Genomic DNA, 72,089 nt, shown 5'->3' with positions numbered 1-72,089 from the left:
ATTAACTGTTAAGAGTTTACAAACACTTTAATAGCATTTCTCTTGCTCTAGAAACATAGTATCTCCTTTGCCACAGGAAAATATGGAAAACATGATGTTGTCTTATATTAATTCACATTTAATGTGGCAAAGACCACCAATAGGCAGCCATTAAACATTATTGTGGATATAAAGGGGTTGATTTACTAAAGGCAAATGGACTATGTACTTTGCAAGTGCAGTTGCACCAGTGCTTAGTAAATGAGGGTAAGCTCTGCCAACTTTCATTATCTAATCATGTTCAATCAAATTAGCTGTTTTTTTTTTGTTTTGAAATGATTGGATGTTCTTTGCAAAGTGAAGCTTCGCCTAATTTACTAAGCTCTGAAGCAACTGCACTTGCAAAGTGCAAAGTCTATTTGCCTTTAGTAAATCAACCCCATAGTGGTGGCTTTCAGGGACCTGTGACGTGATCCAGAAAGCTGCAGGGATAAAGAGAGGAGGGGCCAAACTTCTGCTCTGTTTGCCTAGGTTGGAGCGGGTACCAATCAAAACTAGCTACCCACCCCCCCCCCCATTACATTCCAAATGTGGTAGAGAAGGGGGGGGCTTAAATTGGAGCTTCCCTTTTTGGGTGATTTTACACCTTAAGCTATATTGGTAACAGCAAGATAAAGGGTAACTTTTTTGTAAATGAACCTCCAGCATGCATGTGATCAAAATGTCACGGGTGACATAGTAATTACTTATTTTGATATTGGTAGGGACCAGGACTGTCATTGACAAGTAACCACCTTTTACATTTTGTTGCCAATCTCTATTTCAAAACATCCTTTCTTGTTCATACATCATGGGACACAGAGCTCTATCAATTACTTAGTGGGTTAGATAGTCACCATCAGGTGATTGGACACTGGCAAACCTTAATTACAAGGCGAGTTCCTCCCCTATATAACCCCTCCCATATGGAGAGTACCTCAGTTTTTTTGCCAGTGTCTAAGGTGGTTGGTCACGTTAAAGATGTGCCAATAAGAAAGCTCTACTTCATGGTCTCTGCGGGGGCCTAGGAGCTATACAACCGGATCCATGCCTCGGGCCAATAAAAACACCTAAGATGGATGGTACCCGAGCCTCGCGACAGAAGAAACAAGGTTGTGTCTCTCTTTGAGGACTGGGCTATGGAATCCAGCACTTTGGGGCACAAATTAAAAGTTGCACAAAAAGTTTCTGGCAGAGTCATTTACAGGTCCAGGGAAGAGGATCCTGTAAGTAGGAATCCAGAATCCTGAAGGTTGGCACAACGTTACCCGCCGTGATGGGTGAAGAATGGATCTGTCTGTTCTCAGCAGTCCTGCGGCGGGCATAAGGTAAGTAAAGGCAATCCTAAATATAAACCTTATGGATTATCTTCTATGAGTAGTTTGCATGTCTTACCTGTTTTCTGCCACTAGAAGGAGTAAGGGACATACCTGGTGTTTACTTACATGCCTTCCAGGATACAAGCTAAGTGAAGCCGGTCTGTGAAGCCGCTCACATCCTCCACTGCAGACTCTGCCACCTGATCTGAAAGGGGGGATCCCACAAAGTCTAAAGGGTCCCACATAGTCCTCCGGTTGTCTCCTTTCTCCCCCCTCTCCCCCAGCCACCGCCATGTTAGTCCTATGCGCGCGCTTCTACAGCTTATTCGGTGGGGAATGGTTGCTAGCGCCATGCACGTGCAGCGTGCATGGCACACCAGTGCCAGGCGTGAGACGGCTGTTTTTTAAAAGCTCAGGACACCAGAGCCCTGCAAACAGTGGGACACAGAGCTGTGGGCAGTAAGCATCTTGGTGGGTTCAGATCAAGGCATATCTAATGCCGTGTACACACGATCAAATTGTCCGGCGTACTTAGTCCGCCGAAACGCATTTCACCGGACAATTCGATCGTGTGTGGGCTTCAGTGGACATTTTTTCAGCGTAAAGTCTGGCGGACTTAGAAAGTATTTTTGCAGTCCAATCTTTCCGCCGGACTTGGGTTTCAGCGGACAATACGTTCGTCAGTATGCTAGTCCGCGGACTAAGAATGACGCATGCTCAGAAGCAAGTATGAAAAGGAAGCTATTGGCTACTGGCTATTGAATTCCTTTTTCTAGTCCCGTCGTACGTGCTGTATGTCATCGCGCTAGCAAACGCCGGACTTTCTGTGTGTCTGTGTGTGGCCAAGTCTGTTTGGTAGAAAGTCCGCCGGACTATCCGCCGGATTGTTTGCCGGACTAAGTACGCAAGACAATACGCTCCTGTGTACGTGGCATAAGACACCTACTCTGCATCAGGTTGTGCAGACTAAGCTAATAATAATATTGTAAGACTTGGCACAACAGTGTTTGCATTTTTACTCGTACCCCTGCTTTTGTCAGCTTAGGACTATGTCTCCCCGTAAGAGGGCTTCAGGGGCAGGTAAAAGAGCCTAGAGCTAAAGGTTCTATCCCCCCCTGAAAGACTGGAGGCAGCCACACAGGGTGAGCCATTGCCCTGTCAGGCTTGCAGCCTCTCCCAACATTGCAGCCCTGCATAGGTCTTTTAAAGACGGTTGTTTTCATTTGCAGTGGGTGTGGTGTGCAGGAGATTTAGCTGTTTAATCGCAGCATCCTCACAAGAGGGCAGAAATTGGGGTAGTTCCCCTTCCCCTGCCCTAAATTATCAATCAAGAGGATCAACAATCTGACGATGAAAGATCAACATCAGGGGACAGGGAACAGGTGCAATCTGCTGAGGTGGAGGTATCAGAGGCCTCACAAGCTCTGGAGTTGTAGCTACAATCATTTACAGAGATTCAGGCTGCATATAACTTACCCTCAGCCTAGACGGCCAAAGCCTTTGTCTCCTACTTGTGTTTTTTCCTACATTTTCATAGGTTTCTTGTACCTTTCCAAGTCCATCCATTACTATAAAGAGGTGTAAAACCTCCACAAGGTCCTCATGCAGGTGCTTGCTTAAAAACTAGCCAAATGCACAACTGCTGAGATGCCTATGGCCACATCACTCTGAAAGCTCCCGATCTTGTCTGATCTCAGAGGCTAAGCAGGGTTGGGCCTGGTTAGTACCTGGATGGGAGACCATCTGGTAATACCAGGTGCTGTACACAGTTCTGTGCACATTGTTGCTAACACAAACAGCTAAATGCATGAATGCAGGAACGCACCTCAGTAGAGGATAACTTCCTTTTTATCAGTCCACATATTTGTATAAATTACCTGAGTATTGCAATGTACAAGATGCATGTGGCAGGACATGTAATACACATAGGGATACATGTTTATTTTTGTTTGTGGTGGACTTACATAGTCACAAGAGAATGCTTGGTCGTTAAGTGCTCATTTGCGCAGAAATTCCTAAAATCGCATAATTGCCTAAAAACGCATAAATGCCTGTTTGCATAGAGATACGGGGTCTTGACCCCACAAGAGTCATTGTTTGCCTTGGGATACTTGCTAACGCAGAAAGGCTTGTTTTCACAGAAATGCCTAAATTGCATAAGAATGCTTGGGTGTTTGACCTTACAAGAGTCCTTACAAGAGTCCTTGATTACCCAAGGATACTTGGTCACGCGGAGAGGCTTGTTTTTTTTAGGTAGAAATGCCTAAAAATGCATAAAGATGCTTGATTGCATAAAGATGCTTTATCGCACAGGGTGCTTGATCACACAAGAGTCATTGGTCTCACAAGGGTACTTGTCCTCACAGTAGTGCTTATAATGCATAGAAAAAAAATGCTGAATCGCATAAGAATGCATGATCGCCTAAGGTTGCATGATCCCCTAGATTTGCATTGTTGCATAACGAGGCATATTAAATTTGGCCTCCTTAATTATACAGGATTCCTTATGTTCACATAGGAATACGTGTCTACCTGGATACATGTTATGTAATCTTGCATTACACATTCAGAGACGTATACTTGCTTGCAAGGTGCCTGGTCCATAGCACATGCGCTGTAGGTATGCATGTGTACAGAGCACACTTTTAATGTTTTAAACAGTGTAGAAAATTCATGCTTCCTTTGAGGCATATGGCATTAACTCTTGCCACTTACACATATGGAGAATCGTTTGCATATGTGTTTTTCAGAACTTGTCTGCATTTCACAGGAAAACAACACCTCTGGTTGGTAGGCTTGCCCTTGTGGTTCACCACCATGCTCAAGTCTTTTATAAACTGCTAGGACCCGCTCCTAGCGGGTCTAAAGGGCACAGGGTATAGCTGTAATGGCATACAAAGGCAGTCTGCTGCTGATAGATCAGTCGGTAGCATGGCTGGACCTAAGTGTGTACAGCATGGTCTTATGGAGGCTAGAGTATTTGGGGACATAGCCCAAAGCAGGATATCTCTTAACTGAATCAAACGCCAAGACCATAAAGATTTGGCCCAAACTTACAATGGAATAATGTCAGATGGAGTACAGATAAATGTTCAGGTGGTAATGTGCGAAGGTTTATGCAACAGCTCCTTGGGCAGACACTGAAATCATGGCAATCGTGAGGGATAGGTTCTGTTGCACATGGTAGTGTGCAACAGCTTGAGGAATTTTGCTGTGAATTTTGCTGTGAAGTGTGCTGTGATAGCGTCAGCGCCTTGAAAAAGTATTCATAACCCTTGTAATTTTCTACATTTTGTCATGATCTTCCAAATTTTTTACAAGTAAATATGTGAAAAGTGTGGCGTGCATTTCTATTCAGCCCCCTTTAAACTCTGATACCTTTAACTAAAATCTAGTGCAACCAATTGCCTTCAGAAGTCACCTAATTAGTAAAGGGTGTCTACCTGTGTGTAATTTAATCTCAGTATAAATACAGCTGTCCTGTAAAGCCCTCCGAGGTTTGTTAGAGAACCTTAGTGAATAAACAGCATCATGAAGGCCAAGGAACACACCAGACAGGTCAGAGATAAAGTTGTGGATAAGTTTAAAGCAGGGGTATGTTATAAAAAAAAATCCCAAGCTTTGAACATCTCCCAGAGGACTGTACAATCCATCATCCAAAAATGGAAAGAGTACGCCACAACTGCAAACCTACCAAGACATGGCTGTCCACCTAAACGAACAAGCTGGGCAAGGCGAGCATTAATGAGAGAAGCAACCCACGAGGCCCATGGTAATTCTCGAGGAGCTGCAGAGATCCACAGCTCAGGTGGGAGAATCTGTCCACAGGACAACTATTAATCGTGCACTTCACAAATCTGGCCTTTATGGAAGAGTGGCAAGAAGAAAGCCATTGTTAAAATAAAGGTATACAAAGTCCCATTTGCAGTTCATGAGAAGCCATATGGGAGACACAGCAAACATGTGGAAGAAGGTGCTCTAGTCAGTTGAGACCAAAATTGTACTTTTTGGCCTAAAAGCAGAACGCTATGTGTGACGGAAAACCAACACTGCACATCACCCTGAATGTACCATCGCCAACGTGAAGCATGGAGGTGGCAGCATCATGTTGTGGGGAAGCTTTTCATCATCAGGGACAGTGAAGCTGGTCAGAGTTGATTGGAAGATGGATGGAGCCAAATACAGTGCAATCTTATGCCGCGTACACACGATCAGATTGTCCGGAGTACTTAGTCCGCCGAAACGCATTTCAGCGGACAATTTGATCGTGTGTGGGCTTCAGCGGACTTTTCCAGCGTGAAGTCCGGCGGACTAAGAATGTCAGTATGCTAGTACGGCAGACTAAGAATGACGCATGCTCAGAAGCAAGTACGAAAAAGGAAGCTATTGGATACTGGCTTTTTCTAGTCCGGTCGTACGTGCTGTACGTCATCGCGCAAGCGGATTATCTGCCGGATTGTATGTCGGACTAAGTACGCCAGACAATTCGATCGTGTGTACGCGGCATTAGAAGAAAAGTCTGTTAGTCTGCAAAAAGACTTGAGACTGTGGCGGAGGTTCACTTTCCAGCAGGACAACAACCCTAAACATATAGCCAGAGCTACAATGAAATGGTTTAGATCAAAGCTGTCACAGATCAGCTGCAGAGCTGACTTGTGTCTTAACTTTACTGCTGTAGGTTGGCTGGCACCTGTTGTTCCACTAGCTTGTGTTCAGCTCAGTCTGCACTCTGCAGTTATGGGTGTCGCCGGCTTTACCTGTTGCTTAATATATCATTCCTTCATGCTACTTCCTGTCCAGCCCCCCATGAGCTTCTCTATTTAAATTCTTCTCAGACCAGTTTCTAGTTGCTTGAGCAACGCTTGTCTCTGAGCTCCCTTCATGTAACCTGTTTTAACCTGACCTCTCGTGAACTGATCTTTTGTGTACCGACTCGGCTAGTCCTCCTGATTACATGGTCTGCTGCCCGCTCTGACCTTGGCTTGTTATCCGGCTCTCCTTTGCTTCATCCATCCATCCATCCATCCACCCATTCTTGTCTGACAGTGTCTTCTGGTACTCCCCTAGTGAGCAGGGTGAACCTGGGGGTTGTAACCTGGGGTCAGCACGCAGCTAAGCCCAAACCCTTGTGAAGGGGTCCCTGGCAAAATACCAGCTGGCCCTTAGATGCTACGCCCTGGGAGATCCCATGTCACCTGCTTGCCTGTGGGCTCACTGTAATAGTACCATGACTAAAGCATATTCATTGGTTCGAATGTCCCAGTCAAAGACCAAGCCTAAATCCAATTGAGAATCTGTGGCAAGACTAGAACATTGCTGTTCACAGATGCTCTCCATCTAATCCGACAGAGCTTGAGCTATTTTGCAAAGAAGAATGGGCAAAAATGTCACTCAAGAAGAATGGGCAAAGATGTCAGTCTCTAGATATGCAAAGCTGGTATATGCCCAAAAAGACTTGCAGAGCTGTAATAGCAGCAAAAGGTGGTTCTACACAGTATTGACTTGGGAGGGCTGATGACAAATGCACACCACACTTTTCACATATTTATTTGTAAAACATTTTGAAAACCATTTATTATTTTCATTGCAATTCACAATTATGTGCTATTTTATGTTGGTCTATCACATAAAATCCCAATAAAATACATTTACGTCTTTGGTTGCAACATGACAAAATGTAGAAAATGTCGAGGGGTATGAATACTTTTTTTTAAGGCACTCTACTCAGGGTGGATGAAGCCAGCTGAGGTAAGTAGGTTTTGAAGTCAGCTGAAGGTGTTCCCCGGCAGAAAACTGGCAAGACTTCCTTTTTTTGGGCTGTTATCAGAATGACGAAGGCCTCTTTCACACGGGCGATCCATTCAGGTCCGCCTGTCAATTTTTTAGACGGACCTGAACAGACACTCCATAGACCTCTATGGAGCGTCGAATGACATGTCTGCTGACATTCGACCCGCTCTGATCCGAAAAAGTGTGACGGAGGAAAAACCTACCATTCCATCCATCTATGGATCGGATCGGATGACCACAGACTCTACAGTCAGTCCTCATCCGATCCCCGGCGGCACTCTGACAGGTCCGTCCCTGCACAGTGTACAGAGACAAACATGTCATCTTCCTACTCAGTGGGGATCGATAGTGCGAACCCCGCTGAGCAGAGCAGGCTCCGTACACGGACGCGTCCGTGTGAAAGAGAATAAACCCTTGAGAGGTTAACCCTGGATTTTGCTGTTTTCACGAGTACTGATCATAACAAATGATCTGAAAAACACAAAAAGAAAGGAAAACAAAACTAAACAAATATTTCATTAGTGCACATGTCTAATTAATAGCTACCAGCATGCATCTGGATTTCCTCTGTACTCAAGCAGTATGCAATGCTTGAGGCTCACTGAAAGGCTTTACACCACCTTGCCTAATGACCATTTCTTTTATTTACATAATGATATACATTTGGACATTGCACTCTGATTCATTTCAGCCAAGTAGCAAAACATCTACAGCATTACAGAACAAGTTCAAAGTATACCAACAGCTAACATCTGGCGAACATTCCTCTTTGGCAACGTTTATCCAAGTAGAAATACATCTGCAACATTACAGAAGTCCAAAGTACATAAAGAGAAAGTCACACTCCTTACAGATATAGTTATTTAAGCTTGTTGACAGTCACGCACTGCCAGCGCTTCTCTTGGATGTAATTCACCCTACAGGATGCTGATGGGATACACTACAGTGGAAGCAAAATATCCTACTATATATAAAGCTGACTTATAAAGCAGCATTAAGGAAATAAAACTAAAAGCCTTAACATGTAGAAGTCACAAACACCTCCCTTAAAATCAGCCCCAATCCTCTTTCTTTGATTACATTGCTTTCCTGTATATCCATTTCATTGAACAAACTTTCAAAGACCAACAATAACAACTATATACTGCAGATAATCACATAAGCATGACTTAAGACTATACAAGATTCTCTCAGCTTTATGAACAGCATATTTTTGGTTATAAAAAAAGTAGACTTGATTATCCCGTCTAACTTTCTTCACTGTTTTCTTTGATTTGCAGCATTTACTAAGAATAGCACATGGTATCATAGAGGTCATTGCTATATTGAATGTAACAAAAGGGTTTCAATGGCACTTGAGGTAATAACCTAGTTACTGAATCATGCTGTTACATTCTGACCCTGTCACTGTTCCAAAACTGAACTTAAGCTAAATAAAATTAAATTGAATAAAAAAAATCTAATTTTACAAGGTTTCAAGCAGTACAGCAAGGCTCCATGGATCTGTATGAGCTATTGATCAGCAGCTTTATGGTAGATTTGAAGATATTTGCAAAACCCTCTTTTTATTAGAATCTTTTAAATCTTCATTACTGGATACAATTAGATCAGCTGGGCTTTGTTCAGCAGAGAGTAGTTTGAAATACCACCTGCACCAAAGGAATTATTTACGCTGTACTATATGTGTAAAACAATGTTCTATTAATGCAGTTTACTTCTGCTCTGTCCTGTACCCAAATGAGTACAAAAGTGATGTATTGCTTTCTGATATCAGTGAATAATAGATTACTAATATAAGTAATCTGTTTCTGCAAAGGGTCTGCAGGGAGCAATTGAATTTTCCTTGATCCAGACCCCCATGAATTAAAAAGAAAAAAAATCCCCCCAAAAATATATAATCTAAAAATTATACATTTTCTTGTATGTGCTGCAAAATCCTCAAAAATCACACTAATGCTCAAAAATTCTGTCAATGCAGAAGTTGCACAGACAAAATATAAATAAATGGAATTTTTTCTATGTAATTCCCCTATTTCTCCAAAGGACAATCTAAGAAATAAAATTTTTAGCCCAATCTGCTACTACATTAAACACGTATCTAGTGATAAAAAAATATTACATTAGGGTACTCTATAAAAATGAAATTTTCTAAGGCATGGCACTGACACAAAAGATAATAATATATCACTTAAAAATTTCACTTTAAAGAGTGAATCTACTCAGTTTTTTCCTAGTAGGATGGAGAGATATTGATTAAAGTGATTCCTAAGGTTGTGATTTTTTTTTTAATAACAATCATGGTATATCTATCTGCTCTGTGCAATGGATCCTCTTCTTTTTGGGTTACCTGCTGGCAGTCCTGGCTTCTCCCCCCTGCTTAATGCCCCCAATAGCAAGCCATTTGCTATGGGGCAGCCGTGCCACACTTCTGTATGTGGACACAGAGTGTGGCTCAGCCCCTGCTCTCTCCTCATTAGCTCACTGATTGTGATTGACAGCAGGAGGCACCAATGGCTCCTGCTGTGGTATGGACAATGAGGAGAGAGAGACCCGGGAGAGCTGCTGCTTTCATTCATATTGCTGGGTTGAGATGGAGCTCAGGTAAGTATAAGACAGGGCTGGGGAGGGAAGCTGCACCCAGACGGCTTTTACCTTATCCTCCATAGCGGTATTCCCAAGTGTGGCTCGTGGTTAATTTTTATTACCAAAAGGTGACTTTTATAGGGAAATGCATAAGGAGAAGGTAGCTCTTTAAGCTGACAATATGCTTATTTTTCTCGCTGATATGTACACATCCCTCTCCTCTGCAATTTCTCTTTTTACAGAGTTTGTTACTTTTTCTAAGTTTAAAATGAACTGGGACAAATCTGTACTGCCTCTACTTGATCCATTCCAGCTGAATGGCTTACCTGCTAAGCAAATGATGGTTAACAATAAAATAAAGTAACATTACAGTATAACAGTAAGACTTAATAAGTAATACCTGCAAAGCAAATACAATAAAACATAGTAAAAATAAAACATTACAGTTCTAAAATACAGGTACAGGGAGAGAACAATAGATATAGAAATATAGAACAATAGTGAGTGAACAATACAGCGGACAATAGAGAGTGAACATAACAGAGAGAACAATAGAGAGAGAGAAGAAAAATAAAACCACAACTATCTTTGGCTATTTTTGTCTTTTTTATTTTATATAGTTTTTGTGTTTTTGTGTGTGTTTTTTTGCACTTTTATAAAAACTGTAAACATTCCAGATTAGGGTCTCTAAAAAAATGTGATGGCCATCTAATCTTTTGAGACCCTGTGTTATTGTGCCCTAGGACTGTGCAGTGCTGTACCCTATGCTAATACGCCAACTAGTGTGTAGTAGCATTTGAGTCACCGATGCCAAGACCAGGTTGGTCAGGACAGGAGGGACAATAAAAGTGGGTGTCATGCCTCAATCTGCATCTTCTGCAGACACAACATCTTCTTTGGGGTGTTCTTTGTCTGGAAACAGAAGGGCTGCGATGATCGCAGGAATTTTAGGAAGGATCCAGTTCATTCTGAAGCTTTGTATAGCACAAAAGCGTTCAGCGGAGCCAATTGAAATAAGTATACAGACACTTTTTTGTACCAGCGTCTGGCCTTACGGGCAATTAGGTACGGCGCTAGTAACTGGTCGTTGACATCCACAGAGGGGTTTCTCTACAAAACCAGTCGCCATAGGAACTTGGACTGTCATATCTGCGTGATGGGAGGACAGAAAGTAAACATTCCGTGAATCCCTCCACTCCACTGCTAACAAATTATTACACTTTCGGAATTCTACAAGCCTTTGGGGGAAGCCCCGGTGATTGGATCGCACTCGTGCCACATGAGCCAATCCCACAATTAAAAAGGTGACTAAAAAGTGGGGTGCTCATGTAGTAATTGTCCACGTACAAGTGGTACCTCTTTCCGAATAAGGGTGACACCAAGTCCCACACAATCTTACCAGAGCTCCCTATGTAGTCTGGGCAGTTCTCTGGCTCTACGTGACTATCTCTTCCCTCGTAAACCATAAAACTATATGTATAGCCCATTGCCCTGTCACAGAGCTTATATATCTTAACCCCATATCTGGCACGCTTACTGGGAAGATACTGTTTGATAGACAAGCGGCCAGAAAACTTAATCAGGGACTCATCAATGCAGACAACTTGATCGGGAGTAAACAAGGCTGCAAACTGTTGGTTAAAGTGCTTTACGAGTGGTCAAATTTTGTGGAGCCGATCAAATCCAGGGTCACCCCGAGGACAACAGAGTTCATTATCATTGAAGTGCACGAAATGCAAGATCTGCTCGTATTGTGTCCTGGTTGTGGAGGCAGAGAACACAGGCATATGGTGAATTGGGTCAGTGGACCAATATGACCGCAACTCCTTTTTTTTTAGTTATGTCCATGAGGAGGATTAGGCCCAGGAAGGTCTTAAATTTGGAGACCGTAATAGGTCTCCAATCTCTGGCAAGGGTCAACTGGGGATTAGCGGTGATGAATTGACCAGCATACAAATTGCTTTGGTCCACAGTAGATCCATAGAGATCTTCTGTGAAAAACAGCGAATAAAAATCAAGTGAAGTAAAATCAACGGTTTCTGCTACCCAGATCATCCGACACCTCTCCGGGAACCAGGTGGGACAACTGCGCCTGCAATACGAACATACCTCAAAGACCACAGAACTGTGATCCTCCAAGTTTGAAAAACAACAACCATAAGGTACTTTTCTCTTCCCTATGCCACTTACAATAACATCATTTAACGTCCAAGGTCTCAACCACCAAGCCAAATTCAACTGTTTCAACCTGAATTCCAGGTTGGCCAGTGAATGGGGGAAGTATGGGTGCTGCAGAAGTGGTGGGCTCCCAATTAGGATTGTTAAATGCTGCAGGAAGGGCACTATGAGCTCGACGGACCTGTGTTTGTCTTCTTCTTGGTGGCTGCAGGACACTACTCATGCTAGCCACCCCACCAGCTTGAACTGCACTTATGGGACTCACCACATCACCAAGTGTTACTGCAGTGCTGGATGTACGACCAGGATGTAGTCAGCCGCTGGTGCTTCCCAGTTCACCAGAAGGTACTGACTTTCTGCTCCATACGCGAGTCCTGGAATTCTTGCACCTCAATGAAAGCAGGAGAATGGAGTTGGGTATGCCTGATCTTGGCAGGGACCACTGTCATCAGAGCTATCTGTCAGGGTGCCGCTGCTGTCTATCGGTTCATATTCTGAGCCTGAATCTGACAGATGGGTGACTTCCTCTTCACTATCTGTCATTCTGAGAAATGTGTAGGCCTCTTCAATACTGTACCTTCGATTGGACATTTTGGCCTCTAAATTTACTGGTACAGTAGTGAGACTTACACGAAAAAGAGCACCTGACTGTCAGCGACTGTTTCAAACGCTACAAAAAAACCTGTTAGCATTTGCAGGGATCAGGCCTGACTCTGCGAATGTTGCAGTTATGTGTTTAGTGTTTTTGTAAGCGACAGTGATCGACTGATACTGCACTTAGGTGGGCTGGGCGGAGGGCTAAACTCAGGTGCTGATCCCACTAACACTGCATTTTTGGGAACCCTAAACTGCTGGGGACACTAGTATAGATCTTATCAGATCAGATATTGATCCGTTCAGACACTATACTACTAAAGGATTTCTATGGTGTGTGTAGGTGTTATCGCTACTGGCACTAATCTGACGCTGTCTGGGGTAACGCAGACCCCATCTAACATTTAAATCGAACTGATATCACCCACCAGGTGATCAGGGGGTTAAACCTTTATTTAGGTAATATACGGTGGTTGCCCCGACACTATAAAAAAATAACTAGCTAACCAGCGTCACCCGTGACACTAATACAGTGATCACTGGTGACAGAGGGTGATCAAGGGGTTAAACCTTTATTAGGAACCCAACCCCATATTTCCATCCCTAATAAGCTAGAATGATTCAATAATTTTAATTATAGTTCAAATCTAAAAATACATTTTAACAAATTGGAGGCCTTGGAGCTTTCCCTGTCAAATGATAAGCTTCTTTTAACCAAACAGAACTGCCCTTTCAGGTGGGTGGGTGGGAAGTTAAAATACCTAGGAATCTGGATTATTCCGGACTCCAAAGATCTCTTCGAGCAAAACTTTTCCCTGCTACTGAAAAACATTACTTCAGACCTTAAAAAATTACACACTGGTGGATTCTCCTGGTTTGGGAGAGCTGCCATAGTGAAGATGGTCATCCTTCCTAGACTATTGTATGCTTGCATGTATTACCAATTAAATTGCCTTCCACTTTCTTTAGACATTTACAGTTTGTACAAAGACAGTTTGTGTGGGCCCACAACAAACCACGTCGGGGGCATGGCTCTGCCTGATTTAAAAAAATACTATTACGCCACACATATTACCAGAATAATAGACTGGCATTGCCACACAGACAATAAAGATTGGATTTATATAGAAGACCTTTTGTCGCCCTTACCCCTTAAATTTTTACCTTGGATCAAGAGACCTCTCCATCCACCTGAGTTACAGAATCATCCATTTATAGGCACAACGCTACAAATTTTTAATCTTATTGCCCACATATACGAATTGGGGTCCATACCTGGTCCTTTAACCAGAATTGCAGACAACCCGGAATTCATCCCAGGCTTGCGTTGCAAGGGTTCCCGACTACCTCATCAGGATCTCCCCTGCTTATCTCACACTGTTTACAGGCAGGTCATATTAAATCAAGGGAAAATCTCTGCACAATATGCGCAGATCAGAAGTTCCCCCAATGCACCTACCTTCAACTCCATAGTTTCCTGAGTAGACACAAATTGAAGCACTTATTTTCTAGGTCAACAACGCAACTTGAAAACATCTGCTTCCACATGACTGACAACTAAATCTACCTCGCTTGCATACTCTTGGCTCCAAGCACATACCAGTGAGCATAATCTTATTCTTAAGTCCAAATGGGAAAAGGCCCTAGACACAAGCTTTACTAACTCCCAATGGGAGAAAGCTTGCATCTTAGCACATAAGTGCTCTATAAGCTGTCAGAGAATCACCGGACTTCAACGTCGGCACTTCCTCGTGCGCCTGCGGGGAAGAGCTGCACAACGACGCATGCATATGCGTCGTACGATACAATGTCGTACACGCATGTGCAAGCCTATGCACACAGCTATGGGCCTTACCTGATTGGCCTGACAGTCCTATAAAAGGCATCAATGTGCTCTGTTTCTTTTGCTGGTTTGTCTCCTCAGCTCACCTGTGTTCCTGTTTCCTGTTCCTGTTGACCACTTCCTGTTGTGACCCGGCTTGTTTGAAGACCACTCTGCTTCTCTCCTGATCTGACCCCTGGCTTGTTTAAACGGACTTTCTGCACTTAGCCTTGCTGGCTCACGGACTGATACCTGTGCTTGACCCTCGGCCTTCCTCTGGAATATCCTTTATCTCACGGACTGATACCTGTGCTTGACCCTTGGCCTGCCTCTGGAATATCCTTTATCTCACGGACTGATACCTGTGCTTGACCCTCGGCCTGCCTCTGGAATATCCTTTGTCTCACGGACTGTACCTGTGTTTGACCCTCGGCCTTCACTCCAGGTGTTGGAACCCCTGGCAGGCGTTTACCTCTACCAGTTGCAAGACCTTCTGCACGGGCATCTCTTCCTTCAGTAGACCTGCTGCATTCCAGTCACCTGCTGGCAACCCGTGCCTCTCTGTGCCCTGTACCCACTGTTCCATCCTCAGGGGTACTGTGCACCCAGCTGCAAGGGAAGCCGCTCTCAGCACTTCGGCTTTGGTGAGTACCTGACAGTACAAACCAGCCATGTCAGAAGCCGACAGGGCTGGCTCACCTTTGGAGGCTCTCTGCCAGCAGGTTGCAGCCCTCAACCAGGCCGTACAGCGACTCCAAGATGGCTACTTCCAGATTGAGGGTCGCCTTCAGCACTTGGCAGTCGCTCCCAGTCTACCAGATTCTTCATCGTCCACAGCCAGCAGCTCTTCTGCTTCGCATGCCCAAAGCGATGCTACACCTGCGGTAGTCATGACCCTTCCGGAACCCAGGGTCCCTACTCCTGAGCGTTTTTCGGGCAGCCGGAAGAAGTTTAGGTCATTTAAAAAAGCATGCCTCCTGTATTTGGCTTTGCAGCCCAGGACCTTCCATTCTGAGTCGGTAAAGGTGGGTTTCATCATTTCCCTGCTATCCGATGAGCCACAGTCCTGGGCCCATAACCTCCTAGAACAGAAGAGCCCCCTTCTTGATTCAGTAGAGACTTTTTTTGAAGCTATGTCACAACTATATGACGATCCCCAGCGCACCGCTACGGCTGAAGCCATCCTGCATTCCCTAACCCAGGGAAAGAGACCAGTAGAGGATTACATTGTGGAATTTCGGAAATGGTCTGGGGACACTAACTGGAATGAGGCTGCCCTTAAGTATCAGTTCCGTCTGGGCCTGTCTGAGACCTTAAAAGATGAACTAGCCCGAGTAGACACCCCTATATCCCTGGAAGATCTGGTCCAGTTGGCTACCAAACTTGATCGACGTCTACGGGAGCGTCGCTCCGAACGCCTCCAGTCACCTAGACCCATGTGGATGCTACCCCGGGTACCCCCGGTACTCGCACCTGTTCCAGCTCCCACCTCCTCTACTGATGGCGAACCCATGCAGCTGGGCTTGGTCCGGGCTCCACTCACCCCTGACGAGAGACTCCGTCGGCGTCAAGCCAACCTTTGTCTATATTGTGGTGAAGCGGGCCATTTCCTACGCAGCTGCCCTGTGAGACCCAGTAAGTGCCGACCTCGTGTTGCTGTGAATTCCCAGATTGCGGTTTCCACCCGGTCTCACCTTGCCCTTCCGGTTTCATTACAGGTGGCGGAAGAGGAGGTTCGGCTGGGAGCCATCATTGACTCCAGGGCCTGCAGTTGCTTTATGGACATAACCCTAGCTCGGAGCCTGCACGTTCCCCTCTGCTCTAAAAAACAACACCTTCAGATTCATCTGGCCGATGGCTCCCTACCCTGCTCCAGTCCTGTGACCCAGGAAACAGTACCAATCTTGACATCCACAGACTCTGGTCACTGCGAATTTCTTCGCTTTGACGTTATCCACTCTCCTATGTTCCCAATCATTCTGGGTTTCCCTTGGTTACAAGCCCACGACCCACAGATCAACTGGAACAAGAAAGAAGTACTCTTTTCATCTGCCTACTGTTCACAGCACTGTCACCTGCCGACCTCCCACAAGTCCACCTCCTGCCTAACCATACAGACCATTCCTGATAACCTGCAACATGTCCCTTCAGCCTATCATAATTTTTTGGACATCTTTGACAAGAAGAAGGCTGATACTCTGCCACCCCATCGGCCCTATGATTGCCTGATAGACTTGCTACCCGGTTCCGAAATTCCGTTTGGTCGGATCTTTCCATTATCAGAGACTGAACTAGAAGCCCTACGCTCTTACAAAGATGAAAACCTGGAAAAGGGATTCATCCGACCATCCTCTTCTCCAGCTGGTGCAGGCATCTTTTTTGTCGAAAAAAAGGACGGTTCTCTCAGGCCTTGCGTGGACTACAGGGAACTTAATAAAATTACCATTAAGAACAGGTACCCGCTTCCACTCATCCCTGAACTTTTTCAACGCCTAAGAACTGCCATGATATTTACTAAACTAGATCTTCGGGGAGCATATAACTTAGTCCGAATCCGTGATGGGGATTAGTGGAAGACGGCTTTCAGGTCTAGATTCGGGCATTTTGAATATCTAGTGATGTCCTTCGGGCTCTGCAATGCCCCGGCCACATTCCAGCATCTGGTCAACGATATATTCCGTGAGTATCTAGACAACTTCGTGATAGTATATCTTGACGATATTCAGATTTTTTCCAATTCCTTAGAACTGCACCGTACTCACGTCAGCAAGGTCCTCCTTGTCCTCAGAGAACATGGGCTCTACCTAAAGGGAGAAAAGTGTGAATTTGAGAGAGACACCATCCAGTTCCTTGGATTTATCATCTCCACAGGAGGAATCTCAATGGATCCAAAGAAGATCAAAGCCATTCAAGAATGGCCGGCACCTTCAGACAAAAGGTCTGTACAGCGATTCGTTGGCTTTGCCAATTTTTATCGCAGGTTCATCCAGGGCTTCTCCATGATTATTTCCCCCATCACCCAACTAACCCACCAGCAGGTCAAATTTCGATGGTCTCCACAAGCACAGGAAGCCTTCGATGAATTAAAGAGACTCTTTATATCAGCTCCTATCCTCCTACATCCAGATCCAAGCCTTCCCTATGTGTTGGAGGTGGACGCCTCTGAATTCGCATTAGGTGCTATCCTCTCCCAAAGAAGTGGGCCGAAGGCTCTCCTTCATCCAGTTGCCTTCGCCTCTCGGAAACTCAGTCCTCCGGAGAGGAATTATGATGTCGGAGATCGAGAACTTCTCGCTATAAAGTTTGCACTGGAAGAATGGAGGTACCTGCTGGAGGGTGCGTCTCAACCCATCATGATCTTTACAGATCACAGGAACCTGGAGTACCTCAGAGCTGCTAAACGCCTCCGACCCAACAAGCATGCTGGGCTCTCTTTTTCTCCAGGTTCAATTTCCATATCACCTTCCGTCCCGGTTCCAAGAATGGGAAAGCAGACGCACTCTCCCGAATGTTTCCAGAAGCCGAAGAACCACCTGAACCCACAACTATTCTGTCTCCACACAACTTCCTCCAAATTATCCAGCCCGATCTAGAAACTGCCATCAAACAAGCCACTAACCAACTCTCCAAAACTACAGCATCCTCCCTGGAAAGGAAACACGGTTTGCTATGGGCACACAACAAGGTATTCATTCCTCCTTCAGTAAGACCTCAGATTTTGCAAACTTTTCATGACCACAAGATGGCAGGACATTTTGGGATCCAGAAGACTGACGATTTAATCAGTCGTTCGTACTGGTGGCGGGGTTGGAGAAGGGACTGCAAGAACTATGTCCAATCCTGTATCACTTGCCAGCGTAACAAGGGGGCAAACACCAAGGCCTGGGGACTTTTGAGGTCCTTACCTGTTCCCGAACGCCCTTGGAGAGAGATCTCTATGGATTTTATTGTTGACTTACCACCTTCTGACCAGTTCACTACAATCCTAGTAGTGGTAGATCGTCTCTCGAAGATGGCACACTTTCTACCTATGTATGGCACCCCTTCTGCTTCGGCTACAGCAAGTATCTTTATCAAGGAAGTCGTGAGGCTACATGGCGTCCCTTCCAACATCGTGTCTGATAGGGGAATCCAATTCACCTCCAAATTCTGGAAAGACCTCTGCAAAGCACTAGAAATCAAGACCTCACTATCCTCCGCATACCACCCGCAAAGCAACGGGCAAACAGAAAGAACAAATCAGACACTAGAACAATACCTTCGTTGCTTCTGCTCCTGCTCTCAAGACAATTTGTCCTCTCTCCTGCCCTGCGCGGAATTTGCGTATAATAACTCCGCCACCAACCAAACTCCATTTTGGGCGAACTATGGCTACCACCCTTCTTTCTTGCCAGATTCCGTCCCTGAAGTCTCCGCTCCTGCAGTCCAAGAACGGGTAAAGTCAATTCAGGACAATTTCCTACAGATTCAGGAGGCCATGAAGAAGGCTCAAAGAGACTATGAGGTGTACTACAATAGAGGAAGAAGAAGTTGCCCAAGTTTCAAGATCGGGGATAAGGTTTGGTTATCTTCTGCTAACCTGAGATTGCCATACCCGTCACGGAAGCTCGGTCCCAAGTTCATTGGCCCCTTTGGAATCAAAAGGGTGGTAAACCCAGTAGCTTTTGAACTGGCGCTACCTAGTTCGTACAAAATTCACCCGGTGTTCCATGCATCCCTATTAAAATCAGTGATTCCAAGCTCCTTCACCGGAAGACAAGTGGCACCACCTCCACCCGTCCAAGTCGAAGGTGAGGAAGAATTCGAGGTTGAAGCCATAATGGACTGTCGAAGAAGGGGAAGACAGATCCAATACCTGTTAAAATGGAAAGGGTATCCCCCTGAAGACAGTTCTTGGGAACCCTCCAGTAACATCCACGCTCCTCGCCTAAAACTGGATTTTTACCGGAGACACCCCAAGCTACCAGCCAGATTGGGCATCCGGAGGCTGCCCCTTGGGGGGGGGCACTGTCAGAGAATCACCAGACTTCAACGTCGGCACTTCCCCGTGCGCCTGCGGGGAAGAGCTGCACAACGACTCATGCATATACGTCGTACGATGCAATGTCGTACACGCATGTGCAAGCCTATGCACACGGCTATGGGCCTTACCTGATTGGCCTGACAGTCCTATAAAAGGCATCCATGTGCTCTGTGTCTTTGCTGGTTTGTCTCCTCAGCTCACCTGTGTTCCTGTTTCCTGTTCCTGTTGACCACTTCCTGTTGTGACCCGGCTTGTTTGAAGACCACTCTGCTTCTCTCCTGTTCTGACCCCTGGCTTGTTTAAACGAACTTTCTGCACTTAGCCTTGCTGGCTCACGGACTGATACCTGTGCTTGACCCTCGGCCTGCCTCTGGAATATCCTTTATCTCACGGACTGATACCTGTGCTTGACCCTCGGCCTGCCTCTGGAATATCCTTTATCTCACGGACTGATACCTGTGCTTGACCCTCGGCCTGCCTCTGGAATATCCTTTGTCTCACGGACTGTACCTGTGTTTGACCCTCGGCCTTCACTCCAGGTGTTGGAACCCCTGGCAGGCGTTTACCTCTACCAGTTCCAAGATCTTCTGCACGGTCATCTCTTCCTTCAGTAGACCTGCTGCATTCCAGTCACCTGCTGGCAACCCGTGCCTCTCTGTGCCCTGTACCCACTGTTCCATCCTCAGGGGTACTGTGCACCCAGCTGCAAGGGAAGCCGCTCTCAGCACTTCGGCTTTGGTGAGTACCTGACATAAGCACTAAGCTTCAAGAAAATTCTTACAAGATTCTCACTCAATGGTATGCGACTCCAGACAGAGTACACGCTTGGTACCCACAGACCTCCAATCTTTGCTGGAGATGTGGCAGGGAAGTAGGCTCTATGATACATGTCTGGTGGCATTGCCCGTTGATCTCTGGGTTTTGGAGAAAGGTCTGTGATTTCATTAAATCGATTACAGGTACAAACATCACCCTTGACCCACCCTTTTGCCTATTGAACATATGCCCTTTCCCATCAGACGTTACAAACACTCCCTCACCAGACACATGCTGAATGCAGCTAAAATTCTAATACCCAGAGCCTGGAAAACTACATATACCCCATCCATCAAGGACTGGCTCTCAGAAATTAACTTGGTACATGCTATGGAAGAAACTATGGTGATTTCATACGACCGTTTAGACCGCCATCACAAAGTTTGGAAAACTTGGACCCTATTCAAATGCTCCCCTGTGTACAGGCAGATTCTCAACACATGAATCCTTACCGCATTTATTTGGCTATAGCAGAATAATTGTTATGTCTAGAAGAGGAACAAAGACAAAAATCCCCCCCCTTTTTTTTTTCTCTCTCCACCCTTTCCCCCGGTTCCCTGACACTTGCTCTTTTATCTTACTTACTTACTTTTGCTCTTTCTGCTCTCTTACTTCTTTCCTACTTACTAAACATTGATATTATCAACAGACCGACAACAACTTCATCCAGTGTACTAACTTTGATTTGTTGTTTTTGATTGATGCGTCACATGAAGCAAACTGTATGTAGATCTGTTTTTTATTCACAAACAGTATTTGTCTCTTAATATTCTGTGTAAAATTTGATCTTTTTTTCAATAAAATCTAAATAGTTAAAAAAAATACCTTTATTGGGGGGGTTAGGAGGGTCCCTAGATCTATCTGGGCCTACCACTAAGTACCCCAACACTGTTTTTTGTCACTAATGACACCAGTACAATGATCAAAAAAATATGAACACTGCACTGGGTGACACAGTGACAGGGGGTGAAGGGGTTAACTGGGGGGGCGATCGGGGGGGGGGGGTAACAAGTGTACCTATATGTACTGGTGTCAGTGTAGTGTTGGTGCACATACTCTAAGATGTCTTCTCTCTTCTCTCTGGAACAAAAAGGACTCCACAAGGTGTTTACACTTACACAGGCAGGGGTAGAATTTAATTCGCCAGTATAACTGCGGCGCTGGTCCGGAACTGGTTACATTTTAATCCCAATGCTCTGTATGGTGTAAATTACCATTATCTGTAGCCAGCCACACCAACCTCCTCAACATGATCTGGATGCCCCAACCGTTCTACTTTTTACATAATTCGTCCTGTTAGATTCCACTCAACTATTTTAGGAAGATTATTGCATTGTTTAGAAATGTTATCTGGTCAAAGAACACCAGGATTAAATTACAATTTTTGCAGTATTCTAAAGAGCAGGGGGGATTGTCTGCTCCTAACCCGTGTATTTCCTCGTTGCTCAGCTTCAGCTTATTGTGGTATGCGGGAGGCATGGACCTCGGGGGTCCTCGTTTAACATGCTTTCTTTTTTACTTATAATAGATACTCCTATTGTTCCTAAAGTGCAATCTGTACATCCTACATTAAATTTGATGCATAAGCTGTGGAAAACAGTTAAAACGCTTTTAGAAATTGTTGGATACACCAGATATACTCCACTTTGGTCCAATGATACATTGGTGGAACTTTCTCGGCTGGAAGGCTTTTTGAGGTGGAAGAGAACAGGAATCACAGCTCTGTCTCAGCTTTATTTTTTTATCTTTTTAAGAATTGCATTCGGAGTTTAAGTAGCAATGGTTCTATCAACAGTTACAATAGCGTCATGCACTTTAGGCACAGGGCTTGATCTCATTCATCTCCTTTGCCTCAACACCCTTGCTTGATATACTTGCCCAGGCTGAGACTACTGTAGGGCTCATCTCATTGGCATACACACAGTTGTCAAAATGTCTTCTTATTTCCTTTTCCATATAAGCACAGATGGGAGGAGGATCTGGGTCCCCTCTCCGACAAGCTTTGGGATGAGCTGCTGCAGAATAGCCAGATTATTTCACTTTCTTAATCTCTCAGAGTAATGCCCCATACACACAGTTGGATTTCCAACAGTGTGTATGGGGCATTACATAGCCGTTTATTTTGCATAGAGTGTATCGTACACCAGCATTTTTGTATAAGACTGGAGGGAGAACTCACACTGTGCTAGATGTAGCCATCCACATGGTAATCTTTTACACAGTAACATTTACTGTGGAGATGCCCAAAGCTTAGGCATTACTGGCAGGGGGTTAGCTCAACTTTAAATTATTTATATGGTATTTCTCTAACCTTTGACCCGATTTTATGTATCCTGGGATATGTTGATTCTAATACATTGGAGCTAATTGTTGCAGTTTTAAGATCTCTTTTTATTGCAGAAAAGCTGATTGCTTCACTATTGGGAACGTTTACTCCGCCTTTTGGGGTAATTGACATTTGGGATAACATTTGGGGTAATTATCACCCCTAAGTACTTACATGACTGAACATATTTCATCTGGTGATTCTGGTGTGGAAGCTCTAATTGTGTCAAATCCATTGATTCAATAGGCATTATTACAGATTTATCCCAGTTTATATTAAATCCTGAGAATATACCAAAAGAATTAATACGTGAGATAACGCTAGACAAGGAATTATATGTATCCCCTAAAAAAAGGAGGGCATCGTCTGTGAAGAGTGCCATTTTTTCCTCACCCGTACAACTCACTATATCTGGGCATTCACGAATAGCCTCCACCAGGGGTTCTACGGCCAGTGCAAAAATGAGGGGGGACAAGGGACAACCCTGCCTTGTTCCTCTCTTCAACAAAAAGGGTAGTGAGGTTGATCTGTTGATCTGTACTCTTGCACTCGGAGAGCTATATAGCAATTGTATCCACTTCATAAATTTCAGCAGTATTCCAAATTGTTTTAGGGAGGTCCACAGATAATCCCACTCAATGCTATCAAATGTTTTGAACAAGTCCAAAGACATAATGGCTCTATTTCCAGTATTGTCTATGGGTAATTTAAAAATAAACGTCTGATATTATTAGCTACTGATCTATTTGGGATAAACCCTCATTGATCAGAATGCATTAATTTACCAATATACTTTGAGAGTCTGATTGCCATTATCTTTGCCAAGAGTTTAACGTCTGATGTCAGCAATGAGATTGGACGATATGCATCAGGCCTTGTTTGATCCTTACCCAGTTTCAAAATAGCAATAATCAAAGCTTCATTCATCGAAGGGGGCAAGAACCCCACCTCATAGGCATGATTAAAGACTATTACGAGATCGGGTAGTAGCACATCTTCATAGGTTTTGTATATGTCTCCTGGTAGACCATCCGACCCAGGAGATTTGTTGTTGGATAAGTTGGTCACTGCATCTCTTAATTCTTGCAGTGTTAATGGTTTCTCCAATATCTACCTCTCAAAATTTGGTAAATTAATAGATTCAAAAAACTTCTGCATCATCTATAGAAGATGCTTCCTTCTGGAACAACAACCATGCAGACCAATTTGATGCAGCATGCGGCGTATGGTCAGAGCACTGACGGGTTGACCCCCGACCCCTTCAACTTCTGCAGCAATGCTGGCAGAACTCATATGTCTATTTCTCAAAGACAACCTCTGGATAGGACGCTGATCACGCGCACTCAACTTCTTTGGTCTGAGTGTAACCTATCCTGTTAAGCCGCTGTATGATCTTGGCCACCGTGCTGATTGGCCCCAATTTGGACATTTTCACTTATGGGTGTACTCATTTTTGTTGCCAGTGGTTTAGACATTAATGGCTGTGTGTTGAGTTATTTTGAGGGGGCAGCAAATTGGCACTGTTATACAAGCTGTATACTCACTACTTTACATGGTAGCAAAGTGTAATTTCTTTAGTATTGTCACATGAAAAGATATATAATAAAATATTTACAAAAAATGTGAAGGGTGTACTCACTTTTGTGAGATACTGTATGTAAGTGACTATTTGTACACTTTCAAGGCAACCGTTTTCATAGTTATCAGTACTGGGCTTTGATATGAAACATGCTAACCATATTCAGCAGGAGTTGAAGCCTGTGTACACCTCTAACACTTGCAATGACAATTATTATATTATTATACAGGATTGATATAGCGCCAACAGCTTACGCAGCACTTTACAATTTGAGGGTAGACAGTACAAATACAGTACACTTTAATACAGTAGGAATCAGAGGGCCCTGCTCCTTGGAGCTTACAATCCCATACACACCATCAGATTTCCTGTTGATTTTTTTCCTTTAGATTTACCAAAACCATATAATATCAAGTCAAACCTTATGAGTTTAAATTTGTATGCAATCAGGCAGCCCTTGGCACTACATGGTTTTGGTAAATCTGATGACAACAATCAACAGAAAATCTGATAATGTGTATGGGGCTTAAGAGACAATGAATGTGAATGTGATTCCATGGTTTCCAAAACATTATATGGAATGTTTGGGAAGTTTTCAGCAATGTCTGGTAGTCATTTCCTGCTTCTTTCAAAGCAATAACTAGGTGTCAAAAACCTGTAAATGTGTCACAAACATCGGTTCCTTGTTCAAGCTATATTTGTCAAATGTCAACACCTGCTAAACCCATGGGGTGTTTAGTGATAACGGCTCTTATACTAAACACCCATGTGAACCCTCCCACTCGTTATTTCTGTGCTTTTGTTTGTTGGGTTTTGCATTTTGTATGCATAATGAAAAATATAAAGCACTATAAAGAATATAAAAAAAACTCCAATTAGACTTTTATTTTTACAATGCCTTTAGTTGCATTAAAAAAGGCTTGTTGAATTAGGTTTAGAAAGCGTTGTTTTTCTTCATTTGTCTATGTTGTCTATGCGCATGACCTTTTTGTCTGCTGTGTCGTATTCAGCTTTCAATAAAGCTTTAGAAAGGTGATGTCGTTGGCGTATGACCATCTTTTCCTACAACATGAGCATGGTTTAGTGAAACTTTTGCAGGCTGCATCTGACTTTTTTCAAGGGAGCATGAATAGGATTGTGGAGCTGTGGAAACAAATTGAAGTATGCTTATTGAATTACGTTTAAAAAGTGCTGTTTCCCTTCATTTAGCTCTGTACATACTTTTATAGATCCAATCAGTAAGAAAGAAAACAATGCAAAATGTAGTAGCCTTTCATTGATCAGACCTCAGTGGTCTGAAATATGATTGGTACCATGGCTTACTGGCTTTGCACAGCATAATTGTTTGCACTTGCCTTATTGAGTAACTAAATAATTTAATTCCTTTGTCGTGGAGAGGAAATTGAATTCTGAAACCTCAACAGGCTTATTCAATAGGAAATAGATGAAGAAACAAAGTGCAGTAACCCTTAGTAGCCAATTAGAATTCATATTTCAAAGTTTTAGCTACAGTAAACCAAGAATTTCTTGGCTGGTCTCTATGGGTTTCTATAGTTTGCACATCATCATTTATTTTATTCAAGTGCAAAATTAACAATTAAACAGCTGAGACAACAATTTCTGAGCTTAACTACTCCCCATCCACTACCTATTGTGACAACTTTTTTTTTTAACTCATTGGTAGTGCATAACAATGAGCCCTGTCCACTTCAGCAACTTTTTCTGCCCACTTTTATTTAAAACAGCAAATAAAAGACACACACAGAAACCCAGGAGAGTAGAGCCCTAAAATTCAATTCTGACACTTCTATAAACCCAACACACACTGGTTCCATCATTGTGCCTGGTTTCTACTAATCCAGGCTATGACATCCCGCCTGGGAGCTTCTGCCCTCCAAACCCTTCCAGCAGACTGAGAGTTAATACCAGCTAATACTGTACCAGCCCTTTACCCCAAGCATCGTACACAGACAAGATGTTAGGATAAAAGAGATTGTTGATAAATATTTCTGTCCCAAGTGGAGGAGCTTCTTCCACCCAGTCTGAAGGAAGGCCACCATATTCCCGCTGACCATTAACTTATACAAGATTAATATTACACCTTTTCATCCACTCCAGAAGGGAAGCTTTATTGTCTTTATTCAGAGAATTAATCAAAGCCCCGCTCTCAGCTTTCATCATGTCGTTATTAGAGAATGATCTGCTCTCTCCATGGGATCAGAGGCTGAACTGAGCTCTATTCCATGCTCTGACCAGGACAAGGAGACAAAAACCCTGGTTTCCTCCATGGGCCATATTTAGGGGGTAAGAGGCTAGCCCCTAGTCCCCTGCAAAAGCCTCTGTCTAAGTTGGATCTGTCACACTGGCCTAGACTGCCATTTTACACAGTGGCATGGCCTTGCACTATATATATATATATATATATATATATATATATATATATATATATATATATATATATATATATATATATATATATATATATATATAAACATTTCCCAGCATCATACTCCGTCCTAGGGAAATGTTAATAAATGTTCTCCCCATGATATCTAACAACCAACATTTTAGGGTTTATTTTTTTTTTTAATTGCTCAGCCATTTCTCACAGTCCTCAAGGATAGTCTCCATAGTTTGCCCAAAACATGTATTGTTTGTTTCTTATGATCATCAGCTACCTCTAGTATCCATAATGCAGTATTTTCTTGAAAAATTTAATTACAGGAAAATACTATGGCTATTAGATGGAGATGACAGCTAAAGGGAAATAAATATATTAGGCAAATTATGGGGATAATTTGTGACTGCTGTACTAATACTTGTGACATTCTGAGCATTTTTTAAAAATAAATAGACCCCATTGTGTGATTGACAGCTTTTATCCCAATGGATGATCAGGAACCAGTCAGGTCAGTCCCTGGCCATGTGATTACTATGCCCGCTCTGACATTGTGATTGCAGGCTGGAGGCTTCAGTGACAAAAATGAAAGCCTCAAACCTGCACATAAACATGCCACCTTCAGGATGCAGTGTTGATCTGCAGTGCCATCTATTTAAAGTGATTCTAATGGATACATTTAAATAAAAATAACAAACATGTCATACATACCCACTCTGTGGAGTGGTTTTGCATAGCACAGCTCTGATCCTCCTCTTCTGGGTTCCCCAGCCAACACTCCAGGCTCCTCCCTGCCAAGTGGTTCCAAAACAAGCCACTTGCTATGGGGGGCACTCATGAAGGTTTTCTCCTAAGCTGTGCTTTGTGTCAATGGACTCTGACCCTCCACTTTCTCCTCACTGGCTTTGATTGACAGCAGCAGGAGCCAATGGTTTCATCTGCTGCCTCTTTATCCAGTGAAGAGAGAGAGAGAGCTGAGAAAGCAGCTGCTCTTGGGCACAGCCCTGGATTGAGATCAGGCTCAGATAAGTAAAAAGGGGTGCTGGGGGGGGGGGAGTTCCATGCAGAAGGCTTTTTACCTTAATGTATAGAATGCATAGGTGTAAACATCTGCCTTTAAAACGACTTTAATAGTTTAACTGTGAGATGCAGGGGCACTATTAAATTAGTAATCAATTATTTAAATGTGTTTTTTATTTTTTCACAATGATTAGTCTAGTGCAACTGTGAAATGCAGTTGCATTATTAAATTACCATATTTATCAGCCTATAACATGCACTTTTTTACCCTGAAAATAGAGGGTAAACTGTGCCTGTGTGTTATACGCTGTTTTCTTCTTACCAACAGGGAGAGGTGATTAGGCGGTCTGCCCCGGGTGCCACCCATTGGGAGGGTGTCAGGCCGGCCGCCTTGTCTCTCCTTGCTCTGGGACAGCACTGCCAGTAAACTTTAAAGTTCAGAAAACATTAACGCCAGCCCTTTGTCATATACCGCCCTTCCTGTGTCACTCTCAATGTAAATCTAAGCATCTGAATACCTCAATTAACGCGGCTCATTGTGGCTGCTCTCCTCCTCCTGCTCCGCCTCCTCCACTTATGTAGCTTTTGATTGGAGGAGGAGAGTGGTCACTTGACCGTCAATGAAAGAGAGGAGAGTAGTCACATGACTGGGTCAGGCATTAATGGAGATATTTAGAAGCTTTGATTTACAACGAGAGTGACACAGGAAGAGCAGTGTATGAGAAGGGGCTGACAGGCTGACAGTGGGAATTTTTCTCAACCATAGAGTATGCTGGCAACGCTGTCCCAGGAGACTGGTAGTCTCCTGGAAGTGTGGGTGGGTCTTATAATGAAAGGGGGCTATGTGTTGTGCAGGGGGCTGTGTGTTGTGCAGGGGGCTGTGTGTTGTGCAGGGGGCTGTGTAATGTGCAGGGGGCTGTGTAATGTGCAGGGGGGCTGTGTATTATGCAGGGGGGCTGTGTAAAGTTTTTTTGATTAAACTTCCCTCTTAAAGTTAAGCTGTGTTATACGCCTGTGCATGTTATACGCCGATAAATACGGTAGTAATAATTTGTTTAAAAATATCTTTTTACTTTTTTTCACAATTTTTAGCATATACCTACACAGAACAGTTTTTTTTTAAAACAGTGTACTAAAAAATAATGTTACATGTGCTTAAAAATATGTAAATATTATTATTTAGGTGTGCAAATTAGTCATAGGGATTTTATTAGGTTAACCAAATGTGGATACATTTGGTCCAGGCATCTAAGCAGCAAGGACTCCTGCTTACAGCAGGACTCCCCTGCTGCCAGAATACACTGATCAGCTCTGCATCCAATTGGTTTCAGCAGGACAGTTCAGGAGAAGTGTGGCCTGTCAGAACAGAAGTTAGATGAACTGGAATGAACCCCTACATTGCATTAGTTGACCCAAAAGGTGGTAGTGGGGATTGCCATGGTATATCTTTAGCTCTGCTTCAACACTACTTTTTAGCTATCTTACCCATGTCTGCCTTGGGTGCCATGGGCTATGTGTGAGCCCACCACCCTTGCTCTTGTTTGTCCAACTGGATCACAGCCAGGGAATGCACAAGGGTTGAGGGTCTTTTCTAGAGAAATATAGCCTAGAAATAGGCATCTTAGAGTTGGTATAGCCATGTTTTATGAGTTCTGTGTCTAGTGGAGATTTTCTTGTTTAATTGTTCTTATACGTGCATATGTGTTTTTTTTTTTTGAGCATGTGTCTTGCTCTTTAGCACATACAACAAGGCCTTGGTTGGTAGTGGGGCATCTCGCTCTTAGCTATTTCCAACCTTTTTTCCACATGGATTTGCATTCATGTGGCTACCAAATAGTGAGTGCCTTTGGAGTGTCTCCGGGATGCCCTAGGGCAGTGATGGCGAACCTTGGCACCCCAGATGTTTTGTAACTACATTTACCATGGTGCTCATGCACTCTACAGTGTAGGTGAGCATCATGAGAAATGTAGTTCCAAAACATCTGGGGTGCCAAGGTTTGTCATCTCTGCCCTAGGGCATCATAGAATAATTTTTTTTTAACCTTTCCTCTTCCTCCTTGTCTCCCATCGACTCCAACTTGCATGGTTTAACATGCCACCCCTATCATCAGTGATTAGTAATTTGGTCTCACTTAATACCCCCAAAAATGCTCTACTATCTTATCAGATATGAAATGTATGAAGGCCCACCTCCTTTTCCATCAGGAAACCCACTTTGAGGTGGGTAATGGAGGAATTGGATTTTGTGGGAATTTCAGGGACCTGGTTCAACAGCTCTCATGATTGGCTGGCAAACATTCATGGGTATACCCTTTATTGCAAGGATAGAGAGGGTAAAATAGGGGGAGGGATATGCCTATATATCAAGAGTAATGTACAAGTGAATGTGAGAGATGACATCACTAAGGGAGCTAGGGAGGAGGTGGAATCCTTATGGGTAGAGCTCCAAAGGGATGCAGCAAGGATGGGAAGTGTTATAAAGGTGAATTTTAATTATCCAGACATAGACTGGGCGGGGGGGACTGTGCATACACCTGAGGCTCGCCAGTTCCTAAATGTCTTGCAGGACAATTTTATGGGCCAGATGGTAGATGCACCAACTAGAAATAAAACATTACTGGATCTACTGATTACCAACAATACAGACCTGATCACGGATGTGGAAATATGGGGCAATTTAGGTAACAGCGATCACAGGTCAATTGGCTTCAGTATAAATCACACAAATAGGAAACATAAAGGGAATACAAAGACACAGAATTTCAAAAGAGCCAACTTCCATAAACTACAAACCTTGCTAGAAGGCATAAATTGGGATAAAATCTTAGGAAAAAAGAACACGGAGGAGAGGTGGGTTTGCTTTAAGAGCATATTAAAAAAGGGCATTAGCCAATGCATCCCATTGGGTAATAAATTTAAAAGAGCGAACAAAAGCCCTGGATGGCTTAACTCCAATGTAAAAATGCATATAAAAGCAAAGGAGAAGGCCTTCAAAAAATATAAGGTTGAGAGATCATCATCAGCATTCAGACTTTATAAAGAATGCAACAAGAAATGTAAGGGAGCAATAAGGACGGCTAAGATAGAACATGAAAGACACATAGCGGAAGAGAGCAACAAAAAAAAATCACAAGAAAGTCTTTAAGTATGTAAACAGTAAAAAAGGGTGGACAGACCATATTGGCCCCATAAAGAATGAGTAAGGACATCTGGTTACAAAGGATGGGGAGATGGTGAAGGTATAGTCTTCATGAGGGACTCGGGGGGCTTCAGTAACCAAAACTGCAGTGTTTATCCTCATGACATATCACAGGAAGCACCTCCATGGTTATAGCATTTGAGACACATCCCCATAAACATTTACTGTACAAAATAAGGTCCGTTGTCATGGACCATAGGGTGAATACATGGATTGAAAACTGGCTACAAGGGTGAGTCCAGAGGGTGGTGATACATGGGGAGTACTCGGAATGATACTCGGAAAGTACTCGGAATGGTCAGGGGTGGGTCATGTGGTCCCCCAGGGTTCTGTGCTGGGACCAATCCTGTTTAATTTGTTCATAAACAACCTGGAGGATGGGGTAAACAGTTCAATCTCTGTATTTGTGGACAATACTAAGCTAAGCAGGGCAATAACCTCTCTGCAAAATGGGGGAATCTAGAATGGAAAAGGACCTGGGGATCCTAGTAGATGATAGGCTCAGCAATAGCATGCAATGCCAAGCTGCTGTTAACAAAGCAAACTGAATATTGACATGCATTAAAAAGTGGATTAATTCCAGTGATAAAACAATAATTCTACCGCTCTACAAGATTCTGGTCCAGCCGCACCTAGAGTATGCTGTCCAGTTCTGGGCACCAGTCCTCAGGAAGGATGTACTGGAAATGGAGTACAAAGAAGGGCAACAAAGCTAATAAAGGGTCTGGAGGATATTAGTTATGAGGAAAGGTTGCGAGCACTGAACTTATTCTCTTTGGAGAAGAAATGCTTGAGAGGGGATATGATTTCAATATACAAATACCATACTGGTGACCCCACAATAGGAATAAAACTTTTTCGCAGAAGGTAGTTTAACAAGACTTGTGGTCACTCATTAAAATTATAAGAAAAGAGGTTTAACATTAAACTACGTAGAGGGTTCTTTACTGTAAGAGTTGCAAGGATGTGGAATTCCCTTCCACAGGCGGTGGTCTCAGCAGGGAGCATCGATAGTTTCAAGAAACTATTAGGTAAACACCTGAACGACTGCAACATACAGGGATATACAATGTAATATTGGCATATAATCACACACTTGGGATGGACTTGATGGACTTTTTGGTGTCTTTTTTCAATATCATCTACTATGTAACTATGTAACATAGTAGGTACGAGAACAGGGTAAGGTATTTTAGGGAAAACAAATATTTTATATTTGGGTTTAAAATGAATAATTTGCTTGAGATAAAAGATAATATTCTTAGAATGACCAAGTTTCACTAGAAGTAAAATAATTAAAATTATGAGTACATGCCTGCTCTCTGATTACTGGGACAAGTCAAACAGAATAATTAAATCACTTTTCAGAGTTGCCAAGGGCATGGCCTTGTGTTTGTTTCTCATTTATTTTTAGAGTTGGTAGATTATATGTTTTAAGACAGAAAGTAGGTAATTGCTGTCACGCTTTTCTTCTCCATGAAATTCAACCTTTGTCAAAGCTGTGCTATTCACAGAGGATTTAGTGTTATCTAATTAGATATAGGGAAGTTAGCCATTTGATAGTATGAAGAACACGTGTAATTTCCTGAGTCAGATTTTCATTAGTAATTTACAGTAGAGCCTGATATTCCTTAATAAAAAAGTATCAGATTAGAAGCAGTGACTTTTCTGCATTTTTATACCTTCTGTGAATCAGAAGTCTTAAGCTGCCAATAGATGGGTCGAAGCTCCACTGGTTCAGCAGGGACCGGTCAAGATTTTACATCTCTATGAATCAATTGATTGTGTACAACCAACCTGTCTGATCTTTTATATGCAATAATAATGGTAATCATTGTGTTCTGCCTGCCGTGAAGGCTTCCCCATCAGCACTGACTGTGTTGATGAAGGAATCAAGTGATTTTCTTTCCTCTCACCTGTGGTGGAAGGAAAGAATAATGCATAATCTATTGGCTGCTTTAGGATCAGCACTGCAACCAGGCAGCTAGCATTTTCAGAAAGAGGTCTGTAAGAGCTGCCTCTATTTACCTCACAACATGTTTCTATAACCACAAGAGTATCCAAGCCCAGTGATATATCTAGAGGGGTGCATTCTGCATTGGGTGCTGATGTTTGGGGGTGCTGTGGGGGCTGGAAAAGATCATCTCTCATCGACAGTTCCAACATTTTTGTTTCTGTGTGTATTGCATGGCACCGCAGTGCCTATTGTATGTGGTACTACAGCTTTGCTTCTGGCATTTGCCTGTAATTTTCCCAACATAACTTTAACATAGTTTGCACACTCCCATATATTTACCCCCCAAAAAATCAACAATATATGCTGATTCAAATTATATCACATTAGGGCATCTTTTATATAACATACACATTGTATTTTGCTTTTGCTATTTTTTTTTACAATTTTTCTTCTGCTATTTTTTTAAGCCTTTTCTTCTTTTGGAGGGGTCTGAATCTGGTCAGTGGAAATCTAATCCAGAATTTTTGCTGATTGCAGTCATTAGTAAAAAGCCAAACTTCTCTGGGTTTGGGACAAAGAACCCTATTGATGCCGAACTCAAATGAAATCAATGGGAGACAAATCTGTTGAGTTAAAAAAGCTGGGCTAATAGACAATAGACTAGAGGAAAAAAATATTATGGTGAAAGGGCACTACCCTAGGGAACATGTACCAATGAAAAACTTTTTTTTTTTTATTCCATGCAGCTGGGACAGTGATTTTTTTTTTTTTTTTTAGCACTGACATTTATCTTGGAAAAAAGTTTTAGATTGCTGGAAAATGACATTGTTCTCCTGTTTTCTTATTGTAAAAGAAAAAAAGGGCTCCCAGACCCCAAAGGTCCTCCGAAATACATAGAAGGCCTAAGGGGGGTATTTAATGCAGCTTTTTTGGGGGGCAATTTAAACTGTCATTTTGTAGATGTGTTACAGCAAAAATGAAAAAAAAAATGGTGCCCCCACAAGTCTGGTAAAGATTTTAACACACTCACACAAAAAACAGAAAAATATATAAACAACCCTTTGGGTCTGGTGTGGATATTAAGGGGGAATTCTATGCAGAAATAAATAAATAAAAAATAAAAATGGTCCCACTAATATTATATACCAGATCCTTATTCTGTCTGGCTACCTTATTCTGGGTGTCTGGCTCCCTCCTGAACCACACCAGGCTGCATTCCCACTGGTAAAACACCTTGGGGTTTATTTAGGAAAGGCAAATCCCCTTTGCGCTGCAAGTGCACTGAAAGTGCAATTGGAAGTGCATTCGCTCTAAATCTAAGGGGTAGATCTGAAATGAGTGGAAGCTCTGCTGATTTTATCATCCAATCATGTGCAAGCTAAAATGCTGTTTTTTATTTTCCTTACATGTCCCCCTCAGATCTACAGCGACTGTACTTCCAAGTGCACTTTCAAGTGCACTTGCAGTGCGAAGTGGATTTACCTTTAGTAAATAACCCCCTTGTCTCTTTGTTGATGAGGGCAAGGACCTTATGCCCACAAACCTTGCCCAGTTGTTGTGGGAGGTGTGCAGGTGAAGGGCTTATCAGAATCTGGAAGCCCCCTTTAATAATAAGGGGGCTTCGGATACTGCCTCGCCAAATGTGAATGAGTAGGGGTACATAGTATCTGACCACATGCCGTGATTAGTAGTACAAAACAAAAAAAGGGTAGGGGTCACCAACCAAACCTCATGTTGCTCTTACAGAAATCATGTGACAGAATCAAAAATAGTTTATGCACCCACAAGTATTGCCTTTAAGGCAACATAGAATCATTATAAGTATGTTCTTTTAGCCTGAGGCTAATGTTTAAAAAAATCCTTCATAGAAAATGATTAAATCTTCAAAAATATATTTTATATAGCAGTGGTGACTGTTCCTTTTAAGTTTAGGGAACAGAAAAAATATCTTTTGTAACTGAAAAGCTTGTCACCCAGCTTGACTTCCAATTGAAATGACAAGCTTATGGCAATTGTAACTGATTGCATGCTTTTGCTTTTTTTAAAACTAGATGGAAGAGGAAGTGCTGATGCTTAAAACAGTTGGCTTTCCCTGTCTGTGTGTCAGTTCCTTGCCCACTAACACTGCACATTTGTTATTGGTGCAAACAACCAGGGCTGGTGCAAGGATTTTTGACGCCCTAGGCGAAACCTAATTTTGCCTCCCCCTGGCTCCACCCCTGACTCCACCCCCATCCCTGCCCATGCAATCCCCATTTTTTTAATGAAGCGCCCATCAAATGCAGTCTCACCAGTGCCCATCAATGCAGCCTCACCAGCACTCATCAATGAATGTTTACTTGCTTCCATTCTTTCTGGAGATGGGATACAGACACAGTCCTCTGCCGCCGCTGCACCTCTGACACTATGTGCGAATGGTGTGTGGCTGCCTTCTGATTCTGAGACTGCAGGGAGAAGAGAGTAGGAACACCAGTGGCACCCTAGGCAGCAGGGAGCCCTAGGCGGCTGCCTATTTGCCTAGTGGTAGCACCGGCCCTGCAAACAACTATAACACTGATAATAAGTCCAGATGTAAAATGCACCTTGCTGTGAGAATACTAATTAACCTGGCTGCAGAGAACATTAAACGTGCAACAATGTGTTTCCTAGTTCTCAGATCCGCTGTCATACAGTAAAATTTGTTTTATTGTCATGTTAACTTATACGTAATGACACTGCTAAAATTGCTCTGGGCATCTAAGTTTCACAAAAGGGTTAATACTTCTGTGTGCAGTACTTACCAGTGATATGGGGGACCTTAGGCAATTAATTAAAATGAAATGCATAAAAAATATGTACAAAAGATAATACTTTCCCAAGGATTTTACAGACTTTGTGTTTGGAAGTTCTAAAACAAACTGGGAACTGAAATTAAGCAGTGTAATAAGCAAATTAATATTTATGAATGAAATTTAAAGCTGCCCCTGAGAACCATTAAATAAAAAGAAATTATAGCAGATGCTATTTGGCATTTTAATGATTGCAGAACGTAAAAGGGGAAACAGATTAACAATTTAATGTTTAAAATGATCTGTATCATGGTTTGAACATGCTTAATACTCAATAATTGTATTCATTGTGATTATATACATCAGATTTGTCAGAACACCTTTCTTTTCAGAATCAACATGTGGGCCATTGATTACAACCAAAATTTGTTAATTTGCAAACACAAAAAAATATTTTTTCTAACAAATTCATTCAAGACCATGTTTCAAAAATGAATACACCCCTGCTCAAGCATGGAAAAAAAACACATTCCCCTTTCAGGAGGTGAAATACCACTTGATGCCCATGATGGTCAACGAAAAAATGTCTAGTATACTCAAAAACATGCATGCCAAGTTCCTTAAAGGGGTTGTAAAGGTAAATGTTTTTTCACCTTAATGCATTCTATGCATTAAGGTGAAAAAACATCTCACACTGCTGGCGCCCCCAGTCCCCCCGTTTTACTTACCTGACCCCTTGAAAATCCCGCGCTCGCCCCCGCCGTCCTCTTCGCCGCTCAGCCTGGCCGCTGATTGGCTGGAGTGGATGGATTGAAAGCAGCGCAGCCATTGGCTCGCGCTGCTGTCAATCACATCCAATGACGCAGCGCGCCGGGGGGCGGGGCCTTGTGATACAGCGAGCGGCTATAGCCGCCGGCTGTATCACGGGAGCGCGCCCGCAGTGCTTCTCACCAATGCGAGGGAGCTCGCATTAACGCAGAGACAGCCGCCGAGGGACCCCAGAAGAGCAGGTTCGGGGCCACTCTGTGCAAAACGAGCTGCACAGTGGAGGTAAGTATGACATGTTTGTTATTTTAAAAAAATACAAATTTTTACTTTACAACCCCTTTAAAGTTTGGGAGCCATGTCTGGCATATGCCTTCCCCAAACTCCCTCTGGCTAGTATAGATGGTCCCGGCTCTCTCTCTCCTTTTCCCTTTTCTCTCTTCCTCACTTTTTCTTATTCTCCCCCCTCCTTTTCTCACTTCTCTCTGTTCTTCTTCTTTTACCAAGGCTCTTAGCCCTTTTTTGATTGTTAACAGAGGCTCCAGACAATCTTAATGTAGAGTTAATGCATTTTGTCCTGGTTTTTCTTGCACTTATGGGGGTTACCCCAAATTATGTATGTTGCACTCAGGATTTCTGTGACTGTTAATTAGGAGGCTGCCCTCCTCGGTTTCTGTTGTATTTCCTTTTGTTATTTCTGTCTCTTATGCGCCAATTCTAGCCCCTGCGCGGACAATCTAGGTGCCTTTGACATTGTTGTATGTTTACCACTATTTCTGCAATAAAACTTATTGAACCAGAAAAAAAATGAATACACCCCAATGAAAATCTTAGGAGCAAAGCTACATTTTAGACAGCAAATTCCTAATTAAAATAATTCAACTACAGGGGAGTCTTATGTCCAGCAGACACTTGATTTTAAAAGGGTGTTGCGTAACAAAGAAAACCCCTTCCTATTTCATGCTGTCAGCAATGGCACCACATGGAAGAGAAATTTCCCAAGGCCTGAGAAAGAAAATAATTTAAGAAAATAAGGTGAAGGCTACAAGAATATCAGTAAAAAATATCAGTAAATCTTTACTTATCAGACAGAATACCTTAGCAAAAGTGATAGAAAAATTTAACAAAGATAGAACTGCAACCATCTCACAGAGATGTCCAGGCTGTCCACGAAGTTAACACCTCAATACTGTTGAAGAAAAATCACCATGCAAGTTCACTGCAATTAGCTAAAGAAGAGGAAAGCTAAACTGAGGTGATTGTTTCCCATGACAGGATACAACGTATACTGCAGAGGGTGTCGTCCACAAAGGAAGTCTCTCCTAAAGCCCATGCACAAAAAAGCCTGCCTAGAATTTGCCAGGGCTGATGCTGAAAAAGAAGAAGACTACTGGGACTTCTGGGAATGGGTGTGCAAATTGGAGACCCTAACATTTATTTAATATGTATCTCAATCAATTGATCCCTGGCTTAAAATTGAATACATCCATGAGTGAAACTGAGATTCAGTTTTTAGACACTTCTTTAACTATACACAATTGACATATTTTTAGTGACTTGTATAGAAAACCGACCGACCGGAGCGAACTATTAAATTTTTCCAGTTTTCACTCCCCTGGGGTTTTAAAATCCATTCCTCGAAGCCAGCTGACACGCGTGTCGAGGATCGTCAGCAACAGGACAGGATTAACATAGGGGCTATTGGAGCTATTGCAGCTCCAGCTCCTTACCTTAAGATAGGCCCATTTAAAAAAAATAATAAAAATAATCGCAAAAAACAAACAAAAAAAGAGCCAACATTTAGGGTATGTAGCTGAAGGTCTACCCCACTACTGGTCAAAATTTGGGGCTCCTATCACCTATGGTCCTGGAGATATGGGTCTCCTTGCGCAGCCTTTTTAGAAGCTACATATGGATCGGCCAGTTTAAATACAAGCTGGCACACTCTGTTTGCAGCAGACTGAGAAGATGAGCTCATAGTGCCTCTCCTCACTTCTTGTCAGAGGCACTGAGGTCAGTAGATAGCTTGGAGCCTGCAGAGTTTGACAGGCAGCACTGCCTGTCAAACTCACTCGCAGTAGCAGCTTAGCCCAACAATGTAAAACTACCATTCAGCAATGTAAAAAAAAAAAAAAGAAATAAAGGAGCTGACAGTAGCACCTTATGAACGCCTGTCAGCTGCTGCTATACCATTCGCTGAAAAGCAATCCACCACAGATCACATTTCAGAGGGCAGTAAGCATTACTGTAAATGTGAAATAAACATGAAACACATCATCCATTTCACACTCTCCACCAACCAGGTCATTCCCCAGCTACTTCCCTTGTTAGCCACCTCCCTTCAACTTATATCACAGGTGACCATTTCTCAACCTGCAGATGTCAGGCCCTACTCTAAACCATATCACTCCCAGTTACTCCCCCACACGCTGACTGATGACCTCTCTCCCCAGCCTGTCCCCGCACGCCCTCTGACCTGTGGATGAGGGAATCACTTCGTAGTGTTATTGTGTTCTGCCAGTGGGGAGCCTTCCCTATCCACACAATACAATGATCAGTGTTGCTAACTATAGCTGGCAGCACTGACTGTTTTGGGAAAAACCTGACAGGCTGGTTGTACTCAAGTCAATTAATAGATTGACTTGTGTACAACCAGCTAGTCCACACAAAGATCGACTATGGCTGGTCTCTGCTTAATTGGCTTAATTTCAATTCATGCATGGCCCGCTTAACCACTACGCAAGTCCCTAAACATCCTTCCACAAACATTTACATTTTTCCTTCCCGGTTTCCTACATCCTCCTCACCTGTACATAGTGACCACTGTCATACCCTCCAGACTCCTCTCCTATACATTGTGCCCACTGTCATACCCTCCACACTTCTCTCCTATACATAGTGACCACTGTCACGCCCTCCACACTCCTCTCCTGTACATACTGCTCACTGTCATACCCTCCACATACCTCTCCTGTACATACTGCTTACTGTCATACACTCCACACTTCTCTCCTTTACCTACTGCCAACTACCTTTCTCTCCACACTCCTCTCCTGCGCATACTGCTCACTGTCATACACTCCACATTCCTCTTCTGTACATACTGCTAACTGTCATACCCTCCACACTCCTCTCCTGTACATACTGCCCACAGTCATACGCTACTCTCCTGTACATACTACCCACTGTCATACCCTCCATGCTCCTCTCCTGTACATACTGCCCACTGTCATACCATCCACACTCCTCTCCTGCGCATACTGCTCACTGTCATACCCTCCACATTCCTCTTCTGTACATACTGTCCACTGGCATACCCTCCACACTCCTCTGCATACTGCCAACTGTCATACCCTTCACACTTCTCTCCTTTACCTACTGCCAACTATCTTTCTCTCCACACTCCTCTCCTGCGTATACTGCTCACTGTCATACACTCCACATTCCTCTTCTGTACATACTGTCCACTGGCATACCCTCCACACTCCTCTGCATACTGCCAACTGTCATACCCTCAACACTTCTCTCCTGTACCTACTGCCAACTATCTTTCTCTCCACACTCCTCTCCTGTACATACCACCCTCATAATACCTTCCACACTCCTCGCCTGTACATACTGCCCCCATCATACCCTCCACATTCCTCTTCCTCACCTGCACATACTTCCTACTTTTATACCATCCATACTCTTCCCCTATGTCTCTTACACACAAAAACAGTTCTTTAAAATGATATTGAATATCCTCAAGGTTACCAGCTCTAGAATAGGTACACTTTTGTTCCATCTTCACCCAGTCTTCCTTCCAGATTCTGTGCCTTTGATCACTTACCTTGGCCGGGCTGTGTTGCTGTCACTTCCACGCGTGCTCATTTGCATCCTCTCTCTCTAATCTCTCATCCCCGCTCTCTCTATTTAATTTAATTTGTTCTAACAACAAATTGTTTGCATTTAATCCTCAGCACTAGGCCCATGATGTTCTTAATCCGGCCCTGGTCAGCAATCTAGACACATGAAAGATTAGATTGGATGAGATGGAGGGCAGACTCCAACAGAGGGGTTATCCTAAAGATATGGTTAACGAGGAACTATATAATTTACATACTAAAAAAGGAAAGACAATGAGTTGCAGGTTGTCTTTCATCTCACAATTTCATCCTTTCTCTAACCGTGTGTTTAATATTGTCAAAAAACTTTGGTCCAGTCTAAATAATAATTATCCAACAGTCCCAGAGTTTTACTTTCCACCTTTACAATCTTATCAGTGAGGGAAAACTATTCATGATAAATTGGTCAAATCTGACCAATATCGTCCACAAGTTATACCAACAACATTTTTAGGTCCGTGTAATAATGGCTCTTATCCCTGTTTAAATTACATACATTGCAATAATACGATTAAAGGAAAACGTTTTTCACATCCACATAAGGGATATAGTATTTCGATAAACACATGTCATAAACGCATGCCAATCTTCATTTGTGATATACATTATCAAATGTCCATGTAGGCTCTTATACATAGGGGAAATGACTTAGAAAGCCAAGGAATGTATTGCTCGACACAAATACTCCATCAGGGACAAACTTGATAAATTTCCACTAGCCAGGCATTTTCTAGAAACAGGCCATTCAGTTTTACAACTTAAATACATGTTTATCGATGGTATTCCCAATAATCGACAGGGAGGAAATAGGGAACCCAATTTAAGAAAATGAGAAGTTTATTGGATTCATAGATTAGATACTTTGAGCTTTGAACTTTTATATAGTTGGTTGGGATCAGATTAAAACATGTAGCAATGTTGTGAAATAAATTACTTATATTTTAGTCAAAGTTATTTCTTTTTTCTTCCTTTTTTTTGACTTTGACTATAGCTGCCTGTCCGATAGTATCCTCATGAAATGCAGGGAACTTACAACACCTGATGGTTTTTTCGTTTCAACATTTTTACCTACTTAATTCAGTTGATGGTGATTCATTATTCATTCATTTGTAAATTAGTTCCAGATGATGTGATTGATATTATATATATATATATATATATATATATATATATATATATATATATATATATATATATATATATCATGCTTTGTGTTATTTCGCTTGTACGTATTTGGTCATGAAGAAGGGCGTAAACTGTATAGCCCGAAACTGCTAACTATGAATACTTTCTTGTAACTTTTTACATTTTCATCAAAATACAAATTTTCTGCAGCAATCCACCTTTTTTTCTTTATATATGACCTGTGGGAGGATCTGATTGCATTCCACTCACTTTAACTACCAAAGTGCACCTCACCCTTTGGTAGGTTTGGTATATATTACAGCGGGTAAAATAAGTATTAAACACAGCATTTTTCTAGGTAAATATATTTCTCAAGGTGCTATTGACTTGAAATTTTCAACACATGCCAGTAACAACCCATGCAATCCATATATACAAAGAAACCAAAACAAATACGGTAAGTTCAAAAATTAAGTTATATGTAATAAAATGGAATGACACAGGGAAAAAGTATTGAACACGGTAACTTAAATTTACAGTATATATTACTTTGTACAAAATCCTTTGTTGGTAATGACAGCTTCAAGACACCTCCTATATGGAGAAACTAGTTACATGCATTGTTCAGGAGTGATTTTGGCCCATTCTTCTACACAGTCTTCAAATCTTGGCGGTTCCGTGGACTTGAATGCTGATCTTTAGTTCTTTCCATAGATTTTCTATTGGATTCAAATCAGGTGATTGTCTGGGCCTTCTAGCAGCTTTATTTGCTTTCTTTGAAACCAATTAAGTATTTCCTTGGATTTGTTTTTGGGATCATTGTCTTGCTGAAATGTCCACCTTCATTTCATCTTCATCATCCTGGTAGATGGCAGCAGATTGTTTGCAAGAATGTCTTGGTACATTTTTCCATTCATCTTTCCTTTAACGACATGAAGTTTGGTAGTACCGTATGCTGAAAAACAGCCCCACATCATGATGTTCCCACCTCCAAATGTCACTGTTGGCATGGTGTTTTTGGGGTGATGTGCAATGCCATTTGACCTCCAAACATGGTGTGTGTTAAGGCATCTAAAAAAGTTCTAATTTGGTCTCATCAGACCAGACTATATTCTCTAAGTATTTCACAGGCTTTTCTAAAAATGTTGTGCAGCACACTTTAAATGAGCATCACCATGCTTTTTCTTCAGCAATGGAGTCTTGCGTGGTGAGCGTACATACAGGCCATGGCAGTTAAGTGCATTACTTTGTTTTCTTTGAAAAAAATGTACCTGCTAATTCCAGGTCTTTTTGAAGCTCTCCATAACTGGTCCTTGACTCTTGGACAATACTTCTGATTATTTCTAGTTCTTTTCACTCCTCTGTCAGAAATCTTGCAAGGAGCACCAGGTCATGGCCAGTTTATGGCGAAATTATGTTCTTTCCATTTCCGGCTTATGGCTCCAACAGTGCTCACTGGAACACTCAGAAGTTAGAAATGCTTCTGTAACCAATGCCTACAGTATGTTTTGCAACAATAAGGTTGCAAAGATCTGGAGAGAACTCTTTGCTTTTACCCATCATGAGATGTTTCTTGTGTGACATCTTGGTAATGAGGCACCTTTTTATAGGCCATCAGTTGAGACTGAACCAGCTGATTTTAATTTTCACAGACAAGGGGCAGGATTGCTTTCTAATTACTGATACATTTCAACTGGTGTCTTGGCTTTCCATGCCTTTTTTCACCTCCCTTTCTTCCCGTGTTCAACACTTATTCCCTGTTTCATTATTTGGTGCATTAATAGCATTATTTTATAAAAGTGCCACTATTACAACTACCCAAATTTGCTGCATGTGTTAGCAAAGCTAACGGAACAGGCTGCAGGGATATCTGAATCTGGCACAGGCCATTTAAAGGGCTAAAGCACCAGAAAAGTGTTGTTAGGGTTTTATTGAATTCTACTGATTAGTTTTCTATCAGAGCAGAGGAGGACATGGGAGAGGTATAGTGCTTCATTGTCACAAGTATGAGAGAACAATCTTTTACAAACTGATGGAGAGTGATACACCATACAAAGTGAGCGTAACAAATATAGTGTACTTTATTAATATACTACACTATAGCATGCCTTTTTCTTTTACAATTTGAGTGAAAGCAACAGAGGGAAAGGCAGTGGAGGAGTTTCATCAGAGTCCTCATATAACAGACACTTGAAGACCTTTTTGTTGATTCAAAGGTCATTATGTTCTAGTGAGTGATTCTGTGTTTACTGAGGGGGATTGAACACTTTCACAGTCAAGTGCATGGCAGAAGAGGCACATATTTCACAGAAAAATTGATTTTCTACTCTTCTTCTCTTTGTGTTTTGGGACTATTATCTTGTTTTATTTCCTCACTGTTTATGTGCAATGTATCATTGCAAGCAGTTAGTGCTACAGATTTGTTAAAACACAACTTAAAGTGACATTAAACAATATCCTTATTTTCTAAAAATATTCCGTACACATCTACTACTTAACAGTCCTGTAATCTATTTTTCATGAAATTGATTCTTACTGTGTTTTTCTGTCTCCCTGCAATGTCCGTCATGATCTCCCAAACCTCTCCTTTTCTTACACACTTCCTGTTGTATGGAACAAGAAGTGCATATTAGTTGCGGTCTTGTGCAATGCTCTATGCACACTGGAAATCCCACAGTCCATGGTGCAAAGTCGTAATGCCTCTCCTGAGCGAGCAAGAGAGGGTGGCTACATGCTAAATTCCTACATACAGTGTAAACATTGAGAATACATGTAGCCACCCTCTAACAGGAAGTCAGATCACAACAAGAAAATGTAATTTGGAGATTTGGAGAAGACTGAGCAATAAAAGCTACTTTTGAGTTAAGAATACAATCATGTTCCTACTTTAATAGTTTTTATTTTTTTTAAATCAGAGTTTAGTGTCACTTTAAATGAATGGCGTTGTAAATATGCTTCCTACACACTGCAGTATATTGGGGATATGTTTAATGTAGTATTTAATTGTTTGTTGCACAAAACCCTCAAATGTTTATTTCAGTTTTTTGAGAAGTGGAATACATTTTATTGGAGCTGCACTATCATACTACATACATGTAAATTATAGTATTTGATATTAAAGTTTGTAGGCAAGCACAGCAAGTTTTTTTGATAAATACATACTTAGTCTAGAAGACATGTTATCTGCATGTGTATATGGCCTTTTTTTAAAACAAAATTTGAAAGTAGAAGCATGAGAAAATAAAATACACATTTCACCACATATTTCCATAATGTATTATAGATTACTGATCTACTTTTGTTTTTGTGCATATTCTATGATAAAGGACCATTTTTTTCTGTTCAGCCATTTTCAAGAAGAATATACAATTTCTAAGAAACATGCATTTAAAATGCTTACACGGATGAACAAACATTGTAAGTGTAGATTGAAGATGATCATTGCATGTAGTCACAACATTAGTATGAGATTTACATACAGTTCCATTATGCAGAAGCATAGACATTCTACTGGAAAAAGGACTTAGCAGATCGGGAATGAGAAGGAAAGAAAGATCTGCAGTTAGGAGAACATTTTGAGTCATGAAAGCAACCACTTGTGCCTGGTAAGTTCAATTTAGAGAGTTAGCATACAGATGTCAAAATCTGGGAGTAAATAACGATGAATCCACAGGGATAATACTTTCCTAAAAGAGGCCATTATATGATTCTGTTTAGTGGCAAACTTATTAGGCACCATCCTGAATAATCTGGATTTGACCTCCTGGAAGTTTAGGATGATTCATTTCCATGCCTTTGTTATGGTCTGCTTTGTTGCCATGAAAATACATTTTACTAGTTTAAATCAGGAATATATGGGGCTATCTGGCTTTTTAAGTTGCAAAGTCTTGGTTGGGTCTTTGTTGACATTTGTTAAGTGCTAGGCCATAAATTGCAGACTACTGGGCATGTTCATCATTATTGTGTATGGCAGAAGGTGCCAACCTCACTACACCGCATATAACACCACGGTGTTGAGTTTGGAGATAATTTGGCTATTTAAGGTAGCACCAAGTACCATCTGTAGAATATTTTATAGTTGGGGGTACATACAGAGAGTTGGAGCTTGTTAATTGCCACAATTGGGACCAGTTTCCACCTCCAGTTCCACCTCCCACTTGAAAGTGTATGTAGGAAGCATGGTGGATCAGGGAAGTGGAAGATAGAAGTGGAAGATAGAAGTGCAAAAGATAGCTGCCATGCAGTAAAGGAAAAGTATGGGTCTGATAAAATATTGAATATATGTGTTATTAGGGCTTTTTTTCTGAAGAGAAGGGTTTTCAGGGATTGTCTAAAAGCTAATAAAGTGGGAGATAAGCGGACAGATTGGAAATGATTAATTTCCATGCCTTTGTATGAAGTATGGTGAAGTATGGTTTATCTTTTTAAAAATTGTATTCTAAATTCTTATTTGCAATGACAATAAATCTAAACGGGTACCTAAAAAGTACTATTTAATATTTACCATGCAGTGGAGCTTTGCGTTAGTTAAGTGCTAATTTTGGTCTAGGGGTTCGAAGAGCCGAAATCTACTTACCTCAACCTCTGATCCTCCTAGCTCAAGACCAGTCCCTTTGGCTACTACCCCCCACCATCCAGCAATCTTGAAAAGTGGACTGTTTCTGATGTCATCATTCCTGTACACTTGCTCTGGATGTGATGACAGCAGGAACAACCCACTGCTAGATGTGTGGGGAGTGTTGGTTTTCCAAGGTTTTAAGGATGGGGTGAGTATAGGCGCTCTGTTCACCCCTACACAGAACGAACAGTTAACCCATATGGTTTGCGCACAGCCTGACTGCATGGAAAAAAAAAATTACCTGGAGTTGGGCTTTAACTATTGGTGGTTGACTATAAGGATTTTTTTGCTTTTTATCAGCATGAGAAGGTAATGTCAGCTTGCATATACTGTAGCTTCCCTGTTCTGTGGGCATAAAACCTATGTGTTTCTTGCGTATACTGTATAGTGACCTACACTATATTGTCAATAGTATTGGGATCCCTGCCTTTACACACACATGAACTTTAATGGCATCCCAGTCTTAGTCCGTAGGGTTCAATATTGAGTTGGCTGACCCTTTGCAGCTATAACAGTTTCAACTCTTCTGGGAAGGCTGTCCACAAGGTTTAGGAGTGTGTCTGTGGGAATGTTTGACCATTCACCCAGAAGTGCATTTGTGAGGTCAAGTGCTGATGTGGACGAGAAGGCCTGGATCGCAGTCTCCGCTCTAATTCATCCCAAAGGTGTTCTATCAGGTTGAGGTCAGGACAGTCAAGTTCCTCCACCCCAAACTCACTCATCCACTCTATATTGCCAAAAGTATTGGGCCACCCCTCTAAATCATTTGGTGGAGGGAGGATTATGGTGTTGAGTTGTTTTTCAGGGGCTTTGCCCCTTAGTTCCAATGAAGGGAACTCTTAAGGCGTAAGCATACCAAGACATTTTGGACAATTTCATGCTGCCAACTTTGTGTGAACATTTTGGGGATGGCCCCTTCCTACTCCAATATGACTGTGTGCTAATGTACAAAGCAAGGTCCATAAAGACATGGGTGGGTGAGTTATGGGTGTATTCCAGTATTTATATTAGTGGCCAAAAGTTCAGTTAAGGGCTGGATGTCTTGGATAAGAGGAAAGGTGGGTCCTAAATTAGCCCAATAATTTGAGACTATGCCTGGTTTGGGACTCATGCAAATAATAGCATTTATACTGACAGGGTTAAAATCATCTCAAAGGCTTAAACATGTTCACAAGCATAGAAGCTAGAACTTCAGAGTATTTTTTATATAATTATTATAATAAAGTAGTGGTGAAGCCATGGGGTCCTGGATTTTTTAATTTTTTTTATTTGTTTGTTTCAATGTTTTTATGAGGTTTCTGCAAAGTACATGAGATTGAATTATGAACAATATAACAATTTGCATTTGAAGTTCAATTTTACCAATGAGGCATATACAGAATTAATCATGTCAGTAGTCATATAAACCAGCTAATACATATAACTATAGAAGTCCCTGGATCTAATTGAACATGAGGTGCAATCCTCTTAAAACACTTGTGGGGAGAGCGCATGCGCGGGATCTCGGACCCAGACGTGCTCTGAGAGAGCTCCGCACGATCCGGCCCAAATACAGCAATATTGAGCACAGCCAGCGGGACAGCAGCGACGGAAACGACAGGGGGAAGCTTCGGGGACGGTAATGAACAGGCGGGCTCGGGGTCAGCCGAAGAGAGGTCAGCGCAAAGCCTTGCAATTCACCGGGGGGTCCGGGTCCTCTCCTGAACGCAGGCCGCAATCCAAGATGGCGCCGGGACGCCGAGACACACGAGGCCCAGCCTCCGGAGCTGCAGCCTTCCTGCGGGATGGAGCCAGCAGAACCCCCCTGAAACTCCCCAGGGATCCATTCTCATCGCAATCTTCCGGGAACATGGAGGAAGACCAGCAGGGTGAGTCCCATTCGCATCCCTCTTCCCCGGCCATAGATGAAGATGCACAGGAACTGGTGGGCTCCCCTGGATCCTCTATGGACAAAAATATGGCCGAAATGGCAGAGGCCATGTCCAGTCAGCTTAGCTCTGCTACCATAGCACCCCAGTCAGCATATTACTCCGGGGACACAGTGCTACTAGCCCGGTTCTCCACAATGCTACAACAGGAGCTTTCTAAAGCCTGCACTTTGATTACCACTGATCTTAAGAGGAACATTCACAGTATTGGCGAGAGATTTGACATAGTTGAAGCTAAGGTTGAAGGCACTGTCAAAAGGGTTAACCAGAACACCCATATGCTCACAGACCTCCAGGACAGGCTAGAGGATGCCCTCACAAAAATCGAGGACTTGGAAAATCGCTCTCGCAGATACAATGTGCGCGTTCGCGGCCTGCCCGAAACGCATACCGATCTGGAAGGGGCAATGAAGGAGTTAATGAAGGAATTGATCCCGGACATTGCTCCGCATCACATGGAAATTGACCGCATCCATAGGGCCCTTACTGCCCCTAGATCTGATGGCCTGCCTCGTGATGTTATTGTTAAACCGCACTATTACCAGACCAAGGATAAGTTGATGCTTGCTGCCCGCAATCGGCAGGACTTGACTCTTTGTGGGTCATCTATTCAGTTATTTACTGACCTTGCTCCTTCTACGGTGCAAAAGCGTAGAAATCTAAAACCCCTGTTACAACACCTCATCAACAAGCAGATCAGATATCGGTGGGCCTTCCCCTTCAGACTATCTTTCACTTATAATGGCAAATCCTACTAATTTTCCACATTGCCGGAGGGCGAAGATTTACTACTTAGCCTGGGCATTATCTCGAGAGACTCACCAGCCTCCTCCCCTCCGAATCCAGCACACCGCTCTCTCTCCCCACTCTGGACGGAGCGCAAGTGGAACCCACCTAGAGGAACCCCCCGGAAGACCTGAAAACGCAATCAAGTGCCCTCCTTACAATCCTGGACTTACCACTTGCAGAAGAAGGGATACTACTATTTTTTTGACCTGAGGGACACACCTGAGTCCGCCTGTGCCTGCGCGACTGCGTAGTCACCCTGTTAGCACAACCATAGTGCAGTTTCCTATTTTTTGGGATAATTTTTCCCCGAAACGGTTCTCCCGTAACTGACTTGAAGTTATTGTGTTTTTCCTTTTTACTTTTATATTTTTTTTTTATTATTCTTCTCTCTTTTTGGAAATGTTTTTATAGCATCCTCACTGTTTGCTGTTTGAACCCTATTTTTGACTATCATGAGGGTGCGGGGTCTGTCCTGTGGTGGGGCCCGCTGGGCCTCCCCTGGGAGGGAGGGCGCTGGGGCGGGGGGGGGCCATTTGTTGCCTGCTTGCCCTGGGGCCGTTGCTCTCGGGATGGGACAGACTCACGCGGCTAGTGTAACTCTCTGTCCGATAGTATGCGAGACCCGAGTCCGCCCTGCTGGCCTGCTTTGGAGCAAGGGCCATTTGGGCTGGATCGGAAATCCATGCTGCTCTTTTGCAAGACTACCTTCCCTCTTCGGAGAGGGGTACCCTTGCCACTTCCGGAAAGGACATTAAATCCGGCAGGGATTATTTCCCACACTGTTATACGGTTTGCACAAGTTAACTGGTATAAGTTTGCGGGCCTACGGCCCTTGTCTTGTATGTTAACTAATCCTCTCTTTCTTCTCTTTTTCCTCTTTCTTTCCACCCCCTATCTTCCCCGAGCCGTGGTCCTGACCCTCACTTACACGCGCAGGTACTGGAAGCCTGGGGACTGGGAGTCCCGTCTATTGGAGGCTATGCCCGCCCTCATTATACTACAAGGTAAGAGTGCTCTGCCCTACCACGATGGCTAAGTCATATTCGTCCGACTTTTCGGTGATCACCCATAATGTCCATGGCTTTAATTCCCCAATTAAAAGGACTAAAGCCTTCCAATTTTATCACAAACAGAAAGTGGATATATTGCTACTACAGGAAACACATTTTTCTAAGACGTCAGCCCCACGTTATCTTAATGTTAAATACCCACAGTTTTACTTAGCTAATGGACCCGATAAAAAGGAGGGGGTGGCCATAGCTTTTTCTAGACTAACCCCTTTTACGCCCATCACCATAATTAAGGATAAGGGTGGTAGATATATCATGGCAGTGGGACGTATCCATGACCAACTTGTTTCCTTTGTATCCTATTATGCTCCAAATTCAGGACAGGTGGACTTTTTTAGCAAGATGTTGAGGACATTGATGCCTAAGGTCCAGGGACAGGTGATCTTGGGGGGGGGGGGGGGCAGCAATATCCCGCTGGACAGAATTATGGATAAATCCAACCCTGACAGACCCGCTTTCAAAAGACCGCCGACTGGGAGCAATAGGGTAGCTAGACTGTTACACCTCTATGATTTAATTGACGCATGGAGAGAGTCCAATCCCACTACTAGGGATTATACACATTTCTCGCAGGTGCACCACACCTATTCCAGGATAGATCATATTCTGGTCCGCACACTTCTGCTCCCGTATCTAACGTCGGTATCAATACTGTCCACCCCCTGGTCGGACCATTCTCCGATTAAAATGTCTTTGACTGGGTTATGGTCCAAAGCTTCCCCAGCCCCGTGGCGATTGAATACTAGTCTGTTGTCAAAAAACGTTACCCTGTGACACTGCGCTATCCAAAAAAGAACCAAAATAAAGCTGCTAACACAATCACAAGGATATAGAACAGTGAATCATTTACAAATATTAAATCATAGTGTAGCGCTAGAGAAAACAAACAAAAGTAACCTAGTACATGACGATACGTGATCATACAATGTTTAACCAAACATTAAACACAAAAATCATAAAATGTGCAAAAAATACACCTTAAGTGCATAATTCATAAGTGTATATAGTAATACAAAAAAAGTCCAAGGTAAGGATAAGAGTCTTTATATAAATGTTGATCCAATCCAAACGTGAGATAAAGGTCACCATCCACCTTCTTTAAATGAGACTAACATGCAGACACCATGTGGTCTTCCCGTCACCTTTTAAGATAGAGGCTTACCAGATGTAATGGATCCAAACGAATGTACATTCGAAGGATCACAAAGGCTTGTGCACTCGTATGCGAGCTTTTAAAAGCAAATTTTCCAGGGAAGTAACGAATCAAACTAATCCATTCAGGTGCCCAAGATAGTTGTTAAATCCTCAGCGGTAAAATCCAACTCAAATTGTTGAACCCATACAAAGAGAAATAAGGGCCACAATAGTGTAATTCCGTTTAAGAAAAAAATTAATAAAAAAGGTAATGAACTTACATATAACCAAAGAATCAAGCGCTTATTCAATAAAAACAGTGCTACAGTAGGAGTCCCGACGCGTTTCGTCCTCCAAAAACGTCATCTGGGGTGATGACGTTTTTGGAGGACGAAACGCGTCGGGACTCCTACTGTAGCACTGTTTTTATTGAATAAGCGCTTGATTCTTTGGTTATATGTAAGTTCATTACCTTTTTTATTACATTTTTTCTTAAACGGAATTACACTATTGTGGCCCTTATTTCTCTTTGTATGGGTTCAACAATTTGAGTTGGATTTTACCGCTGAGGATTTAACAACTATCTTGGGCACCTGAATGGATTAGTTTGATTCGTTACTTCCCTGGAAAATTTGCTTTTGAAAGCTCGCATACGAGTGCACAAGCCTTTGTGATCCTTCGAATGTACATTCGTTTGGATCCATTACATCTGGTAAGCCTCTATCTTAAAAGGTGACGGGAATACCACATGGTGTCTGGATGTTAGTCTCATTTAAAGAAGGTGGATGGTGACCTTTATCTCACGTTTGGATTGGATCAACATTTATATAGAGACTCTTATCCTTACCTTGGACTTTTTTTGTATTACTATATACACTTATGAATTATGCACTTAAGGTGTATTTTTTGCACATTTTATGATTTTTGTGTTTAATGTTTGGTTAAACATTGTATGATCACGTATCGTCATGTACTAGGTTACTTTTGTTTGTTTTCTCTAGCGCTACACTATGATTTAATATTAATACTAGTCTGTTAAATGACCCCGTTTTGTACGCCGAAATAGAAAAAGCACTACAACAGTTCTTTACGGGTAATAAATCCTCGGATACGTCACCCACGATTAATTGGGCGGCTCACAAGGCCACAATTAGGGGCATTAAGATACAAATAGGTTCTAGGCAAAAGCGGGCCCGAGACCATGCGATTCGGCAACTGGAAGCCAAATTAGACCGGCTGATGCGGGAACAACATGCTCACCCGCTCTGCGACATTAGACATACGATCGATGACGTTAGACTGGAATTGAACTTGGCTCTGACGACTCAGGCGGAAAAACATATTGGCTGGTCTAAACATAGGTATTATACAATGGGTGACAAACCAAATACCATGTTAGCCAGGAAACTGGTTCCCCGACCCCATACGCCTACATTACCCAAACTGAGGCTGTCCCCGGGTCGCTCTACTCAAAACCCTGAACTTATCCTGAAGGAATTTCACAATTTTTACTCCAAACTTTATGGTTCACAGACCACATACGATCCTCGTAGAGCTGACCTCTTTTTCCGTGATGCCCCGCTGCCTCAGCTGACACGAGCTCACACGGATCTGATGGAGGCTGAATTCACGGACTTGAAGATCAAAATGGCGATTAAGTCGCTACACCCCTCAAAGGCCCCAGGACCAGATGGCTTACCTGGCCAATATTATAGGAAATTCCAGGATGTCTTGATTCCTCACCTGTGCTCTTATTTTAATGAGCTTCGGAGGGGAAGCAAGATACCCCTACATGAAAATGTAGCATACCTCAGTGTCATTCCTAAACCAGGCAAGGATCATGGGGACTGTGCGAACTACCGACCGATCTCCCTGATCAACACAGACCTAAAGATTTTAACAAAAGTTTTAGCGTTTAGACTCAACACCTTCCTGCCGAACTATATTCATCCTGACCAGGCCGGCTTTGTCCCGCACAGACAGTTATCGGATCAGACCCGCAGACTAATCAATCTTATATCAGCAGTGCAGTCGGACTGGGACGGTGGGGGCCCTAGACGGGGAATGTTGCTATCGTTGGATATTCAGAAAGCGTTTGACTCCCTTTCTTGGGAATATTTATTTGATGTCCTACGCAGATATGGTTTTGGCGAACGCTTTTTGACTCTCCTCGGAACGCTTTATGACACTCCGTCGGCATCGTTGATGCTGCGAGGATATTCCTCTAGGCCTCTTCCGATTAGAAGGGGTACGAGGCAGGGCTGCCCACTGTCCCCGCTCCTGTTTGTCCCTGCGATAGAGCCAGTGGCTATCAGGATCAGAGAATGTCAGGATGTCCAGGGGATTAGGTGTGGAAATAGGGATCATAAATGCTTACTGTTCGCTGACGATCTCTTGCTAACACTGACGTCACCAATTACTTCCCTCCCCAATCTATATGCGATCCTTCAACCCTTCTCTGAAATTTCGGGGTTAAAAGTTAACCAGTCTAAATCTAAAGCGCTCAATCTTTCCCTGTCGGAGGCCACACGGAAGGCTCTAGAGAGCTCATATCAATTTAAATGGGAGCCGGAGGCACTGCCATATCTTGGCATTTATCTGATCACGACTATTCAGTCGTTATACAGGAAGAACTACCCCCCACTCTACAAGATACTGACAGAGGACCTAGCGAAATGGCAGGTGCACCCTCCATCTTGGTTCGGCAGACTACACTCTATTAAAATGAATGTGTTGCCTAGAATACTGTATTTGTTCCGCACCCTGCCGGTGGCTCTACTGCGTAGGGATCTACAAATGTTGCAAAATGAAATCCTTAGGTTTATTTGGGGACATAAGAGGCCCAGGGTGAACAGGAGCACAATGTACACTCTAAAGAAACATGGGGGACTGGGCCTGCCGGACCTGCAGAAATATTTTCATGCGGCCCAGCTGGCCCACCTCACCAGATACCATTCACGCCACACACATGCTATCTGGATGGATATGGAATCTTATTCCTGTCGTCCCTCACAGGTATCGCAGCTATTGTGGCTTCCAATGAAAGATAGACCACTGATATTGTGTCCTACCCTGTCACTGGCTTTGGCTATATGGGACAGACTGTCAAAAATATATAAATTCAGATCATCCCACAATCCGCTGGCGCCATTACTTAACAACAAAGAGTTCACCCCGGGCCTCTCTCCTCAACTGTTCAGCTGGTGGACAAATAAAGGGCTACTGCGCATCGCTGACCTGTGCGACCATAAGGGCATACTTTCTGAACAAGCTCTGACGGAAAAATTTGATATGCCGTCTTCGGAGAAGTTTCGATGTGCCCAACTGCAACATTTCGTACAGAGTGTGGCCCGTAGGGGAGACCTGGGGTCCCTGACTCCCATGGAGCAGTTGAGTACGCAATATAACAAAATTAGAGGCCATTTATCAGCCATCTACACAATACTTAGAGGTCCAGTGAAGAAGTTGAGTTATATGATCCAATGGGAGCAGGACCTTCAGGAATCCTTTGAATTAGATGATTGGTGCACGCTCTCTGAGACGGCATATCGCTCTCTCACCAACACATCGGTGATAGAGGCGAACTACAAGGTATTGTTAAGATGGTACATGGTCCCAACCAGATTGTCCGCTTTTGTTCCGGGAGCTACGTACCATTGTTTTAGGGGATGCGGCCAGGTGGGGACCACCTACCATATTTGGTGGTCATGCCCGAAGGTCAGAAGGTTTTGGATTAGAGTGTATAACTTTGTCTACACAATCACAGGACTGAACCTGAAAAAATCACCTAAGCTGGCCCTCTTGGGGGGCACAGCGGCAGGGGCTTCCAGACCTCAGCAGAGGCTCCTTACCTTTCTATTTATTTCAGCTAAGATCACCATAGCTCGTAACTGGAGATCTGCCGCACTACCGATAGCCCAGCTCAAACATAAAATGTCATGGTTAATGCTAAACGAACGGCTATCTGCGCTGTCTCAAGACAGGATGAAAATGTTCCATAGAATATGGGATCCATGGATTGTCTATCTAACTAACGATCCCAGGACACGCGCTGTTTAACGCTATTATAGTAGCAAGGATTCGAGGATCCAGGACTACGGCTGTATGTGGGTGGATGCGCCATCTGCCATCTTTCTGTCTGCTCTATTGCCAGTTTTCCAGTTGGTGCAAGACTCCCAGTGTCTCAAATACTATGAATAAATCTAAATTTTACCTTGGAGCTATGGTTCAATGGCTAAATTCCGTAGCTAGTCAAGGTGAGGAGTTTGCGTGAGTTCTAAGCCATTCAGTCTATGAGTCCGTCTGGGAACCCTAGTTTTTATTATGGGGAAAGAGGAGTAGTGGTTCAAAATATTTTGATATTCTGCTGATTCCTTTAAATGAATCCAACAGGCCCATGTTTTATGGAATTTCACGGGGGAATCCCTCACCTGTTGAATTAGGTTTTCCATTTTGGCTAGTTTCCCAACTCTTTGGAGCCATTTGGAGATGCTCGGGTAAGAACTATCCTTCCAGTGTATGGATATACATAGTTTTGCTGCATTGATGAGGCGTAGGGTGAGAGACCTTTTGTAAGCTGACTGAGGTAAGGATGTATGGTGGAGTAGATATTGGGCTGGTGTGAAGTCTGGGGTGTAGGTTGTTATCTGGGAGATCAGAAGGTGTAATTCTTTCCATTATGGTTTTATCTGAGGGCACTCCCACGATATGTGGAGTAGTGATCCGTGTGCTATGTTGCATCTCCAACAGAGTGGAGGGATGCTGGGTGGAATTTCTGTATTCTGTCAGGGGTTCTGTACCACCTGGAGTATATTTTAACCACTAGGCGTCCGCGCTATAGCTGAAAGATAGCTACAGTGTGGCTCATTTACCGGGAGGGCGTCGGGGGAAATTTTGTGTTGGTCAATCACAGATCGTGCTAAATGGCCAATCACAGTGGCCATTTAGCACTCGATTGGTGTGTCCAATGAGAGGTGATCAAGTGTAAACATATGAGATCATCTCTTATTGCTGGCTCTCCCTCCTCACACAGAGACCACGTGTGAGGAGGGAGAACGACCTGTGCTGCAGCATGAGTTCAACAGTATAAAAAAAGTGCCCACAGTATATATCCACAGTATATAAGTGCAGTGCCAACTGTCAGTGCCATCTGTCATCAGTGCCAACTGTCAGTGCCATCTGTCATCAGTGCCACCTGTCAGTGCCATCTGTCATCAGTGCCACCTGTCAGTGTCACATGCTATCTGCCATCAGTGACACGTGTCATCAGTGCCATCTGCCATCAGTGCCATGTATCAGGGACATCTGTCATCAGTGTCATGTGTCATCAGTGCCACGTATCAGTGCCATCTGCCATCAGTGTCACATGTCATCAGTGCCACATCAGTGTCATGTGTCTTCAATGCCACATATTAGTGCCATCTGTCATCAAAAGGATGACACCAAAGTTGGAGTGAGAAGAGACACCACTTATCATTGTCCCCAATGTCCTTCCCAACCAGGCCTCTGCATAGTTGACTGTTTCTGCCATTACCATACTTCCCTAAATTATTAGTGAAGTATGGTAAACATAACCCTCACTTCCTGCCATTTACCTTCACACCCCTTATGCCTCTACTTGTTCTGTAACTGACCCTGGCTTGTTATTCGACTACGCTTCTGCCTACCGATTCTGTTCATACCTCTGCCTGATCTGGAGCTGACCCTGGCTTGTTATTCGACTGCGCTTCTGCCTACAAATTCTGTTCATAGCTCTGCCTGATCTGGAACTGACCCTGGCTTGTTATTTGACTACACTTCTGCGTACCGATTCTGTACATACCTCTGCCTGATTTGGAACTGACCTTGGACTGTTTGACCATGTTTTTGCCTGCCTCTTGGACTGATCTTGTACCCTGCCACTGGACTAGTGGGATTCATAACACAAGGGTCTCACATATGTGAGGGGCTCCAGAATTGTTTTTCTGGATGAAGAAAACATTTTTTTTTTTGTTTTCTCATTCCTAGATTAGGGTCTGGAGACTTGGAGGCTTAAAAGAGATTTGGGTTGAAGAAGCCTTTACCCCTGTCCCCATTCTGTACTTCTGCCTGCTGCCTGTAGGACCTATGCCATCATGCCTCTGCCTGTCGCATGAACTGACCATACTACATGGACCATGTTCCTGCCTAATACCAGGACCAATATTTTGGCACTGCTAGCAACCTCTGCCTGCACTGACCCTGCACTGTATATGGACAGTATCCCTGCCTGCTGCCTATATTGACTATGGACAGTATTCCTGCCTGTTATCTGGACAATTGCATTCGCTTTTGCTGACCAAGTCCCTGCCTGCTGCCTAGACCAGTGCTATCCTCCTGTGGACAACTTCACTATTAAATCACAGGTAATCTTTTGTTTACCCTTTGCTCAGCAGAATGTATTTTGGGGTGTAATTCTTGGTATGTGTATGATGCGTGTCCCTAGAACACCTCACGGTGTTCCTTGCATGTTGGGCCTCTGTATGTGGCCAGGCTGTGTAAAAGTCTCACACATGGGGTATCGCCATACTCAGGATGAGTAGCAGAATGTATTTTGGGGTGTCATTTTTGCTATGTACATGTGGGCGTTTCCATTGTCCTGGTGCTCCAGGGCCTTCAAAAGTGTAATAGGTGGTTGAAAAATGAGATGTGTAATTTATGCTCCTAAAACCCTTGATGGTGCTATTTCAATATTGGGCTTCTGTATGTGGCCAGGCTGTGTAAAAGTCTCACACATGTGGTATTGCTATAGTAGCACAATGTATTTTGGGGTGTAATTTTTGCTATGTATATGCTATGTGTTGGAAATATCTTATAAATGGACAACTTTGTGTAAAAAAAATGCATTTAAATTTTTTTCCCACATTTTCCCAAAACTTCTGGAACAAAATGAACCATTCAAAAGACTCGTTATGCCTCAGATTATACTGTATGTGGCCAGGCTGTGTAAAAGTCTCACACATGTGGTATCGCCATACTTAGGAGGAGTAGCAGAATGTATTTTGGGGCATCATTTGTGTAGACTCTCCAACTTTCACACAGATCAAATAATATGCACTAATTTGGGTTATTTTTTACCAAAGATATGTAGCAGTATAAATTAAGGCCAAAATTTATGAAGAAAAATTAATCATTTGCAAAATTTTATCACAGAAAAATTAGTTTTTTTCAAAATTTTTGGTCTTTTTTCATTTATAGCGATGATCAAATACCACCAAAAGAAAGCTCTATTTGTATGAAAAAAAGGACAAAAATTAATTTGGGTACAGTATTACATGACAATTACATGAGTAATTGTCATTCAAAGTGTGAGAGCACCGAAAGGTGAAAATTGGTCTGGGCAGGTTTAAGTGCCCAATAGGCAAGTGGTTAAATCCGTTTTCCTGTTTGGAAACATTTAAGGAGCCCATTGTGTATATGGGTAAAAATATGTTCCCACTCTTCCTGTGAGAGATGTGTTGTTCTTTGGGATTGTTATCTGCAAGCAAAATGGGGTACATTTCTAATATCAAGTGTCTTAGGGGTTCAGATCTGGTGCATATTGTTTCAAAAGGTGTATGCTCTCTGCACCATTGCAAAGTGGTTTGGAGCTATTTAGGAAATGCCTTATCTGAAGGAAATTGAAGAAGGGGATGTCTACATCCGGGTACCTGGAGGAAAGGGTTTGGAAGGGTATAAGCCTACCCTTGTCAAAAAAGGTCTCTGCTCTGAATGAGAGGTCTGCATGTGTGCCGTTAGTGTCAGAGTTTATGATCCCTGGGGGAGGTCTGGATTTCAGTCGACTGGGGTTAGGGGCCCTGGTGATGAGGCTATATGTAATCTTTTACATATTGTCCTAAAGATCTGTAATGTAGGGCCTGTTAGGGGGTGGGCCTTGCTCTCTTTTGGGGTCCCAAGAGGGTTGATCCATGGTAGATGGTGGATTGGCAGTAGGGACATTGCCTCCTCGAGTCTGATCCATGTTTTATTCTTAATGTGTAGATGCCAGTCAACTATTCATGCCAGATGGCACGAGCAATAGTATTTATGTATGTCAGGGAGGCCTATACCCCCTTCAGCATAGGGGTTACTAATTTATCGCAGCTCACGCGTGGTTGTTTGGAGGCCCAGATGAATTTTTAGGCATAACTGTTTGTATGCAGCGAAACATGATAAAAGTAGTTTGAATGGTATAGTTTGTAATAGATAAAGAAGTCTGGGGAGGATGTTCATTTTTACAATTGCTGTTTTCCCGAACCACGAGAAGGTACCCTTGTTCCAATTGTGGAGATCTTGTATAGTTTTTAGGATGGGGAGGAAGTTTCTGGAATATAGGTCAGTTATTTTTGCTGGTAGTTGGATACCAAGATAGGGGATAGCGTGAATATCCCAGCCAAAGGGGAAGTTAGATTGGCAAAGTGTCACTGTATTGGCATGCAGAGAAACGTTTTGGGCCCTGGATTTTGAGAAGTTAATTTGGAGATTGGAGAGTAATTTGACAAGGGAGATGTCTTTGAAAATGTTAGGAATTGTAATGATGGGGTCTGTGAGGAATAGCAGGATGTCATCTGCATACGTCGCAAGTTTGTACTGTCTTTAATTCCTACCGCTTTAATGTCCAGATTATCCCTGAGCCTGCGGAGTATAGGCTTCAAGGTGAGTACAAATATGAGAGGGCATCCCTGGCGAGTTCCATTCGATATGGAGAAAGTGTCCTACAGGTGACCGTTGACCTTGATTCTCGCTGTAGGGGACGAGTAGAGCATAATGATAAAATGAAGCAAGCAATCTTAAAACCCCAGTGTTTTTAAAACTTCTGCCATATAGTCCCAAGCCACTCTGCTAATGGCTTTCAGGGTGTTATCCCTTGCCTCAAATTCGGGGGTAAATCCTACCTGATCCAAAGAGACCAGTTTGGGGAGTAAGGGGAGTATGTGATTGGCTAGTATTTTCACGTAAAGTTTTACTTTGACATTTATGAGCGATATAGGCCTATAGTTTGAGACCAAGGAAGTATCTTTTCCCAGTTTTGGAGTAATGTGAGCTTCGAGGAGGAGGTCTTTACTGTCATGGGGGGGGGGGGGGGGGTATTGAGTTAAAAGTTTTCAAGAAGTACGGGAGGATTGTGTCTGTAAAGGATTTGTAGTAACTGACAGACAGGCTTTTTAGGGCTGGGGCTTTTTCCAGTCTTCAGTTGTCTCAGGGTCTCTATGGACTCAGCCCATGCAATTGGTTTGTCTAAGTTTTGCGGCCTCTGCAACGGTAATGAGTTTTGGGTCATATTTTGTAAGGAAGTTGGTTATAAAGTTTGGAGTAAAGTTGTTTAAATTGGTCTGCAATGCCTTTTGAGATAACTATCTTTTTGCCTAAATGGAGTGAATGGAGTGAATCGCCGAGAACGCCTTTTTAGTTTGGAGGGCTCTATAGAGCAAATTTCCTCGATTTGTTGCCGAATTCGTAATAAATTTGTTGTTTCAGTGCACATTTTCCCCAGCTCCTCAAGTAGAGCCTCCCTGGGCTTTAATAGCTCTTTAAAAGTGTGTTCTGCCAAAGATCGTTTGTGATTTTTTTCTCAAGAGAATGAATGCATTCCGATAGTTCTGAAATCTGTGCTTACCTAGCTTTCCATCGTTGCACGGTGATGGAGATGAATTCACCCCTTATGACACATTTATGTGCCGCCCAGAGAGTCATTGGGTGGGTATCAGTGGATTAGTTCTCATGAAAATGGTGCACTAGGTGTGAGTTCAGTCTCTTTAAAGTTTCAGGGTAATTAAGGAGGGAGTTATCAAGTCGCCAGGCTATGGTAATGGGGTGGTGGTCCAAAAGAATCATAGGGTCTATGTTCGCTGTCTCATGGCACTCTAGGTCTGTTTGAGTTAAGAAGAAATAGTCAATCCTTCTGTATTTGTTGTGGGGTAGTGAGTAGAATGTGAAGTCCTTGGTGTTGGGGTGCAGTGTGCGCCATGTTTCGTGCAAGGTCAGATTGCTAGGCTGTGTTTTCATTGTACGTAGTGCTCTGTACATTATAGTGGAGGAACCTGAAGAAGAGTCCAGTGTGGGGGTGAGGGCCAGATTAAAATCCCCAACAATAAGCATGCCCATGTGAAACGTGGTAAGACGTTGTAAGGTATTGCAAAAGAAGAGTACTTGTTGGTTGTTGGGGGCGTAGAGGTTTTCAAGTGTGATGGGCTTATTGTACAATTTTCCTTTAAGAAATATGTAATGGCCTTTAGTATGTGACACAGTGTCTTCAATTTGGATAGGACAGTTTTGGAGATTAGGATGGATACTTTCTTGGATTTAGATTAGTCATTGGAATGCGTGGTAGGCAATGGGATAGAAGTTACTGTGGAGCTTAGGGATATTATTGGATCTGAAATGCGTTTCTTGTAGAAAAACCACATCAGCCTTGGCTTTTTGCAAGAGTAGAAGTAGCTGTGATCTTTTTTCAGGGGTATTGAGTCCCCTTATATTTAGGGAGAAAAGCTTGACCTGGAAAGGGGGGTGATTGGCACCGTGATGTGGCATGATACAGGGGGTGTGTCAATACCCCAGTGTGATAGGGGCTGACACGTCTCAGGGAAAGTGGGGGGGGGGGATGCAGTGGTGAGGGAGAGGTGTAGGAGAAGAGTACACCTAAACAATGAACCGAGAAGAAGAGGAGCCTCCTGCCCTTCCTTCCAAAAAGGATTGTGTCGGTGCGGTACAATGTGTAGATAGTGAGTGCTGTCTAAAAAGAAGCAGACACTATACTAAACTACTGTTTGGGGTTGAGAAAAAAAAAACAATTTAAATAGATGTATGAGAATGTCACATCGGCCCGCTTGAATTTTTATTTGTTTTACATTGTTTTATTGCTAATAGAATTTTAGGACAGTAACTCACTGTTCAAGTGCCGTTCTTAGAGTTGAAGATTAAGTGGGGGGAAAATAATGTCTGCATCAGTGCAGTGAAATTTGGTATGAGAATTATAGAGTTTGGCCATATGCTTTCTCAATTTAGAGAGGAAGGATTTTCTCAGGATTAGTTGTGTATGCATTGTAACCTACATGTAGCTTAAAATGTTTGAATGTAGGGTCAGAATATGTGATCAGACTACAACCAAAGCTTTTTTTAATGTAAGAAATATTATTTAGTAGTCAGCTTTCCTCCATCTCACACAAACTCACTCCAGCTTCCAGCTGCTTTTTGACTCCCCAATGGTGCAAGGTAACGCATGGCAATCCAGCAGAGCCGATCCTCCCTATACGCTCACTATGCAAGCTGTGTAGGGCCCGCCGCTATGGGGGGCCCCCAAGGGCGGATTGACTCTGCTCCCGGAGCTCCCACCTGTTCGGACGATCCCCAGCAGCAGCAATCCTGGATGGCCTCTCCATCCTCCTCCTCCACCCCTCCCCCGGGCGGGCCCCTGATGGAGGATGGCGGGGCTCCTCTCACCTGTCACTCAGCCACCCGTTGGGCCCCGCTGGGCTTTCGGGGGTTATACCGGGATGATGCACGCAGCATCCCAGTACCGTTGTTTAGAGAGGGTGATTGGCTTTCCAGAGATAACAACTGATGCGCCTAAAGGACGCTTGGCAGTTATTCGGGAGGAGCGGGAAGGGAATTCCCCTCCTCCCGCTGACTCCCGCCTCTCTGAAAGAGCCTCCCGTCCCACCGGGAGACCCAATCCTAGGTCTGTCACTTCCGGCGGCAAGGGACTGGCACGAAGCCGGGAATGGCTTTGTTCTAGACTCCTGATTGTAAACACGGAAGCAATGTCACAACGTCACTTCCTGTTTACTCGGCTGCCAATGGCGCAGATTTTAAAAAAATATACAGTGTTCAGAATTGCCGAAAACTGTGTTCAAATCACACGTGCAGTATTGCCGTGATTGTCAGAGTGAGAGCAATAATTCTAGCACTAGACCTCCTCTGTAACTCTAACCTGGTAACCGTAAAAAAAAAAAAATTAAAGTATCGCCTATAGAGATTTTTAAGTACCGCAGTTTTTCGCCATTCCATGAGCGCGTGCAATTATAAAGCGTGACATCTTTCACATTATACAAAAAAATTGGGCTAACTTTACTGTTTTATTTTTTTTAATTCATGAAAGTGTCCCTTTTCCCAAAAAGTTGTGTTTAAAATAACGCTGCACAAATACAGTGTGACATAAAATATTGCAACAATCTCCATTTTATTCTCTAAATTCTCTGCTAAATATATTTGGGGGTTCTAAGTAATTTTCTAGCAAAAAATACGTATTTTAACTTGTAAACACCAAATGTCAGAAATAGGCTTAGTCATGAAAGGGTTAAAGGAAGGAGGATTGTATTGGGAGCACTGAAGTGTCAGGTTTGACAATGGCAAATGGTTTACACAGCTCATGGCATCATGGGTCTGGTAGAGGGCCACTTAGCAGAATTTTGCTTGGGGCCCCAGGTAGGTCAGGATCTACACTGCAATCCAGTATACCCTAACAACAGGACACGTGGCGCAAAACAGAAGATGGGAGATGCAGGCACACTGTATGTCAGCACAGCATTCTGTATTGCCTAGCAGGAATCTCAGGGAACCAAAATGACCATGCATCTGCTTCTGTGCTTGGCAGGGACAATTTTAAATAGGAACCCAGGGGAACTGGCTGGATCACCAGGTATATAGCAGCAACCTAAACAAAGTTACAAGCTACAATTACTAACTAGTATATGATTAACCAAACATATAAGTATTTTAAGTTTGGGGTAATATGCGCTGTTAGCGAACATTGTATCCTGTTTTTTACTCATAAGATAGAATTTATGAAGCATTCTATGTATTTTTTTTGTCTGCTAAGGCTTGGAAAAGGACCGGTTTTTAATAGAATATAGCCAACATTTTGTATCTACAATTATGTTTAATGACTGCGTTTGGTGGTATTTGCTACATTTGCAAATAAAAAACGAGCCAACATTATATTTTTCAAAACTACCCGGAGCAAGGAACATACTATGTTTCTAGAGCCAGTTTTTAAAGTAGATGCAATCCATAACAATTAACTTCTCATGTTTGATCCCTTTTGATCTGTTAAATATACCATTGACAGCATTTTGCTATTTTTGTTTTATGAATTCAAGAAAAGACCTGTTAATTTTGCCAGAAATCTTGTGAACAGATAACTTCCTGTGCTCTATGCCTGTTATAAATTACATTTTTATCTGGGGGCTACAGAAAGCCACCGTTCTATGGTATGGACATAAGGAGGAGGGCCTCTTTATGGTGAGAAGTGCATAAAAGTGGACTTGCGTGAGTCTTGTAATACCGTGGTCATCAACCCTGTCCACAGGGTCCACTAACAGGCCAGGTTTTATGTATTACCTTGGGGGAGTTGCAGACTAGAATACTGCAATCACTGAGCAGCAAATGATATCATCTGTGATGTGTTTCAGTTATCTTACAAACCTGGCCTGCTAGTGGGCCCTAAAGACAGGGTTAATGACCACTGTTGTAATAGATAGAGGGGTGAGATCAATGCTTATTTTTGACCATAGTGATGAAAAAATCTAAAGGATTGGGATGCAAAATTTACCTGTGAATGTGGTTTTTGTTCAGGAAAAACAGTACATATGAAAACCATTTAATATATCAGGGATTCCATTGAAAAATTCAGGTCTAGACCAAATTACAAGGGCTTTTGGATTAAACTAGTTGACTCAGTGATGGCAACAAAGAATATTATGATGAATGATTTTTCTAATGACATTTGTACAAAAATCTTTTTTAAACTCACCTCTAAATGCCTGTTGCTAGGGGGTCCCTTGTAGTCTGCCTCCTTCAGTGCCTGGGCTCCTGATGTCACTTCCCCTCGGCGCAGGGAGGGGTCAGCTCCACCCCCTCTCTCCTGTCAGTCATCTTGGACACATGACAGGTCCCAGATGACTGCGCGGCCAATCACGGCGCGTGGAGCCGCTCGCGCATACGCAGTGGGTGCCCAGCTGTGAAGCCACAGCCGGGTGCCCACAGTTGCAATGAGGGCACCGCCGAGAGGAGCGGGGGACGAGCAGGGCTTCGTTCCCTCCATCGCTGGACCCTGGGACAGGTAAGTGTCAGATTATTAAAAGTCAGCAGCTGCAGTATTTGTAGCTGCTGACTTTTAATTTTTTTTTTTTTTAGGGGAAACTCCTCTTTAACCACTTCCCGACCAGCGCACGATGATATACGTCGACAGAATGGCACGGGCAGGCATATTGGCGTACAGGTACGTCCAATATTCGATGCCGCCCTGCCATCGGGAGCGCGCCGCCGGCGGCGCGCTCCCACGCTGGTCGGGACCCCCGTGAGTCCGGCCGCGGGACCCGCGGACTCGATCGCCGCGAGCATCCCCGCGATCGTTTCACGGAGCGGCCGAATGGAGGAAATGCTGTGTAAACAACATTTTTCCATTCTGCCTAGCAACTAGTGACGCTGATCTCTGCTCCATGTGATTGGAGCAGAGATCAGTGTACACTAAATGAAAGCCCAACCCCCCCACAGTTAGTAACACACCCCTAGGAACACTTAACCCCTACACTGCCACCCACTGGTTAACCCTTTCACTGCCAGTGTCATTTACACAGGAATCACTGCATTTATATAGCAGTGATTACTGTATAAATGACAATGGTCCCAAAAATGTGTCAAAAATGTCCGATGGGTACCCGACAATGTCGCAGTCACAATAAAAATCACAGATCGCCGCCATTACTAGTAAAAAAAAAAATAATAAAAAATTATTAATAAAAATGCTATAAAACTATCCCTATTTTGTAAACGCTATAACTTTTGCGCAAACCAATCAATAATCGCTTATTGCAATTTTTTTTACCAAAAATATGTAGAAGAATACGTATCGGCCTAAATTGAGGGAAAAAAATGTTTTTTTATATATTTTTGGGGGATATTTATTATAACAAAAAGTAAAAAATAATGCGTTTTTTTCAAAATTGTCGCTCTATTTTTGTTTATAGCGCAAAAAATAAAAACCGCAGGGGTGATCAAATACCACCAAAAGAAAGCTCTATTTGTGGGAAAAAAAGGACGTCAATTTTGTTTGGGAGCCACGTCGCACGACCGCGCAATTGTCAGTTAAAGCGACGCAGTGCCGAATCGCAAAAAGTGGTCTGGTCTTTGACCAGCAAATTGGTCCGGTCTGAAAGTGGTTAAGCTAGCCATACATTATGCAATTTTATTATTCAGTTTCTTTTAGATTGACCTGACCTTGTTTGTGTTGTTTTATTTTTTCTCAGATATTGTCTTTTTTTAACATTCTTCTAAAACATTGTGAATTAGTACTGCTTGGACCTTGAGGAAGGGGAGATACTCCGAAAGATTGTCCTGAAAAAATTGTATGTTAGTGGAAATAAAAAAAAGAGTATAACGGACAGTATTTAAAGTGTTACTCAACCCACAACAGTAAAATCAGTCTGTATATGAAGTAAAGTATGCGTGTTATACTCACTGTGGAACCTAAGTTCACTTCCTCCACTGTCTCCAATAATAGTACAGTCACTCTGCACATGCTCAGTTTGTTGCGATTGCTAGGGAGGGTCCAGGTAGGGGTCAGTTGTCGTGCAGCCTCATAGGACAGTCATAGTAGAATGAAAACTCTTCCTACAATAGTTAAAGTAGAACTATAGGCAAAACCTTTTTTTTTCTTTTCATATTGGATAGAATAAAGGAGGGTTATGACCCCTGTCTGATATTTTTCACCATCATGTCCCATTATGCAGATTTCCCTTCACTTCCTGCCCCATAGCCAAACAAAAAGTGCGAGGGAATTCCTGCAAATTAAGGGAACTCCATGGGGACCCCCAGGTCACCAAAATTAGTGTGCACATTGGAAGATTCCCCCTCTATTATTTTTCTGGGGACAACAAAAAATGTAGGATTTTCTTTTACTTTTACCACTTCAGCCCTGGAAGGGTTTACCCCTTTAATGCCTAGGCCATTTTATTTTGATATGGTACTGCATTAATTTAACTGACAATTGCGCGGGTGTGTGAAGCTGTACCCAAATAAAATTGACATCCTTTTTTTCCCCACAAATAGAGCTTTCTTTTGGTGGTATTTTATCACCTCTGCAGTTTTTATTTTTTGCGCTATAAACAAAAAAAAAAAAACCTTTTTACTGCTGTAATACATATCCAAAAAAATAATTCTTCATAAATTTAGGCCAATATGTATTTTTTTACATATTTTTGGTAAAAAAAATCCCAATAAGTGTATATTGATTGACTTGAGCAAAAGCTATAGCGTTTACAAACTATGTGATAGATTTATAGACACTTTATTTTTTTTATGTTTTTAGCAGGACTGTGACCTTGTGGCAGACAAAGCTGACCCTAAGTGATACCTTTTTGGACCTGTGACACCAATACAGTGATCAGTGCTAACAAAATGCACTGATCACTCTATAAATGACACTGGCAAGGAAGGGGTTAACATTAGGGGCGCTCAAAGGGCTAATATGTTCCCTGCTAGAGTTTTCTAACTGGGAGACTTACTGACAGGAAGAACACTGAACAGAACAGAAGTTCTCAGTATACTTTCTTGTCAGAATGGGGATCTGCCTTGTTTACATTGGCAGATCCCGTTCTGCCTCTCTGTGAAGCAGAGGGTGGACATTGGGTCCACCGGACCCATGGATTGGCTCCCCCACCATACAGCCCACAGTATCTTGTGAACAAAACAACACAAAGGTACGTTGTTTTGCACAAAACAGCCACCCTGCCACAGTATATATGCAGTGGGCGGTCTCTAAGTGGTTACATAATCATAAACAGGACAAATAGAGAGGGCGAATCACCCTAACAGGGGCACAGACAGCAATAAAAATTGTCAGGGGTTCTAATTCCTCTCCGCTCTATCCAAAAAAAAGTTTTTCTTTTAGTTAAACTTTAACTAGACACTGATAGAAGTCACAAGCCTGCTATATACTGCTGATGAGAAAAGGAATTTAGCAGTATATATTTACTAAAATAACTGCATTTCCATGTTCTGTGTACTGTGGGGGAGACCTAGGGTTGCCACCTTTTCTTCAAACCAAACCCGAACTCGTTAGCAGTGATTGTGGCGGGCAATCTTGCGCTAACAGACCTTCGCTGGGAGGTACACTAGTCTAATGAACTGACATCACTAGTGACAGTAATAATACTGTACACTGTCACCGTACTAATGACACTTGCTGGGAAGGGGTTAACATTTAGGGGCAATCAAGAGATTAACTGTGAGCCTAAAAATGCATAATTTGTGCTTTTTGTGTGGTTCTGTGAGTTGTGTTTATATACAGAGTGCAGGGTTCAGGGCATAGTACATACAGAGTGCAAGGTTCATGGCAAAGCACATACAGAATGCAAGGTTCAGGACACAGTACATACAGAGTGGAAGGTTTAGGGCACAGTACATACAGAGTGCATACCTCCCAGCATTTTGAGATGGCAATGAGGGACACCTTATAGCCAACGTATATGTAGGCATAGGACACACCCCCTGCCACACCCTTAAAGGAGAATTAACCAAAAACAAAAGGTAAATTAAACCCACAAGGGCTTTTTTTTACCACTACTATTCCTTTATATTGGCTTTTAAAATTTACAAATGTAACAATTTAGAAATTAGATGAAAGTTTTAGCACTGGGAAACACTTTTTGAAAGATAGAAAATGTGTTTAATATACAACCATATAGATTAGACCAAAATGAGGGACAAATGAGGTGGAATGAGGGACAGAGGGACATTGCTCCAAATCAGGGACAGTTGGGAGCTATGAGAGTGCAAGGTTCAGGGCACAGTACATACAGAGTGCAGGGTTTATGGCACTAATACATACAGAGTGCAGGCTTTAGGGCACAGTATATACAGAGTGCAGGGTTTAGGGCACAGCACATACAGAGTGCAGGGTTCATGGACAGTACATACAGGGTTCAGGGCATGGTATATACAAAGTGTAGGGTTCAGGGCACAGTCTATAGAAAGTGCAGGGTTCAGGGCACATTATATACAGATTGCAAGACTTAAGGCGCAGTATATACAGAGTGCAGGGTTCATGGCACAGTACATACAGAGTGCAGGGTTCAGGGCACAGTATATACCGAGTGCAGTGTTCAGGGCACAGTATATACAGAGTGCAGGCTTCAGTTCTCTCCCACTACTCCTTTCAATTGCATTTTCATCAACATGATCCCCCATCCCCCCTTCCTCAGCTCTGAGCCATGTTTACACCCCCTCTACTGCCTTCATCTCCCCCTTCCCTTAAACATGTCACCATCCTGCACATGCCTTACCATTGCTGTGCTAATGTGAAGTTCCCAAATGGCACATCCCCCACACTGCAAACGCTGCATCTCGATTGTCTGGGGGTGTCAGCGTTCAGGCACCAGGATCAGAGAAGGTGCAGCCTACCCCCCGAGGCCGCCCTCTGGCCCATGACAGTACTACACTCAGGGAGACAAGCTGTCAATAAGCTCCAATCCTAGGACAGATTTAGCTGACAGGCTGGGAGGGACTGATCGTGTGTTTAGGTTTCAGAGGAACAGAAACCTGGGCACAAGTGTCAAAGACCGGACTGTCCGAGTCAATCCTGTACAGATGGCAACCCTAGGGAGACCAGATATATAGTCAATACAGGGTCCTGGGTTTAGTAACACTTGTTTTATGCCATTATATTTACCTTGAACTATGTAGGCCTGCCTGATTGCATAGAAATTGAAAGAGTTTAAGTTTGACCTCATATTATATGGTTTTGGTAAATCTAAAGGATAATTGTACAAGAAAATTGTATAATGTATGGCCAACCTTAGTAGACGGAGCTGGGTGGAGGGTTTTCTGTTGTGCTTGAACAACAAAGTTGATTTTAGTGCGTTAAAAACAACAGTGTGTGGCGTCATTATACAGTGATTGATTACAATGGTTGGTGGCAGACCCAGAGAAGCATACACCCTAGGCCAGAATGTTTCCAGCAGAGAGCAATGCCTAGGTACAGAGTGATACTGTGGAACTGGCTGTTCTCAGCCATAAACAGCAGGCTCAGATGACTGTGAATGCTTACATAAGCCTGCTGTGTCAATCCTTCTATAGCACATTGGTGAGATTGCTCACACATAACAACAATATTTGTAGGTAGATAAGACCTCGCTAATTTGCCTGTTGTGGTGAGCGATCGCTCTGCCAAGAAATACAAGTGACATAAACAAAAGGGAAAAGGTTACAAATATTTTATATTCTAAATGGCTGAAAAGCAGCTTTGCTTTGGTTTTCTTAAAAAAAATTAAATGAAATAGTTCACATGTACACATTTATGTAAATAACAGGTGGAATAAATAATAAAAAAAACGACATTTACTAATAAAGTAGCAACAAATAAAACTATTGCTTTAAATGTTGGCATAATGTAACGCCATGCATAAAGACCTTTCATTTGCATATTATCACTAACATCAAGCTCTATATTTAGAAGCCATCATTAACACCATTTGGCAGGCTACTAATATGTGTTGTAGGTGCATTGTCTGTGTTGTCAAAGTCAATTATGACTAACATTTACATCAATAGAATATATAATAGATAATATATTCACAAAATGCCTGTGTTTCACAGTGTAGATGTGAACACCTTCAATGTCATAGAACTTTATGAGTTATATTTAATGGGGTTGTAAATCTTTGTGTTTTTTCACCTTAATGCATCCTATGCATTAAAGTGGAGTTCCGCCAATTTTTTTTTTTTTAAAGTCAGCAGCTACAAATACTGCAGCTGCTGACTTTTAAAATTTGGGCAATTAACTGTCCAGGGCACCCACAATGTCGGCACTGGAAGCCGACCTGTCCCTCGGCTCTCAGGTGGAGGAGCTGCCATCTTCGGTAAGGGATTCAGGAAGTGAACAGCCTGGTACCCTACTGTGCATGCGCGAATCATGCTGCACGTCCTTACTGGTCTCTGCTGTCTTCTGGGACCTGCGTGCATGTGTGGGGGGCGGAGGAGGGGTCGGAAGTGGCGTAGATATCCACGACTATCTATGCCTGGAAGTGGGAGCAACTACCTGGCTTAGACAGGTATCTGCTCCCCCCTCCCCCCTGAAAGGTGCCAAATGTGTCACCGGAGGGGGGGAGGATTCTGAAAAGTGGAAGTTCAGTTTTTGGGTGGAGCTCCACTTGAAGGTGAAAAAACACAAGGCAGGGACTGCCCCCCCCAGCCCCCCTCCCCCGTTTTACTTACCTGAGCCCTGGAACTTGACACGGTGGGGAAGCACTGTCTCTCTGCTCTCTGGGGTTCTTGCCTCTTGATTGGAAAGATTGATAGCAGCGCAGCCATTGGCTCCCGCTGCTGTCAATCAAAGCCAATGACGTGGGCACGGCCGAGTCATACATTCGGCGCTTATGGAGACTGAATGCTGGACTCGGGAGCGAGCCCACAAGGTAACCCCCTCGGGAGAGCTGATGAAGTCCAGTCCGAACGTAACGTACGTACGGAGGGAGGAGCTATCATACATGCTAGTCTCTCCATCTTTTCATATACTGCGGTAACGTACCGCGGTTTTTAAATTGTTTACTGCTTCGCTATTTTGGAAGCTTGTACGCTTTATTTTATGCTCAAATTTTTTATTTTAACTGGCCATCCAGTGTATATATATCTGTGTGAACATTAAATACGATCGTAACAGTCTACACTGAGATCGTTTTTCTTTTTTTCTTTTTGACATTGTGTCTGTATGAACATTCGTATGGTGGATTACCTGCTGGATTGGAGTCAAAACTTTATCTTGTAAAGAGAAAATTTGTGTCCGGATCATTATACTGCTGGCTGTCCTCTGACCCGATCGGATTCTTCTCTTCACCCCACTGTTGGGTCCATGCGTTTCTGACCATAGTATGGTCCTACATATTTGGTAAGAGTACCTTATTCGTATGGTGGAGGATTTGTCACTGAAATATCGTTTAAGATTACCACAACCTCATCCACATCATTTTATGAACTCATTTCGCAGATGAACTTTTATTTGATTTATCTTTTGCGCTGCACTTATTTTCTTTTTATACATTTGGACTAAGGATTTGTGATTTGCCTTATAGTGTTCAGCTTGCAAATTGTTCTGTAATATTTTGTAGTCGTATGAACTGATTGCCTTATATATTCATGTATTTTAACAGGACAGCTATTATTTTTATTAATATATATTCTAATATATTGGGTTTTCCAGTAGTGTACCTACATTTCCATTGTATTTGAGAAGAAAGGCTAGTCAAAGTTCCATGAAAAATCTTAGCAGCATAAAAGTATATTGTACATTTTTTTAAAAATTACATTAACAACCATACATTCGATTTTAGGGGTATATGCAAAAATTACTCTAAAACCCAAATCATCACTGACGGTGGAAACTTCACACTGGA

General features: G+C 42.8%; 1 long non-coding RNA gene and 1 pseudogene across 2 annotated transcripts; one reads left to right on the top strand and one right to left on the bottom strand.

Annotated features, from left to right (window-relative positions):
- Nucleotides 1-2,986: 2,986 nt before the first annotated feature.
- On the top strand, nt 2,987-3,105 carry LOC143986307 (5S ribosomal RNA; annotated as a pseudogene).
- Nucleotides 3,106-24,918: 21,813 nt separating this feature from the next.
- On the bottom strand, nt 24,919-69,078 carry LOC143984434 (uncharacterized). 2 transcript variants are annotated; one of them, XR_013274858.1, is made up of 2 exons: nt 68,985-69,078; nt 24,919-25,191 (listed from the first exon to the last, which is right to left on the bottom strand). It is a non-coding gene; the product is annotated as an uncharacterized LOC143984434 (long non-coding RNA). The 2 variants fall into 2 exon arrangements; XR_013274857.1 differs by lacking the exon at nt 68,985-69,078 and adding an exon at nt 66,161-66,307.
- Nucleotides 69,079-72,089: the final 3,011 nt, after the last annotated feature.

This window comes from Lithobates pipiens, unplaced genomic scaffold, assembly GCF_037356315.1.
Source record: "Lithobates pipiens isolate NorthernLeopardFrog02 unplaced genomic scaffold, aLitPip1_a1.2 Scaffold_16, whole genome shotgun sequence".
In the NCBI taxonomy this organism is placed as follows: Eukaryota; Metazoa; Chordata; class Amphibia; order Anura; family Ranidae; genus Lithobates; species Lithobates pipiens.
Note: the sequence above shows the minus strand (reverse complement) of the source record. Positions and strands in the feature narration are given on the sequence as shown.